General features: G+C 42.3%; 1 protein-coding gene across 3 annotated transcripts; it reads right to left on the bottom strand.

Annotated features, from left to right (window-relative positions):
• Positions 1-24,030: 24,030 nt before the first annotated feature.
• On the bottom strand, positions 24,031-69,363 carry LOC147886898 (Transducin/WD40 repeat-like superfamily protein). Of its 3 annotated transcripts, XR_015543218.1 has the most exons (18): positions 68,681-69,363; positions 68,401-68,555; positions 62,926-63,043; positions 52,603-52,704; positions 52,353-52,512; positions 52,163-52,271; positions 51,945-52,047; positions 51,630-51,780; positions 47,034-47,174; positions 37,814-37,946; positions 37,588-37,691; positions 37,447-37,511; positions 25,649-25,709; positions 25,314-25,541; positions 25,123-25,207; positions 24,826-25,004; positions 24,524-24,661; positions 24,031-24,360 (listed from the first exon to the last, which is right to left on the bottom strand). XR_015543218.1 is itself a non-coding variant. In XM_087394540.1 (17 exons), exons 1-17 carry the CDS (start codon positions 69,203-69,205, stop codon positions 24,576-24,578), a joined length of 2,505 nt encoding a protein of 834 aa, XP_087250666.1. In that variant the 5' UTR covers positions 69,206-69,363; the 3' UTR covers positions 24,031-24,575. The 3 variants fall into 3 exon arrangements, 2 of the variants coding, with proteins under 2 accessions (XP_087250666.1, XP_087250667.1); XM_087394540.1 differs by having other exon boundaries at positions 24,031-24,661; XM_087394541.1 differs by lacking the exon at positions 47,034-47,174 and having other exon boundaries at positions 24,031-24,661; positions 68,681-69,362.
• Positions 69,364-72,089: the final 2,726 nt, after the last annotated feature.

Genomic DNA, 72,089 nt, shown 5'->3' with positions numbered 1-72,089 from the left:
ATGCAAATCACTAGCACCAGTTTCTTCTACTTTTGGTTCTTATATTACTGCTGGCAACTTCTTTCCATTTGCATTTGCCATAGCTCGCTATCTCTCTTTCTTTCTACTTACAACTTTTGATTCATTCCTCCATAGCCTTAGCTTCTACAGATCCTCTTTTCCATCTCCTGCCCTCCACTACTTCCTTTTACTTAGCGTACCCTTTGTACTATGAAGAGCAATGTGGGAGTGTTGGTCAAGGTGCTGCGCATGCAAGCTTCGAGTATGGATCTGATAGGCAATAAGGGTTGTAAGAGGCAGTGTCTTCTGATGAGTCATGCTGAGTTTGAGGAAAAGCTCATGAGCGAGGATACTAAGGTGATATGTGGGTTTGATACACAGGAGGACATCGTGAGCTAGGGTGAATCAATGTCTAACAAACCTTCTCCCACTCCTAACAATCACAAGGGAGGTTCAAATGTAACAGCATCCTATGTTGAGGCCCTCACTCGTAAGCTATTAGGAGGGTTCCATGAGGTCAGAGCTATGCTTAAGCAAGAGTTGGTATGGAGAGTGCAAGAGGCTAAAAAGAAGGGTTTGCTGGACTCGAGTTAAAAACACTCTATTGTGTGTGAGATTCCTCTAGATGTTGTTCTTGAGAAACTGGCGGGAGCCGATGTGTACCTCTTCTTCATAGGGAGGGTTCCGTCCATGGATGAGCTCAACCAGTTCTTGTCTGAGTGTGACCTACCCTCGTTGGGATTCGTGGTTAGGTTTATTGATAGGGGTCTCCACACCTACAACCATCCACCCTCTCTTTGATTACATTAGTAGACGTTCAAAAAGCTAGCTACTCATGGACTACCAAGCACCTTACTTGAGGATCTAGATCACCTTGAGAAAGAACTGAAAAATGAATTAAATAGCTTGCTATGGTAGATAGGTTTTTTGTGATCACCTTGTCATACTCATTATGGACATCAAGAGCAAATAGGCATACCATTAAATAGACCAAGTAGGAGGTAAGATTTTGAACGGAAGTAAGTTTTCTATGTATGAATCCCTCCTATATAAATAGGTAAACACCCTGAAGATCCTACAAATTTTAACATATTCTCCATGCTCCTAAATCCATTACTAGAGCCACATAATCAGAATTTAGCTAATGAAAAGCACTACACATTTGCATATGTGGTTATTATAGTTGGTCATGAAAAGTGCTATGCACTAGCATAGGTGATTATTGTAGTTGTCATTTAAAACTTGAAGAGTATAATCCCATATCGAGGCTACAAGAAGCTCTAACAAATGGAGGAATATTAAAGGGATTATGTTACCCACATAGTGAGTACTTGTGCATTATAAGATTAACTATGGGCAAATCATAAGTTTTTGGTCACCTCATGGACTTAAGGTACACCTTATTTGCCAAAAGCTAGGACTAGATGATGCTATAGGATCTTTGCATGTATGTGTATGTGTATGTATATGCATGTGCATGTGCACATGTAGAAGTGTGTGTGCATGAGTGCATTGAAAAATTATTTGACATGTTTTAAAGCATGCTTCTCAAGATTCAAGACCAAGGTTTTTGAGATCTAGACTCAAGCATTCTAGGTCCAAATTTGAGGGTCACTAGGTCTAGGTTAAAGGGATTTGAGATTTGGGCTCAAGGGCTATAAGATTCAGGTCCATTCACTTCAAGATTCAAATGCATAAAATTTGGAACTAACAAGGTTTATTTAATTTAATTTTTTAAACAATTATACATTGCCATGTTCTAGAAATATGGTTGGAAATCCTTCCTCCATTCAAAAGGTGTAAACTTTGTGTTTAGCCACCATACCAAAAAATACATAACTAGTACTCATCATATGCTCTTCGCTACATCCACATAGTCTATTCTCCTCATAGTGTTTTCTATGTATTCCATATAGAGGCATTATTGCAATCATTGATGTGAGGTGTTTCTAGGGAATCATGTCAAATCATTAGTGCTCCCATTGCTGCAGCACACGACATGTGATTTCGTGGAACACGGAACCCATTCCTTTTGAGACCCTATCCAAACTTCAATGCTTGCAGTGTTAGATCCATCATGCACAATCAAAGCTTCATCTGGTGCAAACAGATCCCCTCCATTCTGGATATGGGGAAGTTCCTTTGATGAACAAACTCAAACGCCTCATTCGTGCCATCTGTGATGAGATACATGCTCTGAATAGAATCACACAGGAAAATCCTAGAGGGGTGAATGCGCACACATTTGAAAGGACTACCATACCTAGTGGTTTCGATGACATGGCTACCACGGAGACCATGCCAAAAGCATGAGGAGAATGCTTTTACACTAGAGGACCCGAGTTCGTAACAATCTAAAGGAGGAAGTGCAGAGAGCACACCCTCAAGGTCTAGAAGGTGAGTGAGCGTGCCCACCACTTTGAGATTAAAAGCATGGCCATAGAGTGCATCAAACTCATCGATGAGCCCTACAACATCGGTTCAGCATTTTTTTTTGACACCACCATCCACACCATTAGTGAGTTTTCTAGCAGAGTATGTGGCAAACCAGTACACGGCATTCGACAACATTAAGGTAGCATTCTTGAGGCAGTTTTGCCAAGGAAAATACATTTTCACAAACTTTGGAGGAAGTGTGGTGCCTTAATCGGGATGATCAAGATGTCGAGGATTATGCGATCGGTTCCGCCAACTATTGCAACGAGTGCCAATTATGCAGAGACCCGTGAATGAGGCCCTCGATGACTACTACATTTCTAGGTTGTCAGGTGACCTTCGAATGACATTAGCAACAGTGGATAGAGTAAACATAACCCTTACCAATGTGATTAATCAAGCAACTCGGGCTGGTAATTTATTGCATGGAAGAGTTGCAAAGACCCACAAGTCATCCAAGAGTAAAGGAAAGAAGAGACTGAGCAAATCAAAGAAGCATAGCGGCAACAATGACCTTGAGATGGATGAGGAAAGCTTGGAAGAAAGTGCTAAGGAGGACAGTAGTGATGATTTTGATGGTGAAGAGGAGAAAAAGAGCCGCAAATCCCCAAAACAAGGGAGATGGAGCTCATTGTCACGTGGGGACATTGCATCCACAAAAGCACTAAAAGAACTTTGGTGTGCGAATTGTCACAATACAGGTCACTTAGCTGCCATAGAGTGTGCCTTGAATGAGAAATTGTGCACAATTTGTAAGAGGCCAAAGAGCTTTGGGTCAACCCAAATGGCCTACCCCATTAGAGAAGGATCTAGGAGCATCATTTGCTCAATCGCAAGGATGTAATGAGATGAAGCAATCACCCTCGTTTAGAGGCAGCTTTAGAGGTGACTAAGATGGAGGCCATGGCCGTGGACGTGGAGGTGAAAATGATGGATGAACCAATTGAAAACTTGTCGATTTTGTCTCACAGAAGGGCATTGGGGACGTGAATGTCTCAAAGCCCAAGAGTACGACAGATAGAAAGCAAAACGCCAAAAGATGGCAAGAAAAATGCCCATCACATGAATGGTGCAAATCTAAGAAGATATCAACAACACTATTCCCAAGATAAACATAGTCACTAAAGCAGGCACAAAGGTGTGGAGTGCACTAGCAAAGTAGAAGGCCCTAATTCAATGGCCGGTGTAGCAGGAAGTGCATTGCCAAATGATGGAATGGATCCAGGAAGATGCCCCATTGATGCCCTCTGAGTGAAGAAGAAAAGCCCGCGATTAACCTCAAAGTTCAATTTGTTAGGGAATTCATAGCACTAGAACCAGATGTGGCCTTAGGAAACAAATTGGCCATGCCACTATGAAGTAGTATCAAGTCATCCATGGTAAGCAAGGCACTAGTGGAGGAGCAACCTCAAAAGGAGGAGAAAAAACCCATAATGGAGGTGGAATCAATCCTGGAAGCACCAATTCAAATTTCATTGGGTAAGCTACTAAACCCTATCCCGGATGATGTCATAGGAGACGAGGTCTATTCCTTCCTTGATGGATTTAATGGTTACCAACCAAATCCGCATGGCAACCCAAGATAGCTTTCATCACAACATGGGGTGTCTACATGTCCACAATAATGTGGTTTAGATTGTGAAATGCTCCATCGACATTCCATAGAGCAACGCAGGAAATTTTTGGTTCATACCTCACTGACTTCATAAGGATTTTCCTCAATGATTTGGGCATTTTTGGAGATCTGGTGAAACATTTGGAGCATTTGCATCTATGTTTTCAATGCTGCAGGGAGGTATCATTCACGACTTCTGGGTAGCATAATATCTGCAGATGGAATTGTCATAAACCAAAAAAAGGTCACACCTGCACCCACAAATCCAAAGGGATGCCTCTGGATTTCTCGGTTAAATCTGCTAGCATAGCAAACACTTAAGGTTTTTGGCTCATATGGCAATTCCACTCAATGCCATGGCGCATATGGAGACCAAAGACTTTGTCTGGATGGAGGAGTGCGACAAAGCTTATAGGGTGCTAAAGATTCAAGTATTCAGAGCTCCTCTATTGGTTCCACCAGATTGGGAGAAAATGATGCATGCATTTGTGGATGCCTCTGACAAAGAAGTGGGAAGTTTTAATGTAGGAATACCGTAAAGGATGGTAGAGGCCCATTTACTACACCAATCAAAGACTATCCAGAGTAGAGAAAAAATATTTAGTCACACTGAACGTGAAGGACTCGAAATGATTTTCTCATTCAACAAATTTTGACACTATTTACTTGGATGCCATTTCACTTTTGATGTCGATCATTCAGCATTGCTTTATCTAGTGAAGTAGCAAAATCTCATAGGAAGATTAGCACACTAGGTGATCTTGTTGTAGGAGTATGAATTCGATGCCATTCATCGTCCGGTTCTTAGCATGTCCTTGCGGATCACTTATCAAGACTCTAGTCCATAGAACCAGCAATCAAAATCCCTGATGATTTTTTGGATGATGAGTTGTTTGCAGTATCTGAAGCAGACCTAGAGGAAGAATAAGAAAATGAGGTAACACCTAATACTCCAGGGCCATGGTATGATGAAATGATGTGTTTTCTGACTATAAGGTTAATGCCAAAGTACCTAAATAAAGACTAAAGGAAAAGATTGGCACGTGGAGCAGAACATTTGAAGTTAGAGTGGGCCAGCTCTATTAAAGAAATCTTATAGATGTGTTGATGTGCTGTGTGCTTCTGCACAAACAAGAAGTAGTACTCATTGAAGCAAATCGTGGAGCCACAAAAGGTCATTTTGTGGGCACAATAACCGCAAGGAAGGTCCTCCAAGCACGACTCTGGTGGCCAACTCTTCAGAAGGATGCAAGATGATTTGCACAAAGATGCGATGTGTGCCAAAGATTGGGGCAACCCACAAAAAGGTACCGCATGGTTATGTTACTAGTCCTACCTCTAGAGCCATTCTAGAAGTGGGGATTGAATTTTATGGGCCCTTTCAAGCCAGTCGAAGCACGTACCCATAATTGTTGTGTTGGTCACAACTTGCTTCTGTATCGAAGCATGGCCGTTGTGAGACAACACATCAAATTTATCACCAAATGTCTATATAGGGATATTTTCATCAGATTTGGATATCCCATTGAGCTTATCAGTGTGACAAAGATACAAATTTTTTGAACAAAGTAAAGAAGAAAATGACTACATTTTACATGTTAATCCATAAAAAGTCATCCGCATACTAATCGCAAGCAAATGGTCTAGACGAATCCACCAACAAGACCTTCAAGAGAATCACAACTCTAGTCAATAGAATCATCCAGACTAGGATGAGAAACTGTATGTAGCACTCTAGGCATACTGCACATCTTTCAAGGTGGCAATCGAACTCACACCATTAAATTTGGCCTTTGGAATGGAAGTAGTAACTCCGATTGAGTTTGTGGTTCCAAGTCTATGGATTGCAGTCGAAGAGCGACTCATTTCTGAAGGAGTCAATGGAGTACCGCATGGCTATGTTGGAGCAATTGGACGAAAGCAGACTGGAAAGCTATTATTTGACAATAGTAATTCAAACGTATAGAAAATAGAGGGTGGATAATAATTCAAAAAAGAAATTCTTCAAACGTGGGCAATTAGTGATGGTATTCAATACTCCTATCAGAAAGATGCCCAAAAAGGTAAAGTTGAGGTGGACAGGTTCTTTTTTAACCTATGATGAATGTGGATCAACCTCATTCTATCTCGCAAATCTACAAGGACAAGTGTTGCCACACCCAATCAATGGATTCCAACTACATCGGTATCATCATGAGGGTTGGATGGTTTGTCCATTCCCCATTCATAAAGAGGCATTAATTGGCCTAATTCAAATTGAAGCAAACCCATCACCACTAGATCCTATTCAACATCAAGTTAATTCTTGATGTCTTGTCAAAGCCGTCATGCACCACTCTAACTTACATGGGCATGCCATGCAATAGCTCACTATTCATTTCTCAAGTTCACACTCTCTAGAATCCCTTACATCCTTCAAGTTATCGCCCTCAACTCAGCATTCCTCTTCTCATCCTTCTTCGCACTCCTTATCCTTTTTGTCTCCCTTTCAGCACAGACGGTTATTGCAATAGTTTAGTTTGTAGCAATGACACCCTTGCAATCAATCTACAAATATCATGGCTCTCACAACTTTGTATCACCAATTTCTGCTCTATGGATTGGGACCGGGTGCTGATCCACCATCTCTCAATGTCCCTTTGCCACCATTAGCTCACTGCAAGGAAGCAGGTAATGATCTTCAACAAAACAAGGTAATTGTCTTTGCAAATGATTCATCAGAGGCTATTCCTCCCAATCGATGGAGAGTTGCAAGCTTAAGCATAGGAGGAGGAGATGGATCTAATATTTGGCACAGGGCAAAGGAAGGAGTATAGAATCACAAGATGTGTTAAGCCAATAGTGAGGGAATGCTACAGGTGGGTACCAGAGAGCTTGTTTTTGTAGACAAAGACTAGGGGGCTGATGGCACTAGCAGAATAGGAACTGATAGCATGGAGAGCAGTGTTGATGGATCAATTATAGGCAGAAGCACAATGGGTGACGATTGCTCACCACAAAGGGAAGCCGATGACTTTGAAGGTTGGCCAGGTCCTATAATTATTGTTCCTGTCTTAGCCCAGGGATGTTATGCCAAAGTTGGCCAGTGCTAGAATCATCATGCTGACTCCGGAAGGAGAGCACTCCAATGCCAGATAGGAGCCATCAGGCCGACCATGGAAGAAGCTCAGATCAGATGTAGATACATCGAGTAGCTCTCTGCCCACAAATCAAGAACAATTGAAGGTATGGAACCCCTTGGGTCTTCACCCCAATAGCCTAATCTTGGGTATCCTCCCCACTATGATTGCATCCCCTTCGGAAACATCGACATCCCTCCCTTTGCCTATAGCTTCCTTTCATCATTTCTATCCACATCCATACTAATTCCCATCCCTTCTTCTACATCACCACTCTCCACTCCCCTTGCTGGATCGCCTCTTTTGTCACCAACCAAATGTGCTCAAATAAAAGCCCACATTCTTGAAGATATGCATGAGATCCAAGAGATGATTGCTTTGTAGTTGACCCCAACAAGGAATCTCATGAAAAATTGAATGCCTCTTCATACCTAGGGGAGGATGCTCTCCATTCACCATCCAAGCCTTGTGCCAATCACTTGCCTTCAAAAAAGGTGGTTTAGGGCCAATGATCCCTTTATATGCAAGATGATCACATGGAAGGCTTTGAGTATGAGATTCATAAATGATTTTCTTCTAGGTTTGGAGTGTCGTGCCTCCAATTTATCATTGCAAATAGGTAAATCATGATACCTGCTTGTTTAATGACCTACATGCATAAAATGTCATGGCATGCATAGATTACATCACAAAGCATGTGCACTTAATTCCATGTCAAACCTACAAGCATGTACTTTAGCACTCTCCATATCTTGTAAAATTATGCATGGTCCACATCAAAATTCCCCTAATCAAATTGTCATTGGTATGCCTTGGAGCTCTACAAATACCAAAGACATGTATGCCTCTCCATAGGGTCTGAAGCTCCTCTATAAACGGTGCCAATGTCTATATTTCTTGTACTTCATTAGCACAAGGAGGGCAAGCATGAGGTATCCCTTTTGCCCACATGTTATGTTATGCTTCTAAGTAACACAATCTACAGTAATCCTCATATTATCATAAATGGAATGATGCATAGCATGCCATGACATCAACTCTACTATGGACTAGCACCTAAACATATCGTGTATTATTGTGATGTCAAAAAGTGTCTCAAGACCTTTACTAGGATGGTCTGACCTTGCAAGTCCTTCCTATAACAATGTGCACCATTCTTTGGACAATTAGCCAAATCCTCATGCCCATGATGAAAGAGAATACAATCATTATGAGAAGCATGGATAGTGTTATAACCCATCCCAACACTTGTCAACATCTATTTTGCTTCATCCCTTGATGAGAGCATGTTACTTAGGTCAAGCAACATCTTTTGGAGCAACCTAGTATGTAAGGAATATTAAGAACATGATATTAATAATCATCAAAATAAGATGCAAAGGCCATCCCCCAAAAGCCTCGATTTCCTATCCTTGTACATGCATATTTGCTTCAATCTCTAGGCATCATTTCTATAAATTGCACTACCGTCTTTGCGGCAAGTATGTAAGGAGCACCACCTTGGGTAGCTAGGGTTGTATACCATGATAGAATGTGAAAAAATTGAGTTTGGCAGCTAGTCTAGAAACATACCACTAGGGTGTCCTCTGGTTTTGATACTATGCTTGGATATTATGGGATCCAGTAGTGAACTCTGTGGAGCATAGAATTTAAAAGATTGTAGAACATGAAGATGCAATACAAGCTAGAGAAGTATTTTCAATTGGAGACACAAATCTTCAGAGGGTTATAAGGCCATTGACATTAATGGATGCAAGATTTATGTTTCTTCTTGAGCAGGTTCATACTTTGAAGGCTCACCTACTCCGTGTCTTCTAGATGGTCAAACTAATCATGTATCATGAATTGGATCCAACAAGTTACCAACATGTTGAATTGTTTACCCGTGTCTGCTAGTTTTTTATGTACGAGGAGTTTGGTCACAAATGTTACTACCATAGTTAGATGCGGATCAAGAATCTGGTAGAAAGTATAAGGCAAATCTATATACAATCGCTTAGATATACAAAGCGATTCAATCATAGCTCAGATAACTCATTCAACATATACATCAATTTGGAAATCTGAATTCACTCTTTGACTAACTGACGGTTTATGTTGTGTCCAAAGAAATACCCTTCATCTTCGCTTTGGCTTAAAAAATATTGGTCAAGTTTGCCATTCGAGGTTCTGCAAGGAAAGCCTTTAGGATTTGAGTGTATTGTATCTGGTGAGTGCCCCATGTTGAGGAGATTGTATCATTGATAAGGCATGTAATAACTATCAAGATATAAAAGCCCTAGTAGAACTGGACATAAGGATAGATATAGGTTGCTAAGTTTCGTCATGTCCTACCTGTGTCCGAAAACACCATTGTGCAAAAAAGGAACACACGATGGTGCTTGAACCCATGACCTCCTCTTCACACATGTGCACTCTTACCACTAGATTGTGTGCACTATACTAATTCTTTTCACCCTAAATATGACTCTGGCTTATATGTGGAAGAGCTTGACTTTAGGATCAGAGGAGAAAAAAATGGAATATTATCTCATGAGATGACATTGGCTATGTTGAAAGATGCACATGAGTCAATTTATGACTTGCTACTTTATGTGCATCCCACCATCGAAAAAGCATACACCTCTCACATTGGACAAGACAAAATGCATATATCAATCAACATTAAAAGACAAGAAGGCAAAAAACAAGTCAATGCTATGATGATAAGCAACCACATGAGATTTTGAATTGAAATGTGTTGATGGTCTTACAGTATAATGTGTTTTTGTGATTTTTCAAGTAAGGTACTTTGTTAGTCCTGCATCATTCTTGTATTGAGTTTTGGAACAAGAATTTTATACGTGGATGATATGCTCATCACGGGCCCAGATACTCAGCATATTGCAGCTTTCAAGGTTGATTTGCAGCAGGCTTTTGAAATGTCAGACATGGGACAGCTCCACTATTATTTGGGCATTCAGTTTGCTCATGTTGAGGGGGGTATCATGATGTCACAGTCCAAGTATATTGGACAACTCCTTGATCGTTTTCAGTTCGTGGATTGCAAGCCAATCTCTACCAGTGGACCCTGGCTTCAAATTTTCAGCTCATGATGGGAGCGATATGCCCCTCGTAGTGGACCATCGGCATGTGCGTTGGGGGGGACACGAAACGTGACACACTATTAAAATATACCATGTAACACAAACGTAGCTAGGAACCCTAAATTTCATCAAGGGTTGGGGACCTTTGGAATTCATAAAACATGACATGATACCAATATTTGTTTAAGATAACATTTTTAGATATTGTTCCTTTCAAATTAGAGCCAAATAGATTGGACCCCTCTTATACATTTATCAATTTGACAATATAAACAACCTTGAAATTGTTCATAAAATACACTTTCTCTACTTTCTTATAAACCCACAGAGGGATTGGCACCAGTGCCATTCTCCACAAACTCACATGGATTAGAATTATGCGCTTGTCCTCAAGTATCTCCCTGATGAAATGGTACCTGACCTCAATGTGTTTGGTCTTTGCATGAAAGACCGGATTCCGTGCTAGTTGAATATAGCACTCATGGAATCACTATGCACTGTTGGTACACCTGTATGAATCCCCAAATCTCCCACTAGCCGATCAAGCCATATAGCCTCCTTGCAACCCTCTGTGGCTGCAACACATACTCAGCCTCTGTGGTAGACAAAGCAACACACTTCTGTGCACGAGACATCCACGACACTGCACCACCTGCAAAGGTGAACACATAACCAGAAGTGGATCTCCTACTATCCACATGCCCTGCATAGTCTGAATCTGTGTACCCAAGTACACGCATGTCTCCTCTACCAAAGCAGATGCACATCTCCTTGGTACCCTTCATGTACCTCATGATGCACTTAACTACCTCCCAATGCCTCTTTCCTGGATTAGCCATATACCGGCTAACAACTCCCACTGCAAATGCAATGTCTAGTCTAGTAGCTATCATAGCATACATAAGACTCCCAACCGCTGATGCATAAGTAACCTTGGCCATCATGGCCCTTTCCTCATCTGATTTGGGACTATCTGTATGACTCAGTTTCACATATGGAGGCAATGGAGTACTCACTGCTTTCCCCCCCTCCATATTGAAACGTTACAATACTTTTGTAACATACTCTTTTTGTGAAAGCCAAAGGAGTTTCCTACTCCGATCACGTGTGATGCGCATACCAAGAATATGACCTACAAATCCCAAATCCTTCATATCAAAGGCCTCATGCAACTTGGCCTTTAATGCATCTAGCTCATAAGTATTCTTGCTAGCCAATAGCATATCATCCACATATAGTGCCAAGATTATCAGGCTATTATCCTTAGCCCTTTTAGTGTAGAGGCAGTGATCAATTTCACTCCTTCTAAAACCCTGGGACTAAATGAAAGCATCAAACTTCTGATACCATTCTCTAGGCGCTTGCTTAAGACCATAGAGACTCTTCTTCAGCTTGCAAACTAAATGCTCTTTGCCCTTTTCTTCAAAGCCTTCCGGTTGCACCATGTAAATTTCCTCATGCAGATCCCCATGCAAGAAAGCTGTCTTGACATCCATTTGCATAAGCTCCATATCCTCTGATGCCACTAGGCCAAGCATGCATCTAAGTGTGGTCATCTTCACAACCGAAGAGAATATCTCATCAAAGTCCACACCCTTCTCTTGCTTGAACCCTTTAGCAACCAAATGGGCCTTGTACCTAGGCACATCATCACCTGTGACCTTCATTTTGTAGACCCATTTACATGGCAATGCTTTCTTTCCATGTGGCAAGGAAACCAAGTCCCAAGTCTTATTCTTCATAAGTGAACTCATCTCTGATTGCATAGCATACTCCCACTTGCGTTGATCCTCACGCATCATAGCCTCTCTGTAGCAAGAAGGCTCCCCGCAATCAGTAAGCATCACATAGTCTACCCCTGGAACAAACCTATCAGGTGGTTTAGACACTCTAGATGATCTTCTCAAGGGCATTTCAGCTTGCTGTCCCACCTGCATATCAGCCACATTTGGCTCATCATTTCCACCAATAGATGATTCATCATCTACCCTTGATTGTATACCTGTGGGAGTACTTGGTAATACCATTTCTTGCACATTTGGTGCATGGACAGCTTGCTATCTATCAACATATGCAGGTGGATTCACATCCTAGAAAGTGATTTTCTTCATTTCCACATCCCTCATGGGTGCTTTATGCATCTTCTTCTCATTGAAGACCACATCATGGCTGCGTATGATCTTCTTTGCTTCTGGATCCCAGAGACGATAGCCCATCTCTCCATTTTCACCATAACCCAGAAAGATGCATTTCTTAGACTTAGGATCTAGCTTCGTTCGAAGCTCTTTTGGCGCATGTGCATATGCCTCACACCTAAATATATGCAAATGAGAGTAAGAGGGCTTCTTGCCACTCCATGCCTCTTCAGGAATACCACCATCCAAACTCTTACTAGGTGATCTATTGATCACATGCATTGCAGTCTTCATTGCCTCAGCCCAAAAACCACCAGAAAGACTTACATTGGAAAGCATGCATTGCAACCTTTCTTGAATGGTACGGTTCATCTTTTCTATAACTGGATTTTGCTTTGGAGTACGAGGGGATGTGAGCTCCCTCTTAATCCCACGTGTATCACAGAAATGTTGAAAGTCATGAGAGAGATACTCTCCACCATTGTCAGTCTGTAGGCATTTAAGCATTCTACCTGACTGATTCTCAACCAAGGTCAGCCATTTCTGAAATACCTGGAACACATCACTCTTCCGAGCTATAGCATAAGCCCACACTTTCCTACTTGCATCATCAATGAATGTCACATAGTATTCAGCCCCGCCTAATGACCGTGTAGGCATGGGACCACATACGTTTGAATGCACCAAATCAAGCTTTTCAAACTCTTTCTTTCCCCTTCTTTTATGGGCTGATTTAGTCTGCTTCCCATAGAGACAATGCTCACAAAATTCAAAATCAGAGAAACTCAAATGTGGTACATAACCCAAACGGCATAAGAGTTTCATTCCATTCTGGCTCATGTGTCCCAACCTGCAATGCCACAAAGAAGTGCTTGGTTGCTTGGTTATTGCAACAACATGATCAAATACCCCTGATACATGTAAGGGATACAAAGTCCCACACTTGGCACCCCTGGCCAAAAGCATAGAGCCCTTCTGAATTTTCCAACTTTGAAAGCCAAAAGTGGTGTGAAAACCAGCATCATCTAGCTGACCCACTGAAAGAAGACTCTTGGTCAGCTTAGGCACATGTCTCACATGTTTCAAAACAAATGCAGACCCATTTGCAAAAGAAAACTTTATGTCACCTGCTCCCACTATGTCACATGCATAGTCATTTCCAAGATGCACACAACCTGTCTTTCCACTGTTATAAGTGGAGAACCATTCCTTATGGGGAGTAACATGGAATGAAGCACCAGAATCCAAAATCCAATCCTGGGAATATGCGTCATTTGAAGTGGTAAGCAACTCTGCAGATAAACTAGACATGAAGAGAACGTCATTGTGACTATCATGTGTGACTGCATTGATCTCCTCGATCTTCACTTTTCCTTTGTCCTCCCTTGGACTCTCTTCCTTTTGATTTGCACCCCAATTTGCATTCTTTTTCTTATCCTTTTGCTCTCTTTTCAGCTTGTAGCAATCCTTTTTCATATGGCCCTTCTTGCCACAATGGTAACACTCAATGTTCTGTGCCCTGGATTTGCTACGAGACTTCCCTCTTTCTTGGGACTTCCCCCTGAACTGTGATCTGCCCCTTTGCACATTTAAGGCTGCATCCTGCTTGTTGCCGTCCATAGACTTCCGTCTAATCTCCTCGGCCAACAAGCTACCCACAACATCATCAAATTTCAGTACTCCACCAGGTGCAGAGTTACTGACAGCTGTACGGAAGGTATCCCATGAGGATGGCAATGAACATAAGAGAAATATTGCCTTAGTCTCCGCGTCAAAATTCATTTTCTGAGCCTGAAGCTGGCTGAAAATAATATTGAATTCATTCAAGTGAGAAGCAATGGAGACCCCTTCCTTCATCTGCAGCTCAAACAACCTCTTCATAAGGTAAACTTTATTAGAGGCAGTTTCCTTCTCATAAGTGGCACATACTTTCTTCCACAAATCTTTCGTAGTCTGCTCATTTACTACTGTGAAATAAACTGACTCTGCAAGATGAAGTCTAATAGTAGACTTTGCTAATGCATCTAACTCATTCCAATCATCCTCAGACATATTTGCAGGCTTAGCTTCAATCCCTGCCAAGGGTCTAATCTGCTTCTTTTGAATAAACACATCCCTTATTTGTTCTTTCCACAACGAAAAGTTTGTCCCATCAAACTTTTTAATGTTGAAAAACTCCTTTTCAGACATGGAAGAGGATGCCATAATGCAAATAAAACAAAATCCCAAATGCTAGTGCATACAAGAGAGAATCACACCAAATACCAGGTGCACCCAAATGTGTATGCCACAATAGAGTGAAATATCATTGAAACTCATGTCTCAAAGCATCTGACTCATGTGCATATACTATGCATCCATATGAGCAAATTTGGCCCAAAAGAAAATCCCAACTGCAATAGCAATCCAAAATGCCAATAAGTGCCAAATGACTCAAGCATAAACACCGTCCACTGGCATATGCATTAATAATATCTCATCCAAGAGAGCATAGCACTATCAGTGCATCACCTACAATGTGTCAAAGCTGTCCCTCAACATAAAGTAGCATCCATGTGCAAAGCGTCCATAAAAATAGCATCCCACAAGGCAATTTGGGCCTATCAGCGCATCTAATAAGGACCGCAATGCATCCAAATGGCCTATAAATCATCCACTGCAACCAAATGCACACCACGAATGAGCGCACACTGCTCAAACTGCAACCAGAGTGATCTGCATAAGGTATGCTCAAGAAATCATGGTCCCACGGTAATGATCGCTACTGAAAATAGAACCTGAGATGCCTCAAAACATGGGCGCCATTGCATAATCGGACTCAGCAAGAAAATCTGCAAATATCTCTCTTCTGTGAAAACTCCAAAATCCCAACCGATGAGTGAGAAATGGGAGTCAACACTTATCCACTGCCATGTGGCATAAATCTAAGGTTTCAAAACCTTAGAATGAAAAATGCATAATAGAGAGACGAAATCGAATACACAGAGATCTATACTCTGAAAATCCTCCACCGAATCGCGCAAGAATTGATAGGTAGGGGTTTTTGGGCGTCCAGAATGTAATGGGACAGACGGTTTTGGAAACTGTGGTCTCAATCACTGGGTCCAACACATGGACTGAAAAACGTTTTTGAAAACAGAGCTGTTTGTAAACTCCACCGGAGTGCGAATGATGAGCAACATAGAAGTTTTAGGACCACCTGAGTCCACCGGAACTGACAGATCTGCAAATGGTTGCTCCAAACTTGAGTTCCAACACCCGGGCAAAAAACGCAGAAACTGACACAGTGAGTCAGAAATCCAATGAAATGATCCCAGATTCAAGAATGAAGGTGTTTCCAAGCTCCTGAAGTGAAGTGGATACTAAAAGCAAGCAATAGTTGCCTCTACAAGTCAATATGGAGTCTCTGTCATCGAATGGAATAGGGAAAAGCTCAAAAAACGACTTTTTCTTTGAAAACTCTTAACAAGCTCTCAAAACCACTTCGCAAAGCCAAAGTGACTTTTCCAAATGTTCCTCCAAGGTCTCTGCACACTCAGATGCAAGTAAAGTCACCCACAAAGCTTCCCACAGAGCTTTTCCTTCCTCCCACAGAGCTGCTGAGCTACAAGCATTCACGCACGCTCAGCTAGATCACCCGGGCTCTGATACCAGTTGAGAGTGCTCTTAACGGAAGCAAGAACGGAAGAAGGAGAGAGAGAGACAGAGAGCCACACAAGTTTTGGTGGGTGCAGAACCACCCTAATCTTCTTTTTCATTCATTTATATATGTGTTTGAGTATTGTACATAACTGGGGTAAAGGCACAGTGACCTTTAACCCCCACAAGATTAAAGCCCTAATGGTCGATTACATTGAAAGACTACTAGATGGGTTTATAATGTGATCCCATTTAATCCCTCATGAAGTCGGTGGGGTTTAGTTTTTTAGAAGATGCCTTCTCTTACTCTTTGAATATCTGATGGTAGGTCGACAGATCAAGATGAGTATGGACATGGTCAACATCGACACTCATGACGGAAGAAGAAAATCATTTGAGAGCCTAAAATGGGGCAAACATGAATTTGAAAGGTGCATTTCAAGATTTGGTAGAGGATGACGGGTTGGATGGTTTGAAAGTTTGAGTATAGTTCCTAACTCATCTTGCTTCTAGCCAAGAGTTCTAACCTTGGGGGAGCTCTTATGGAGGTGCCAATGGATCTAGTTGATGCCAATGGATCTAGGAAGAAGATGAGGATCACAATATGGGAGAAGAAGGTGGAGATCATGACATCGGGAAAAAAGATGGGGATCATGTATCACCTAATCTTATTGAAGAGGCTGAATTAGTGAGAGATCTCAACAACGAAAGTGGAATGGAAGAAGGTGAGAGAGGGAGAGACATAAGAGAGAGCCACACAAGTTTTAGTGGGCGCAAATGGACCTGCTTTGTTCTCCAAAGATGCATGGAGGTTTGAATGTTGTAAACATCAAATTTCATGTGTTGGCAAGAAAGGTCACTATGCTCAGGACTTTTTTTCAGCAAGAGCAGCTGTGGTCTATTATGTTGGCAATTTCGTGTGGCCACATGCGCACAAATGCTTATGGGCATTGGCTCACTGATCCATGGGAAGTAGTACTTGGCAAGTTTCAAGGCAAAATACCTGGCTGTCGCTTTTTTACTACCTTGATTCAGGATTGGAAGCAAGTGCTCTCTCACATCAAATGGTCTCCCCATCCTTTTGCTATAGCTTCAACTGTTCGACTGAAAAGCCTTCATTGGCGTGCTATTTTTTACTCTCCTCTTGCTGTACAACAACCAATCAAGGTTTACAATCTCATGAAGCTGGGCATTCGGTTCATTGATGATATAAATATTTAGGGGTATATTCTCTCTTTTTCGTCAGCTTGTCAACAATACAATCTTGGGATGCATCATAGACCCATATGGAAAGTTATTGCAGATCTCTTACCCCCTTTTGTTCTGATTCCACCATTGGCAGTAAGAGATAGGCTTCAAGATTGGCATCTTCAGTCTTCAAGCTTATCCATTGGCAGTAAGAGACAGGCTTCAAGATTGGCATCTTCAATCTTCAAGCTTATCCTCTCAACCTTTGCATTTACTTACTTCCATACAGGCTTATAGATTGATTTTATCTCCTCCAGGGATTGCTCACATCATGCCAATTCTCTTTGGCATCTGAATAAGTCTTTATCTTGGTGGAAAGCAAACTTGAAATTAATATGGAAGCTGAAAATGCCATTAAAGTAGAGAGTCTTTTTCTAGAGATGCATTGTTGGTATTTTTCTTTTGGGAGTGAAATTGGCTCAAAGAAGGATTGCCTCTCCTCTTTGTCTAAGATGTCATCATGCTCCTAAGAGTATTCAGCACTTATTGTGGTTTTGTTCATATTCCAGAGACCTTCTGGACAGGATCACCTATTTTTTATCTCTTAGATGTTCGACACAGGTTTTCGAGGTTTTTCTAGATGTTTGGCAGATTACCAACTCCTTTGTCCCAGTAATCTCTTTTCTTCCATTGGATCAGATATTGGGCATTGTGGACTCTCTGGCTTTAGCAAAATCATTCATTTTTTAATTCATCTCTTCAGCACCCTTATGAGTTCTTCCGGGCCTCATTGCGGCAGTCCTTATATGATGCCTTGAATGAGGAGGACTTGGATGTCTATTGCATTGAGCTTTTCTTTTACTATTTCTGATGGATAGGGCATTGGCTCTTTTTTGGAGCACTGCCCTATTGTAAAATGGATGTTTGATAATATAATCTTCTTAGTTTCACAAAAAAAAAGTGTGTGTGTGTGTGTGTGTATATGTATATGTATATGTACATGTATATGTATATGTATATGCATATGTATATATATCTTGGCTTTTGGCAATTTTCACCTTAAGGTATTTCTTGTTTCAAGTTGGTTCTTTTTTTCTAAATTTCTCAAGTAAAATTATTTATTTATTTAATTTTCTTTGTGTCCCATCTCTTTTCTCCTAGGCTTAGCTACCACTTCTTTAGCACATGATTTTTTCTTAAACATTTTTCTACTTCTTTTTGTATTGATTGTTAAATTCTTTAACATTTTTTTACTTCTTTCTTTATTGATTTTTAAATTCTTTCGCATTTATGATCCTAAACTATTAATCAGGATCCTTTAAAATCATTTTCTATTTAAGTGATAATTCTCTCTTTGAATCAATGACTAATTTAGTATAGAGAGTTTTCATTCATTTGCTTTTATCTTGTTTAAATAAAACAAATACTTTATGCATTATGTGCTTTTCCTTTATTAAACATTTTTTTTTCAATTTTATCCTTTACTTTCTAATCTTAAAAAACCTTTTAGTTTACTACTTAAAATCAGTGATAAAAGTTTTTTCCCTTGGAATCGAGATAGATGTCTTAGTATAAAGTAAAGCAATAACACGCCCAGGAGACTAGGCATTACTTGTCTACATATTTGAAACCACGATGTACTAACATCTAGTTTTATCTAGATGGCGGTAGGTAAGTTAACCTCAACCTTGGAGTTCGGACTTCCAGACGAATTTGACACTCGCACTTCTTGTTTATTCTATGCTAATGATCAATAATTTTCTTGCTGTACATGTTTGGATTTGTTCAAGATCCTTACCAATTTAAGGACCCTTACCTACCAGTCTAAAGCCTAGAATAACCTACCTCTACTCAAATTCTCAAAAAGTTATTATTTTTTAGACTTTATCCAAATGATTGGATTATAACTATAGGGTTTGATTATGATGGGATTATTAAATCTAAAAACACACTTTAATCTCTCAACTAGTGCTTGGTCGAGCGAGTATCATATCATTAATTCTTAATCATTGGATAACTATAGAATATTTGTAGGATTGACATGACCTTTCCTTTAATTATCTATCTGTACTTAAATGTCATTTTCCTTTATATTTTGGTACTAACTAGTGATACTGTTTGGCAGAACCAATGGATTCTGTCCCTGGTAAAACTTGGCTACACTGCAACCATATCCAATATCTCGATTCCTCCTTTTTATACCCAATGTATTCTATCTTGCTTTAAAGGTCCAAACTTCTATAAAAAGCTTTTGGATTTCGAGAATGAACCCTTACAAAATCACCTTTGGCTTTAATTCCTTATATCTCTTCCCTTAATTGATTCTCAGGATGCTTCCGATCTTAACTCTTATCTTTTCACCCTTCCTCCATTGTCAGTAAACTCTTTCTAAATGATATTCCTACTATCCCATTAAAGATAAAAAACCCTCTTGAAATTGTCAACCCTCTTTTGGATTTTGACCTCCTAGACTACAATGAAAAAGAGACTCTTTCTTATTTAAACTCCCTATCTTCTTCTTTCTTCCCTTCTCCTCAAAAAGTCGTTTCTCGTTTTCTCTAGTGCTATTCCCCTCCTCCCACACCAGCAACTAGAATTAGACTCTATAAGATTGGAACATAAATTTTAAAATTTCAAAGTTATCAACCATAGAGCACCTTTCTCAATTACCTCCTTAGCTCTTTTCTGCAGTTTCTCGACTAATGTGATAGATTATTCTAATACTATTGCCATACAATCCAAACATCTTTTATCTGATGACTTCCTTTGAGATATCTGAAAAGCTTTCTGATACGGACCCCTTAAAAGCCTCTAGTACTACTTTGATAGCCAAAATCAAAGACTTTATCAATCAAGACAAGCTTCATGAGCCCAAAAAGTTCTTAAAAATCTACAAAAGTACCTATAAATCATTTCTAAAATGCCAATGCATAAGATTTTATCCCAATTCAACTTGTTCTACCTCTATTATTTAGCTTGATCACCTCTTATGGTTTGTGTTTCAAAACCTCTTTGGCTTCCTTCTCAATCAAGCAAAGACTTTGTTCCCCTAAATTCTCACTGTCTCTAGTCACAGAAAAAGAGATGGCAAAAAATATAACACTATATTTGCTGGCCTATGACATTTTGCAACCATTTAATCTCATGGGTACGTATAAGTGCATAAAAAGGCATTTAGATGACTTACTAATGTGCATAATTATATGTTTACTAATATTGCCAATCTATTTACTAAATTACTCATAGTCCTTGACAAGGAAATCCAAGAATATAATAAAAGACTTCATAGAGATATCTGGGTTTTCACCCATGTCGACACTAATGCATATTGGATTATCCATGATCAATATGCTTTTTAAAATTAATCTACAAGAAAAATATTTTCAGTTTATATATTTAACATTATGTCATGCTATGAAGCCATATCTCACTAAGGTAGTAATAGCCTTATCGATTCTCTTTTTAAAAAAATCCAAATTCTAAACAATGTTGACTATCTTGGCTTTAAAAAAACGAGGAAACAATTTGATCTTACCAAGAAAAACAAAGAGTATATAATCAACTTTAAAGAATTTATCGATTTGAACCTTAGATAATTACTTTACTAAACTTGGTGATAAGATATATATGCAAACTAAAGGTATCTCCATAGAATACTCGTGCTCTCCACTTTGGTATAACTTGTACTGGCCTGGTTTGAAATACAATATATTCTTAAACTGTCAAAACCTAAAGAGGCTAAGAAACTTGGAGCTTTTTATCTCTCTGCACAAATTATGGATGATTTAATATCTATTAATAATAAGTTTATTTCGGACTCTCTCTCACAACAAATACATTGACCAATCAAGTTAAATCGAGATCAAACCTTTTACATTGGCTCTTTAAAAATGGTCTACAAGTGTTCCATCAAATTTTCAAGAAGCTTTTGGGTTCACGAAGCTTGGTGATAAGGTATATCTACAAACTAAAGGTATCTCCATAGAATACTCGTGCTCTCCACTTGTACTGGCCTGGTTTGAAATACAATATACTCTCAAATTGTCAAGATCTAAAGGGACTAAGAAACTTGGAGCTTTTTATCTCTCGGCACAATTTACAGATGATTTAATATCTATTAATAATAAGTTTATTTCGGACTCTCTCTCTCACAACAAACATTAACCAATCAAGTTAAACCTTTTACATTGGCTCTTTAAAAATAGTCTATAAGTGTTCCATCAAAATTTCAAGAACCTTGTGGATTCACGAAGCTTATCTTGATTGATAGGACCCTTAATTCTAACTGTCAACGCAATACTAGAGCATTTTGAGGAGTCCACATCAAAAAGCTTAATTTAAGATATTTCAAAGGAAAAATCATTAGATAAAAGATATATCAATTGTATGACAATAGTCTTATAATGATCTACTACATCAATAGAGAAACTGCAAAAAAGAACTAAAGAGGATATTGAAACATTAGGAAAAAAGGGAGCTCATTTTGAGGCCTTTTAGAAGAGAGAAAATAGGCTCTCAACCAATTAGGAGTGGGCCAACGTAACGTTGAAAATTCAACAAAAGAAGATGAAAATAAGAAAAAGAAATAATACTATATGTTCGTAGAAGCATGTCACATTAATGAGGTGATCTGATTTGAATCTTTAAAAAATTTATTTTCTGTGCAGAATTTGGTGATTCTGACACCGCAAACGCGTCTGAAATGGCCCAAAACCCCAAGAACAGCACTGGAAACGCTGGAATCGGACATCCGGAGCCCCGGAAACGGCCAAAAAAGGCCCAAAAGCGCGATTTGCAGCAAAATGCGATATGGCACTTTTGAAATTTCAAAAAGTGCCAGATCGCATTTTACTGCAAATCCCACTTTTCGACATTTTTTGACCGTTTTCGGACCTCCAGATGTCCGATTCCCGCGTTTCCAATGCCGTTTTTGGGATTTTGGGCCGTTTCGGACGCGTCTGCGGTGTCAGAATCACCAAATTCTGCACAGAAAAGTGTTGCTCTTATATAAACATTGAATGTAAAGCATGTGAAAGAATATATTTATTCCTTTTCACATTGACATTTCTCACGCAAGTATCCATATTTTCTTACTTTTGTAAAGAGAGAGAAGAGAAAATAGTGAATTTCTTACAGGGCCCCAAAATGAGCTCCCTTTTTTCCTAATGACGATACTCTATGATTGATAACTTTAAAATTCAAAAGTTTATGTTCTAATCTCATAGAGTCTAACTCTAGTTGTTGGTGTGAGGAGGAAATAGCACTATCAAAAGCCGAAAAAATAACTTTTCAAAAAAAGAAGAGGAGAAAGAAGACTTGGAGTTTAAAATAAAAAGAGCCTCTTTTTCGTTGTGGTTCAGGAGATTAGAATCCAAAAGAGGATTGACAATTTTAAGAGGGTTTTTTATCTCTAGTGGGATAATAGAGATACCATTCAAAAGAAAGTTTATTAACAATGGAAGAAACAAATTGATAATCCAAAGCGTCATGAGAATCAAAATCAAGGAAAGAGATACGAGGCTTCAAGAAAACATAATTGCTCTTTCTTAAAAAGAACAAGGAGCGAGATCCAATTATTAACAAAAGCTATAGTGAAAGCCGAAGGTTATTTTTTAAGAGATGCTTGCTTCTCAAAATCCAAGAGCTTTTTATGAAAGTTTGAACCTTTCCAGCAAGATATAATGCATTGTATGCAAAGGGAAGGATTGAGATATTGAATAAAGTCGCACCATAGCCAAGTTTTACTAGTGATGGAATCCATTGATTCTGCCAAACAATATTACTAGTTAGTATCAAGAGATAACATAAAATAACCTTTTAGTACAAATAGATCAAGAAAAAATAATAGCAATTCTATAAATAGTCTAATAATTTAAAATTATTGAATGATTAAGAATTAACTATATGATACTAGCCCGACTAAAGGGCTAGTTGAGAGATTAAAGTGTATGTTTAGATTTAATAATTCCATCATAATTACACCATTTAGTTAATCAAATCATTTGGATAATGTCTATAAACTAGTTCACAATACGAAATAGCTTGCTTGAGAGTAGAAGTAAATTTCTTTATTAATTTGCTAGGTAAGGGTCCTTAGACTAGTAAGGATCTTAAGCAAATCCACACATGCACAGTAAGAAAATTAGTTGCCATTATTAGCAAGTGTAAACAATAAGTCTAAGTGTTGAATCTGTCCAAAGTCCAAACTCCAAGGTTGAGGTTAACTTATTTGCCACCATCAAAGAGAAACGAAGTGTTAAAACATCATAGCTTTGATTATATAGACATGTAATGTCTACTTACCCCAGCTTGTTATCACTTTTACTAAAGAACCAAACTACCCTCTAGATTAAAAAGTTGAAGGTGAAATGTGTACAAAGTAATAGTTATATTTGAGTAGACGTCACTATATATGTGAAAGCCTATCCTTAGGAGGATAATTCCATTTGCTTGCTATCACGAATAATTGTGCCTATTGACATAGAACCCTAGGCTAGAAAAAGACTTAAAATTTACTTAATAATTTCATTAAGATTTCAAAATACATGAATGAAAGCATAAAGAAAATAATAAAAATATTGAAGGAGCAATTCTAATATTAACAAGAGCTAAACGCACATTGCAATAAGAAGGAACCCATTAATTAAGTTCACATAAAAGAAATGAATTAAAGGATTGCAAGAAATTTCGATGAAGAAATATAATTAATTAAATAGCAAACCAAATCCTAAGTGCGTAGAGATCATATCATAAGAAATTGGATTGTTAATTAGTCTTAACAAAGTCCATTAGAGAAGAAAAAATAAAAGAGTAGAATATGTGTAACTATTATAGTTCTTTTGATCCCGTGAGCCTATACCCATAACCTTCCCACTTGAGAGAGAAGGATGCACAAATATCGAAGATACTTTGTGCACTTGCTGCATCTATTCTCTTCAAAGATTATGAGACACTGTCAGTTTTTTACAAGGAGAGTATAAACTTCTCTCCTTTGTGGAAGGCAAATAGACGTACCTGGTCGATCTCGAGATTGTAAGTGGTGACATTAATTAATGGCTAACATCAACACCTCAACTTGAACTTAGATAATGCTAGGATTGGAGGCTTTTGAAAGGGCACTGCTTTTACATGGGCAAGCTAACCTGAGGACCATGTCAATTACACAGGTCAATCTGAATTAGCAACTTAACATAAGCTCCTCGAGCACAATTTAATATTTTTAACGTGACAAACCAAGATTTTTGTGTACAATCTTCACCCATTACACCCTTGCAAAAGGCAGGAAGTAAAATATAGTAATTTAACCTTTGAGTGCATCCTAAGACCATCGGCTTGTTCTATTCATGCTCCTCCTGTATCAGTTGCTGAATAATTTAATAACAGCATCTGCTCCAGCTGTGAATAGCCAAGGCTGTTTCGCGTGGAATTGGCAATCCAGAACACCTACATACAAGTTTTGTTGATGTGAAATCTAAATACTTCCAACAAGCAGGTTATTCACAATAGCAAAGCGATTCATGAAAGTTATCGTAAAAAATATCTTGCCCCAGGACGCAAAAAAAACCAACAGTGTCCAACGTTTCTACAATTGCTATTCAGGCTCTCACCTCGGCCATCAACCTTCTGGTGACCATGCAGAATCTTCAAAGGAACAATTAGAGGATTTTGCAATAAATCAGAATACACCATTCCATGAAACACGTGTATTGTTGAATCATGAGAACATGATGCAAATAGCGGGTATGTCATGTGGTATGCCACAGCTTGGATATCTTCCCGGTGGTTCCTGACAAAGCAATCAGCATTCATCACCTTTCACCTAATTGAACATTACAGAACATCACAGAAATCAAAATAAACTTTATATATTATTAATATATGAGATTTTAAAAGAAGATAATAACTTAAGTGTTTTGTACGGCTTTGTTGACAGATCCATGTCAAACCAGCACAGCTTCCCTTCTTGGCTTCCAATTATCAAATTATCCCCTGTGCATGAGAAAGCCCATAAAGTGAGCCACAGCACAAGATATAGCATGGATATGCTTAACTTGAGCTGATAGCTAATTGATGCATGCCCTTGTTTGTTGCTCACCTTTAGGATGAATGGCCATGGAAGTGATTTCATGAAGCCCTGTCAGAAGCTTTTTTGAAAGCTGTTGCTTTGCAAGGTTATACACACGGACATGCATTTTTGTTGCAACAAAAAGGAATGGTCGAAAAGGGTGAAATCGAACAGAAATCACACGGCCCTGAAGTTTACGAAATGGATTTTGGGTTTGCTGTTTAGATAGCTGATGTACGAGGACTGCCCTGGTATTCGGTATTCAAATGTCAAGGTCTTCCAATACCATCACTAGTTTCCCATCTGCCCAGCCCCAAAGGAGGGGGGGGGAAAAAAGAAGGTTCAAAAGTGCTTGAAAAGGATATCATCTGGTGCAACAGACGCAAAGTAATCTCCCTTGTGATGCCAAGAAACAGAAAGGACATCCTGAAAAACAAATCCAGGAATCAATGCAAAAAACTAAACAAACTTCTGCACAAAGAAATCATAAATGTGCCTGATAAAGCATTTAACCATTCACATTACTTTGAAATCCCACGTAGTACAACATAGACCACAGTTTGCAGATAAGACCAGGCAAACCTACTTACATTTACCATGCATATTGAAATTTCAGTTCACTTAGAAATAGCAGCCATGGCCTTTTAACATTCTTTCACACATGTATGTGTGAAGTAGTTGGTCTTGGCTGGGCTCAGCTTCCAAGAATACGATGGGTGACTGAGCTGCTCCAAGCTTGCTTCGATGGCGTAGTCACTCGCGTCAATCCTCACATGAAATGACAAGGTGCTATGGTGACTGCTTCCATTATAAATCAAAGGCCTTCAGGGGTACTGGAGTGAAGCACATAGCTTGCTTCTTCCTCTTCACTCCCTATAAAAGGCACAATGTCCTTAACCTTTTTTGGATCCAGGGCCCACATAAATACCAGTGGGGTTGACTATATACCCAAAGAGTGTACTTCCTCCAAAACAAGCTAAAGTTCTTGGCATGAATGTATAGTTTCTTGTCCCTGAGGGACTATAGGACCTGTTTGACATGTTGTGCATGGTATGCGGGATCTTTGAGAAAAGCCAGCATAACCTCGAGAATGGCATGCAGTAGTAGTAGTTAACCAGATACTATTGGCCACAGCCTAGTTTATTTGTTCTTGTTGGTGCACACTCTACAGAATGCATCACTCATCTCAAAAGGCGGATAAGGAATTGCTTGTGGAGTGGGCTTGGTGGTTCTACAGATACCAAAGCCAAATTGGCTAGGGGGACCTTGACTCTCCCCATACAAGAAGGGACCTCTATATTATTGTTCCCGTTTTGCAATGCAGGGCCTTGCTTTGCATGGTTGTGGTTAGAGGCTTGCTCCAGAACAAGAGCCTTGGAAAGATTCCTTCATTCGTTGCATGCAGCCCTGCTCTCTGTAAGAAATCCTAGATTTACTATATTTACAAATGTGCTAAGGAACATAAAGGAGACTGAAATAGCAGAGAACAAGGAATATTTGTATTGCTTGAGTGTCTGTAGTGTGTCATCCATACAATTGGGCCTCTCTTATATAGAGAGTGAAGAGTCACACATGAAAAGGTGTGTACTCCAAAGTGTATGTGCATGAAAAGATGTGTACCCCTTGTGAAGGGTGTGACCCTTGACGAGAGGGTACACTTCAATAGGAGTGTCTCTTCCATAGAATGTCTCTTGTGAAGGGTTGTGCCTCATAGGAAGTGTCCCGTCGAAAGGGCATAACCTTCCACAAGTGTCCATTCATCAAACCATCCATAAGTCTAAGATATAGAGAAAGGAATACGTCACAGATCGTGACATCCCCTCCCACTCAAAATAAGACCCTGGTGGAGATAATGAGCTGATGTAGAAAATATCACGGTAAATTCTGAAAATACTGCTGTAAAATGTCAGGGTACTGCTGTAAGTCTTCATCACATTGCCAAGTAGCGTCGGAGTCATCCAGATCTCGCCAAAGAACAAGGAATTCCGTGATAAGTCGATGTCGAGTCTCTCGCTGTCAATGGTCCGTAATACGCTCAGGAATAAGGAGAACATAATCGTCTTCAATTTCTGGGACATAATCACCTACAAGAGGAATTGCTTCATCGCCTGGAATGTACGTCTTTAGCCAAGAAATATAAAATGTCATATGGATTTTACCCCATGACGGTGGTAATTCCAATTTGTAACTTAAAGGTGAATTTTTCTTGACGATCCGGAAAGGTTCATAGTATCTTGGTCGCAACTTAGGAAACATAGACTTAACCGTCTTATAGCGATGTGGGGCTACAAATAATAGCACCATGTCACCAGTGTCAAATTCCAGGTGACGTCTATGTTTGTTGGCAGACCATTGATACCGCTCTTGCGCTTTTCGCATATGATCCCTGACTTGGAGTAAAATGTCTTGCATTTCTTGAACCAGTTGATCAGCTACGGCCACTCGATGTTGAAGTACAAAATTCGTTCGTACAATCGAAGTGTGTCCATGAGCTGCTTGAAATGGAGTCATGCTGATGGCACTATGGAAAGAGTTAGTATAAGCAAACTCAAGGAGTGGTAGATACTCTTCCCAAGCTGCTAGGCGTGACTGAATATAATGTCGAAGCATTTCTTCCAGAACTTGGTTGACTCTTTCAGTCTGGCCATCTGATTCTAGGTGGTAGGCTGAACTGAATAGTAGAGTTGTACCCAAAGATTCGAACAGTGAAATCCAAAAGTGACTGATAAACTTAGGATCTTTGTCGGATATGATATTCTTGGGCAATCCATGGTGTCGGAAGATGTGTTGTATGAAGAGTTTGGCGATGTCCGGTTCCTGTGCACTGCTTTTACAAGCAACAAAGTGTGCCATTTTGGACAATCGATTAACAATTACCATAATCTGAGTGTTACCTTTGGAGGATCGTGGTAGTGTTGTAATGAAATCCATGGAAATACTTTTCCACCTTTCAGTTGGAACTGGAAGAGGCTGAAGAAGTCCTGCTGCAAGTCGTCGGCTTGCTTTCATTTGTTGACAAGATAAGCAAGATGTAACCATTTTGATGACGTCGCTTTTCATCTGAGGCCAGTAGTATGTTGCACAGAGTAACCTATAAGTTTTGTTGATGCCTGGATGGGCAGCATAAGGAACTACATGACGCTCTTTTAACACAAAGACGTCGAACATCCTTGTCATGTGGTACACATACGCGATCTTGATAATACAGAAGGCCGTCCATATAAGAATAGGATGAGAAAATCTTATGTTCGGAAGTTGAAGATTGATCTTTTGAAAGAACTTGTATTGCTGTGCCGAAGTCTTTATCATTGAAAGACTTCCCTTTGGATGAATTCGGAACATCCACGGATAATGTAGAGATTATCATAGTTGATGCTAGAGTTAACCTGCTGAGAGCATCTGCAACTACATTGCGTAGTCCTGGAATGTAATCAATGGTCATGTGAAAGTTGGCCAGAAACTCAACCCAGCGTGCTTGTCGAGCGTTCATGACTGGCTGAGTAAAGATATACTTTAAAGAGTGATGGTCTGTCTTGACCACCGAGTCGGCTCCCATGAGATAATGTTTCCAAGAGCGATAAGCATTACAACAGCAAGAAACTCCTTATCATAAACCGGGTATCGGGTTTGGATATTGGAATGTTTATGGCTGTCAAAAGCAATAACTCTGCCTTCTTACATCAAGACTGCTCCTGTAGCGATGTCGGAAGCGTCGGTCATGACCTCAAATAGAAGGTTTGGGTCAGCAATAGCCATAACTGGTGTGGTTGTGAGTGCTTGCTTGAGTTGTTGGAAACTATACTCTATTTCGGGAAGCCACTGAAAACCTGCTGTGCTTTTCAATAATTCGGACATAGGAGCTGCGATTTCGGAAAACTGATAGACCTTTGTATGGTAGAAGTTTGCTAATCCGAGAAAAGAGCGGACATCATGAACATTCTCAGGAGTAGGCCAGTTTCGGATTACCTCGACCTTCTTGGGATCCACAAAGATGCCTTGAGCTGAAATAACATGTCCCAAATATTCGAGTTGGGTCTTGAAGAACTCACTCTTCTCATTGTTGATGTAGAGAGAATTTGCGCGGAGGACTGCAAAAACTTGGTGAAGATGTTGTTTATGCTCATGTAGAGATCTGCTGAAAACGAGGATGTCATCGAGGTAAACAATGACGAACTTATCGAGGAAAAGCCTGAAGATGTCGTTCATTAGTGTCATGAATGTGGCCGGGGCATTGTTTAACCCAAAAGGCACGACCAAACATTCATAGTGTCCATACTTTGTTCGAAAAGCTGTCTTGTACTCATCGCCTTCTCGTATGTGAATTTGATGATAACCTGAACGAAGATCAATATTTGAGAATTGTGTTGCGTGTAGAAGTTGATCGAAGAGGTCATCGATGCGAGGCAATGGATACTTATTTTTAATAGTGAGCTGTTGAGGGCTCGATAGTCGATGCAGAGGCGCATTGACTTATTCTTTTTTTCCACAAGTAGTACAGGAGATCCGAAAGGGCTGCGGCTTGACCGAATGTGACCTTTGTCGAGTAGTTCGGTCACCTCTCTTTGGATTTCTTCATTTGGAGTACAAGAAACCTGATAAGGATGGATTACTACCGAGTAGTTCGGTCACCTGTCTTTGGATTTCTTCATTTGGAGTATAAGAAACCTGATAAGGAGGTTTCGATGATGGATTACTGCCGAGAATAAGTTCGATTGGGTGATCCACTAGTCATCGAGGTGGTAACTGCTTTGGCAATTCCTATGGAAAAATATCCAGGTAGGGCTAGAAAAAAGGTTGGTTGAGGTATTCAGGAGGATCCTTTGTTGGTGTCTCCTCTACTGCCATAACCAATAGAAATGAAGGCTTTACTTGATGTTTACGAACCCACTTCTTTACTTGTAGGGCAAAGGCAACTGGGATTGAAGGAGAGTCCCTAGAACCAGTTAGCTCAATAAGTTTTCCCTGGTGGACAAACTGGATAGTATGGCTGCAAAAACTGATTGATGGATCATAGTCGTACAGCCACTGTTGTCCAAGTATGACATCGTACCGAGAAAGAGGCATGATGTCGAAGTTCAACTTGTTCGTATAATGTTGGATGCGAAAAGACAAGTTTTTGATCCTAGTGTTGCACAAGAAGGTAGTTCCATTTGCGAGTTCAATCTGATAGTCCATGAGACTAGGACTAGTGGTCAACCGAAGTTTGTCGACCATAGAACTAGCTAGGAAGTTATAAGAGCAGCCACTGTCGATGAGGATAGTGATCGTTGTTCCACGAATCGATCCTTGAACACAAAGTACTTGAGTGACCAGGGAAGGTTCGGGGTTGCTGGCAAGGCTCATGTGCATGGTATTTGCCATTCGAACAGCTTTGCCTTTCTTGTCTTGTGCTGGGGTAGCATCTTCTATTTGGGAAGTGCTAGATTCCATATTGGAATTTCGCTTTGGTCGCTTGGGACAATCGAACCATCTATGGTCGCCTGTACAGATGGGGTACAAAGTCCTTTTGTGCTAGAGTTGTTCTTCTTGTCAGTGGCCGCATCTTTTTGTTGGGGATGACGGTAATGACTTTGTGAAGAAGAAGAGGCGCGATCCTTGGAGGAGTGCTTCTGTTGAAATCCAGTATATGATTTCTGAGACTTGTGGGGATCTTGAGACTGTCGCTGACCTTGATTACTCAAGTTTTTCCTAAACTTGGGGTTATCTTAAGGGCGAGCACCTTTGGCTATAGTAGAGTTCTGTGTTCGATTAGCACTCTGCTTCCCTGTGTTTTAGAAATCTGTAATGCGCTCTGCGTAAGCAATAGCGCTAGCTGTGGTGGTGATGTTTGCTTTAAGGACATCAATGCGTAACGAGAGATTTAGGCCTGAAATGAAAGCATGAAGGCCATCATCCTCAGTTAAACCATCAATCTCCAGTACCAATGTGGTGAACTGAGAGATGTAGGAAGACAAGGATCCTGTTTGCTCCAACTATCGGAGTTTTAAACGTGCTTGGAAGTCCGCATTGGCGAGTATGAACTGCTTACGGAGCACGTGTTCAAAATGTTCCCAAGTCAACACACTTTTGCCGTCCTTTAAGCACCGTTCCCACCATAGGAAGGCTATATCCTTGAGGAGGGAGGCTGCCAAGGCAATCTTTTTGCCTTCAGTAAGGTCAACAGTATCAAAGTACATGCGCAGTTTTACGAGCCATTGGTCAACTGTTCAGCGATTTCGTTGACCAATGTAGGCTTCCGGAAGTTTAATGTCAAGTCTTTCAGTTTTGGAATCTTGGAGTAAACAGTAGAGGGCACGGAGTTCAGTGTTTTCTACCTCTGATGGAAATGAGTCCACATAGTTGTCAGGTTGCGTCACGTCATCCTCTGTATGTGTGGTACTGCGAGAATCTTGGAGTTGTTGGACTTTCTGGACCAAGTCGGAGATGCTGTCTTGAAGCTGGGAAATTTGAAGTTGAAGTAGTGCTTCGCCTTGTAAGTTGACTTCAGGAGTCTTTTTTGGACTTGAGACGCTTATCTCCGGAGAGGCTGCACACAAGCGTTGCGACATATCTGAGGTCCCTGTGAGAAGAGCATGAACCTGCGCTCTAGTTTGTACCATTCCTGGAAGAAGATTCGGGCTGCTCCTTGAGGTTGCTCATGTTGGAGGGGGCAGGAGAAGCAGGATGGAACCAGCCGTGGAAATCTAGTAAGGAGGTCCTGTTTGAGGTAACACTAGTGATGCCGAAATGGGTGTTACTGCTCGTGAGAGTACAGGGGTAGGTTGTAGAGTCCACGGATCTGAGAAGGGATAAGGAGCTGCTGTCGGGAGTGGAGGATATCCAGGAGGAGTGCCTTCAAAGTGTAAATACTGTCTTGGGGAAGGTACAACCTGTGCAGGAGGATATCTGGGAGCTAAAGGAGGTGGAGAGTACCCTGGAGATGCTAAAGCTGAGGGGTAAAAATCTCTCCAAAGATGGACAGCAAACTCGTGAGGAATATTGGGTTCTGGGTATCTATGTGTCTCGTGGAACACAACTTGGACTGTGCTGAGGAAGTAATGTAACTGAGGTGCCTCACGCAAAAGGTATAGGATGTGGTCCAAGTCATTGGAAAGGCACGTGACACAGAAGACCCACGATGCAAAAGCTCCAAAATGGGCTGGTTGTGCAATCTGAACACGATATTGTGTGGTAGATGATGCCTGAGGTGTCCTTGAAGGGACGGGGGAATTACCAGGGGTTTCCATGCTTTAAGGAGGAGGCTTTCATTTGCTGTAATTTGAGCGTCAAATAACAATATGAAAGAGAATCCTTAGAAATAAAATGGAGAGAATCCACCTGGCATGGATTAGATCTACCAATTAGTTGCATAGCAAGGCTTGAAAATCTCTTGTCCGGAGGTCTATTGATTAAGGGGCGCCTGGTGAAACTTTCAAGGCTGATTGAGGCGTGGCAGAGGCGAATTAACAGAAGAGGGCAGATTGCGTGGAACCAAGCGCTGTCTTCTGCTTGGAAACTGTGCTATTTGATGCGTACTATAGGAGTGCAAGGCTTGGCCTGCCGCTGTTCACAGGCTAAGGTGGCGAGATGAGCCAGCAGGATCCAAGCTGGTCTGAATCAAGATGAAAAGGGCATCGAGGCTGCTGATCACAAGCAGGGAAGGCTTAGAAGAAATTCGCTGGCAAAGGCTTGAAACAAATCGTTGCATTTGGCGCTGTTCTTGCTTCCTGGCTGATTTGCGGGCAGCAAAGGCTGTTGATCGCAGGTAATCATGGCGAATTTCTGGCACCTTGGCGCTGTTTGCAGGAAACACGGCAGCAAGTTGACACTAGAGGCTGCAAAGAGGGTCCGTTCAATCACTAGGTCTTGCAGGCAGGTATGCAATAGAGCTGGCTGGTGCAGGTCATTGAGAACGATGCAAGATTGAGGCCTGATGAAGGGCACGTGTTGGCTAGAAGAAGATGGCGCAATCACGTACGGCAGAAAATGGCTAAACAGAATTCTGAATTTCTCATTTTTTGATTTGGACGCCTAGTGCTGGGTGGTGGTTACCAGAAAATTAAAACGTGGGTTTAATTAACCCTTGGGTATTCTAGGGTTAGGCCTTGGGTATAGGGCTGGTTTCCCTTTTTAGGCCTTTTAGGTACCCTTTTGTAGGGTGCTTGGTGCCAAAAGGTGTGCCTATTCTAAGGGGTGTGACCCTTGGAATAGGTGTACCTTTTTATGAAGGGGTGTGACCCTGTTTTAAAAAGGGGTGTCCCCACATGAAAAGAGGTGTTCCTTTTTCCACGATGGGGTGTGTCCCTTGGGTGAGGAGTCAAAACTCTTCATCAAAAGGTGTGTCCGATGGTGGAAAAGGTGCGTCCCTTGGTTTTGGGACAGCCCAAGCACATGAAAAGACACAATTTTTGTCGTGTCCATTCACATCAACTCGTGATGTGGGGGAGATGGAGAGGCCATTTATGACTTTAGGTGGGGTTGGCGCTAAAAATTTTTACACTCATTCTCTCCATCTCTTCCATGCACTATGTGCACGGATATCCTTCTAGCGGAAAGAGATGTATCAGATAGGCGCTAGAAGGTGGGGGGGCATTTCCTACAGGCACGAGTGAAATTTGCTCTGATACCACTGTAAGAAATCCTAGATTTACTATATTTAGAAATGTGCTAAGGAACAGAAAGGAGACTGAAATAGTAGAGAACAAGGAATATTTGTATTGCTTGAGTGTCTGTAGTGTCTGTAGTGTGTCATCCATAAATTGGGCCTCTCTTATATAGAGAGTGAAGAGTCACACATGAAAAGGTGTGTACTCCAAAGTGTATGTGCATGAAGAGGTGTGTACCCCTTGTGAAGGGTGTGACCCTTGATGAGAGGGTACATTACAATAGGAGTCTCTCTTCCATAGAATGTCTCTTATGAAGGGTTGTGCCTCATAGGAAGTGTCCCGTCGAAAGGGCATACCCTTCCACAAGTGTCCATTCATCAAACCATCCATGAGTCTAAGATATAGAGAAAGGAATACGTCACAGATCATGACACTCTCCCTCCTCAGGTTGTGATTGGACTGACAATACCAAGTGGATCTTTACTGTGGAGCACCTTAGGATTCCTCCCTCTCCTCTTATGGCCACAATCCTAAAAGCTTGGGGTAGCTTCAGCAGTAATCTTCAGAGGCTACATGCAGAGGAGGACTTGCTTCCTCTGGAAGAAAGAAGATGATCGTAAGCTTTAGTTGCTTCCTTTGGAAGAAAGAAGATGATCGTAAAATTTAGTTGATAAGTCACCTCAAAGAAGAATCGATCAGATTGATGCAGCCCTACCCTTGGACTAGGTTCTCACATATGGCAGGCCTTTGGGGATTCTACAAGGCCAGGTATCCCACTTCAGGGCTTCGATGAGGTTCAAATTGGACGTGGATAACACCAAAAACCAAGGCATCCCCAGGGTGAATCATTGGCGTATGATGTTCCAAAGACAGCTAGAGGGATTCCTACGAATGGGGATTAACGTGGATCATCCACAAGTATCTCATTGTGCAGGGAATCAAGGACTAGGACATGGATGGTGCCGGTTTTATGTCGGGTTTAAACAAACCCAGGACGTTTTGTACCTTGCAAGGCTTGTTCTGCTCCTATCTTCTTTTTTTCTAGAGAAAAGGAACTTCTATTACTGCTTGAAAATATAAACCATACAAATCAGTAAAAAACCACGAAGGTGCTGATCATGGGAAAAAGAAAGAAAACTAATTGCCGATTGAAAAGGACCAACCTGTTTCCTGAGCTCCCAGCATATTGCCTAGAGAGTCTCTAGGACAAGGGCTAACAACCACAGTGGCGGGCTATACAACCAACAGGTACCTCCCTCCATGACAACATAGAAGGAGCCTACAGACCATGCCTTGCAAAAACCCTCATGCCTTTCGACGGTCGCTTAGGTCCCATGCTCCCAAGTAGCTCGTAGAGTGTAGATGATATCCTGCCAGATGGTGACTATTCTACTCCTCTCTTTTGAGGGGGACAACTGTATAAATCTGTTGGTGCCTTGGGATTCTGAAGACTCTTGAGCATTAGTGACTAGGACCATAGAGTCTACAAGTGTTCCACACTGGATCTGATTGCTCATGGAAGTTGTAGGTCAGCATCTGGAGATGGGGGTACATCAATGAGATGTTGCTGAAATCCTCGACATGTTCCAAAGAGCTTTCTTAAGGGAGCTGATGGAGCACGTGCATCGACATGTGGGTGTGGGCCCACTGTGGGTCGATGAGAGGGGTGCTGGAATATGATGGGGGGAGAGAGAGAGAGAGAGAGAGAGAGAGAGAGAGAGAGAGAGTTTTAGGGCTGCCATGTGCGAAGCAGACTGGCTGCCACATGGACAGCACATAGATCTGGTACCTCGGCTGGTACAGCAGTATGCACAGCAGGTACAAATGGTACTGCAAGTGGTACAGCAGCAAGTATACCATGAACAGCAGTATGGAAGGCCTGCAGCAGGACAGCAGAGGCAGAAGCAATCTGCAATTGGTTGGCAGTACTGCATGGCAAGGATTGCAGACCTAGTTGAATGCTGTAGCAGGTTCAGGTGGTTTGCGGCAGCACTCGCAGAAGGCAACAGGCCTGGTACAGGGACCAGAAGCAAGATGGTTGCAGCAGAGTCCTTCAATAGGTCAGCAGGCCGGCTGACGGGAACCCTGCAGACTGGGTTGGTTCAGATTGCGGGATCAACACCATGAGTTCTTGCAAGACACAAGTCCAGACATCCACAGCACACCTTTGTGCAGACCCACACACTGTAGAAGAGCATAAGGAGGTGCAATGGAGGGAGCTTCGCCTGCAGCAAACTTGTGAGAAGATTTTGCAGGAGTGCCAACCTAGAGCAGCTACTGAAGTCCACTGGGGACACACGGTGGTCTAGGAGAAGCCTACAGCAGAGGGATGAGAAAACAGATCCTGTTCTTGGCGTGGCTTGCCTCAATCTATGTTTGCTGATGGTGTTTCACAGTTTTGGCTATATTTTGTCTTTGGACATGACTTCTATTTATGAGATTTGATTGGCTGACTATCTGTGTGCATTCTCTCCATATTTGTAATAATTCCGCTCTATAAAACATGCATGTGAGTTGGCATTCAAAGTTTTTGTTGTGAGATCTGAAGACTTTCTTTATTGCACTGCATAAGGGTTGGCTATAGCAAGAAATCCCTATCTCTAACACCAATACTGTCCAACCTCTCTGCAAGTGCCTTCAAACATGTGAGGCGTGCTGCTGGAACTTAAGGGCAAGGGGAGATGCCTTGCCCCATCACTCCCAATAAATCAGCCACACTCTTTCTGTGGCTCCCCTTTTTCTTGCTTTACAAAAACGACATTTCCCATTTGTGTGCCCCTCCTTTCGCTTTGTCACACTTGGCAAGGCGATCCACCTCCAACCACTAAGGAGACTTATTGTTTGTCTCAAAGCCACATGGAGGAGCCATTGAAATAGAGGATGAGACTTGAAAGAGAGGGAGAGAGAGAGAGAGAGTGGTAGGGTTCCTGCGAAAAAATGCAACAAAAGAGCTGCAAATTTGCAGCAAAGGCAAGGGACTGAAGTGAGAACTTAGAAGAAAAGGGGCTGAAGCTTGAGAGTAGGGGCTGCAAGTTGAGCCAGAGAGGAATAGGCTGATAAGAGGAGGGGGCTGAGAGAAGTAAGAGTGGGCTGAGAGGTGGGGGCTGATAAGATAAGGGCTGGAAGGATGGGGCTGGCTAAGAGGCTGAGTGGGCTAGATAGCTAGGAGGGTTGGAGTGGCAGCTGCCGCGATGCGAAACTGTGTGAAAAGCGCACTGTTTCTGCACTTTACACAGTTCCATGCGGTGCCAATAAGGGAACGCAGGGGAACGGTTCCGGCAACGGGGGAATGGCATTCCCTGGAGTTCCAGGCCCAGTTGACATTCTGGAACTTTCCAGGCATCTGCTCCAATCATGAACGGCGTTCCACCCGTACCAGGGAAGGGTGGGATAGTGTTCCCTGGTAGCTATGCCAAATATCCAAAATGGGATTGCATGAAGCATTTGCACTGTTATTGTAAAGCATAGCTATTTTCTAATGCTAACAACAGGAATTAAACAAGTGAAGTATATTGTGATTTAGCAAAGCATTAATGTTCTCCATACAAGCCAGGAAGATGATTAAAAATGTGACTTACCTGGTTATGCTTCACTTGCAAAGCTTGCAAAGTTTCATGCTGAATCCAAGTTACCAGTCCATCTCCTGAAGAATAACTACTGACTATGAATCCATAACCGACCCAATGCTCACATAAAGATACAATCAAAGTAGGACGTACCAGGAGCATCTGCAGCTGCGAGCTGCGTATTTATGGTCAAAAGTCGTGTAATGTCCTCTGATGGGCCACCTACTTCTGTATCAAGCAGCACCACTTCTTTGTCCCTGACGGCCATAACATAAATTCAAGAACACTTGATCCAACTTTAGCAGTGTGCCTCTGGAATCAAAAGCATCTCAACATCACAATGTGCGCCTCTGGAATCAAAAGCATCTCAAATACTTACACTGCAACCGCTAGAATGCACAATTCCAATTGCGGATTCCAAGATATATGTCTTACAGGTCCACCCATATTCCATACCCTGGAACAACGTCCAGTCTGCACCTCCCAGAGCCTTACAGTTCCATCACTGGAACCTGTGTTATCCAAATCACACAATGTACTCATATATAAGACACACGAAAAATAAAGTTCAAATAACACAACAGATTTTTTACATGTTACTAACAAATTATAATCCCAAGAAATTGTTGTCAATGAAAAAACCATTCAGACCCTTGATTTAACCTCCTAAGAGAGTGGAAAATATGCATTCAAAATACCAGTGCAACACTGTCATACTTCAGTCTCATTTCTTGTGACTGAGATCAAAATTTCTAGTGTGATACATGAAAAGATGATCCATTGCAAAATTGGCATTAAGACTTTTTCCCACATGAAGTCAACATCAGCAATATAGACTATGCCTGGATCTGACATGGACATGCTACTGCAACGAGTCACAATAGACCTAAATTTGTCAGCAATAAACATGAAGGAACATAAAATAGTCTTTTAACATAGATTAGCTCAGAGAAAAGCAGTTCTTTTTCTAGTGAATATAGGAACATGCCTAACTCGTGGGAATAAAATCAAAGGGAAATGCATAGTCATTGACCTCTTGAAGGTCACCACGAGGTTACAAATTCTCAACTCCATCATGAACACCCGTGGAATCTCCACTTTTTAAGGCAACCATTTGTGTAAAGAATCCAACAACAATCAAATAAACGCGTATGCGCAACACATGCACAGAGGTAGAGGCAGGATATCCAATCTATCAAAGTGGGGGGGAGGCTTTTGTAATCTGCGGATCTTGAAACATTATCCAATAAGAATAGAAAATTCACCTTTCGGGCCATCTCCACCAGATGATATGGTTCCAAATTCAATTGCTTATTTTCCTACTACAAATTATTCTGTGAATTCGCTAATAAGCTTTCGATGGATGCGAGTACAGCCATCATGCTGTGATTTTAAAATAATAGAAATGCTCAATGCCTGTGAGCTTTCAAAGAAGAATGGCATCTCTTTTCTCCCTTTTAGAGGAAAGGCGCGAAGTGGGTCGACTGGTAAGGGGAGCGGGGCTTTTATGCTGCAATGGGATAGTCAATACTTCCCACAAGCAATGAAGTTTGCGAATCAATACCCCTCTTACCCTTGGACCAAGACTACAGTCCATACTACCAAGTGATAGGGCAGCTAGCAGCCCTCAAATAAGCCAATATAAGAGGATGCAAACTAATGATTCCACTGCTAGCTTCAAATTACACCTGAAAAGGGAGATGACGGTTTGTTCTTGAACATAATATGGCATCTCCATTGTCCCTTCACCAATTCAAGAGAGAATAAAACCTAAGGGAGCATCCTGAGATGTAATCTCACCATTTTAAAAGGTCTGAGATCCTTTTCAAACGTCTAGACAATATCCCGTCTTGATTGTCGCAATACTCAGCCTGCAATCAAGATTTTTTGCTGTCTTCGCAGTAGGACATGGGGAGTTGCTAGTCATTATTATCCTAGCATGACAAGGATCTACAGAACATCCCACTTTTTAAAAAGCCTGAATCTCGATCTCAGTGTCATTATAAGGGTTTATTCAAAAACCCATACAATTAAGCTTTGGAATTGGGTTTGAACCCCTCTGATTTTGGAGAGTGATTGTTCAATTGGAAAATGTGCCATTGTCAAGAACATCATTTATGCACTGAACACAGGCAATTAATAGTTGACTTAATCGATTTGGCAAGCGTGCAAGCATAGCCCTATTCCAAGAGCCTTTGCCTACAACCTGTTATAGTTGTGTGCTGAACTCAGGCGATTACTTTGTTGACTTAAGCACTTTCGCATGCTCATTGCTTGCAAACATAACCCTATTCAAAGAGCCCTCGTGTACCACCTGTTATAATATGCCGATGAGGATAGAGCCTTCACCTACAACCTGTAATAGTATGGTGATGAAGACAGAGGAGAACATTGTACCCTAGGTACTGTCTCAAATTCTTGATATATGATCTAAGGCTAGAAAACTAGACTTTGGAAACAAGGCTCCTTTATTTTGGGAAGAGTGATTACAGCCAGTAACATGATGCTGCCCCTCAACCTTTGATGCTCAGAATAAATAAATCAGCCCCCATATGAACCAATGTTTCCTTGAAGGAACTTATGGTTGATGAGTAATCTTAGAACCATATTTTTCAAGGCCTGCATTATAAACATCTCAGATATCAAAGGTGAAGCGAGCTTAGCATGGATTGCAACTAGCATTGGAAGTGAAAAACTGCAAGGTAATAGAGGTAATAGAGTATGTATTCCGAGTTTTGGAAATAAAACTAGAGAATCTAATATTATAAAAATCTGAATGGTTCTTGAACTGTCACAAATGTGATATGCTTTCTATAGCTGATCCTAGAGACCTGTGGACCTTGTAGGATCACACGTTAGATAAGATCATCTCTAGATGACTTATAAGATCATCTCTACATAACTTATATTTCCTTGACTTTCATCTCATTAGACTAAAAATGGGACTTGGAAAAATATGGACAACTTGGTTCCTGACTTTTGCTTGCTCATAGGATTTGACTATCTTGTATTTCAATTTAGTTGGATACAATTCTAATAAGTTCAAAGTCCTAGACAATACAATTCCTTTATAGCCAAAGGGAATTCAAACAAATATCGAATGAGATTTAAGTAACGCCTACTTTCCTAATCTCAAGCTCAATAGTGGAATGACCATGGCAATACATGTGAGTTATTGAATCCCTATAGCAGCAATTCCAAAAATTCATCTATGGCAACTTTTCCATTTAAGGGATTCAGAATACATCCCAAAAGGTCGTAGCTAGGGGCTACCTCAAGGTAGGCATATATTTGAGGTCAAGATTGAGCAAGGATTGCATGGTCTAGGCACAATGAGATAGCTATTTTGGTGAACACATTACAAGCGATTGGAATAGCTAGGAGAGCTGAGAATGACACAAGCTCTAGAATGTCTTAAGGGTGACCCTTAGGACAATGTTCTAGGCCTTGGGCTTATAAATACAAAACAAGGGCTTCATATTGGTCATTACACGGGGATGGACTCCCCTAAAGCAATGTCTTTTAGATACACCGCCTTATGGCAAATTGGCCCCATGAGCAAGACTCACCCTCATGAGTGAGACCTATGATATGGGCCACATGTACTTTTTACAGCTACTCAAGATGTCTAGACACCAAGTTTGGGGTGCTCAATATCTGAGCCTAATTTTAGAGGTGATTGGGTGAGCTCTCTCCTATGTGGTTCATGTTGATCTAATGCTTGTTTTGCAAGTTATCCATCTTTGAGTCATCCTTTCTTGAGGATGATCCAAGCGCCTGGTTGAAACTCTACCCTTAGAAATTCTATTAATAATCCTTCAAGATGGAGAGGAGAAGTACAAACCAGCTACCACAACAATTAAAATTATCAGTGGAAGACAGGTCCCCACTAGTGGATATCACATAGAATCAATCAACCACCTAATCTAGCTATCCACTTTTAGATTTGAAGGGTGGGAAGCTGAGACAGGTCTACCCTAGTGGATATAACCGAGTATCACAGGCTTGACAACTTTGAAGGTGGGTAGTCAAACAGTTCTCCACTCGGCTAAGGAAAAAGCACTAGTGAGCAAGTCATACAGGTGCTCAACTACATCAAAGGCAATTAGGAGTACGGCACCAAAGATCATGCACACATTTCCACATGTTTCCAAAAAATGGCATTCTAAAAACATAGAGATGTCCTTTCTTATTGTGATGGCCAATTTGTCCATGGCAATTTGTGGTCCATGAATAGACACTCATTTACTAAGGAGAAGAAGCATAGCTACCAGAGGATCACTTTCAATGACCGTGTATTGCAACCTCAAGTCAATCATAAGTGGTGTATTGCATATGGACAAGGTCACGTGTGTTAGCTCTTGCAAATAAGATGAGAACTCTAAATGTCCCGATTTAAAATGCATGTGTAATGCCTTAATGCTTTATTTCATTGCCCTTACTTGTCTCTCTCAATTGAAGTCTATTTGACCTACTCTTCTCTTCTCTCCTTAAACATACTTGTACCTACATTACTTAAAAGTCTACTCAGCCTACCCTTGCCATTTACTAGTGTTCCCCCCATTGCCATTTTCGAAACATCTAGGTAGGAAATGATTCACACAGCTTAGGTGCAGAGGCCACACTCGGTCACTCTTTTGACTCATATTGAGCAAGAAATTCAAAGACTATTATTTCATGATTGTAATAGGTTGGATCACTTGGCTCGGTAAAAAACAACCCATACTAGCTCCCGCATCGCGACATATGAGACTTGTGGTTGAGGTGGATCTTGGACAACATGGGTTCTTGATAGTATGAGTCAACCATCCAAAAGTATGACAAGCTCCAACAAAGCACATCAAGCTTCATCTTATCTAGCCCAACCGTGAAGAAATCTCACCATAGAATGCACAGTTATTTAGTCGGTGCTGTAGTGTGAGTGTGAGTGTGTGTTCAGTCTGATGGCGCTCATTTTACTTTTCAGTCCTCCACTGCTGCCTCTACGAGGAAAAAGCAAGCCCTTGATCCCTTCAACTCTCCTCAGCCTGACAAAACGCTTAAATCTGACTTCTCTTTTTATCCTTCGTCGTCGCTGCAAAGGGATCTTCCAAGCCAATTATGTGAGGATTCTGTCTTGGAGGCTCAAGATTCGCTTTCGCTACTGTGTCGGGCTCTCCCTCCAGACTCTTTTCTTGATAGTATCTGTCATGCACAACAACTCGGAGTTTGTCTCTATTTCATGGGTAGAGTGCTTCCTTACGTGCCTGGTCAACAGCAGCTATTGGCATGGAGAAAATTTCCTCTTTTGTTTTTCTTGGAAAAGGTTTTTATTATGCGAGATGTATTGATGTGGAAACAGTATACCAATTGGTCAGTAAGGCAAGGGTGCATGGCGCAGGTTACTCTGCATATGCTATGCCTTCGAATCCTCTTTTTGACCCAACCAAGAAACTCATGCGTTTTTGTCCTGTCTGGGTCACTCTCAAAGCCTTGCCCGTACCTTTGCTCCCGCATATCTCCTCTATTGCAGCTCTTTTGGGCAGAGTGTTGCATCTTCCCCAGTAGGATTTTTTGGTTTTGAGCAAAGACATCCGAGTCTGTGTCTTGTGGGATATGGATCAGGCATACCTTCATGTTTAGATCTTGATTTTGGTATCACCCATCCTTTTCGCATTTTCTTAAAATTTGCATCCTTCCCGAATGCGTGTTACAAATGCAAGCAGGTTGGTCATTTTTCAAGGTATTGCTCTACATCAGCAAGTCATTCGAACTATGTAAAAGCTGCTTTGCCCCTCCCTCACGTTCCTATTTCTCTCCATTACGAAAAGTTGGAACAACCCAAGCAAAAAAAAGAATGGAGACGGGTGAACACTCAAGGGAAAGCTTCTATTACAATGTCAAATCCTTTCCACACTCTTTCTTGCCAGGATACCCTCACGCCAAACTCTCAGTTGCAGAAGTCTCAACTGGCTCCTCTTGATGATCCTTCTTCCTCCAATGCTTCCACTTCTTCCATTGTTGTTATCTCTGATCTTCAGGAGCCTGATTGCAGCTACATGTGGATATATCTCCCTCGGAGATAGTTCCTAATGGTCATGAGGACTTGCAGGTGGATTTGAAAGAATAGGACACACAGTTGGATCTCTCTCCTTCCGATATAGTTGATAATGATACAGTAGAAAAGACGGTGGATTTGAGAGTGCAAGATACTTAGGATGCTTCTCCACCCCCAAAAAGTACTTTTACAATTGAGGATATGCATCCTATGTTGCAACAGGTTTTTGACCCAGTGATTCAACGGTTTCGTCTTCCTGCATATGTCAAACAGAATCACGAAGGTCAAAAGAAATTGCATTTTATTGATGGCACCACTACTTCACTCAATGCTTTTTTGTTACAACAAGGGATCACTTTGGAGGATATTGTCTTTATGTCGCCACCTGGATGCGTGTAAATTCATATTTTCCTCCTCATGTTTTTTGGAAAATTCCCTAGTGACTTTTCAACTTTTCTAGTTCTTGGTTAACCTCCTGGCTTTTCCCATGGGCCTTCTTGTAATCTTTTCAATTTTGTACTTCATGGTGGGTTTTCACCTCTTATGAGGTTTCCCACAGAGAAATATAAGATTTCACTAAAAAAATGTGTGTGTGTGTGTGTGTGTGTGTGTGTGTGTGTGTGTCTAAGAGAGAGAGAAAGAAAGAAAGAAAGTTTATTAAAGTCTTCGGGAGACCGTGAAGGTCTATGGGACTAAAGATAACTGATACAATGAGCATAACGGTGGCGGTCTCAAAACAGGCCAGCCAACCGTTTCTACAAAAAAGAGGTTATGAAGGACGGTGTGTCTAGTCCTGATACAAAAAATATGTGTCAACCTCCAGATGATACAAAAAAGAAGGGGGGGGCACCAAAAAATGGGGCACAGGGGGGAGATACAATATATATGAGACAGAGAGAGAGAGAGAGAGAGTTGGCAGGGCATAAGAGGGGGGGATTCAATGCTACACCAGTTGCTCAACCTATAAGGCAGGCGAAAGAACATGAGGTCACATCTTAGATTAATCTGACCTTATGGTCTAGAATGGTTTGAGAATAAAGCATGGATCATAGGATATATCATGAAAATGGTTGTGAAATGCTGGAATCTTGAAGACCTCTGTAACCAGGTCAGCCACGCCAATGATCATATGACATAGGCACAAACTATTTATCAGCAGGCCACAACTTAACTCGATACCCAAAACCAAATCCATCTTACCAAACAATAGATGCCAAATTTTAAAACAACTGAGCTCTTGCAAAGACCCTTCACCATGACTTTGCAAGGCACATTAAGAACCCACAAACACCAAAACATCTAACTGTTGGTAAAAATGATGAATTATGGAGTCAGTTCACTAAAGTACCCCTGGGGTAATTTTGGTCAGATGCAAGTATTGCACCTGTGGCATGAGTTGATGCATTTTGATTGGGCATACTATGTCAATGTAACACATAGGATGGGGCTGAAGCCCTGGACTCTATGAGAAGCCACCAAGAAGCCCTCACACCTCCTCAGCTACCATTTGTTATGAATGAGGTTCATTGTGCGGCGTTTGCAATTAGTTGCTGCATCCAATGTAGCCAGTGATTAGCTTTCCATTTGCAGCAATTCACTGTGTATGCATCCTACCGGGATTGGCATCATAGCCTAGTGAGCCTTTTCCCCAACAATGCACTGCATGCAATTGCAAAGATACAGAACATCAAATTTTATATCAAATGAGGCAGACCAATATTGGCCAATTAGATCTAGAAATAAAGCATGAGATATAGACCTTCGTAACAACATCATTGCACAAAGACGACAGAGAAATATCATGGGACCTTCTGGAACAAAAAAATCCTCAAAGCTCTGAGCAAACAAATACGACGACTATTTAGCCACAACCTTCAATGAACACGCTGAAATACCAAACCTGTCCAGCTACACTTAGCTTCAATAGCCCTTGCATCAGACTACTTTTAAAAAATCATGAATGATTTATCAGAGCAAAGTGTTCATCATCTGCAAGAGAATCTTATAACAGCCATTTTGCAAACACCAAGGGATACCAAATGCATCCATGCAATGCCTAGTTCTTTTGTTACAGACAACTGATAGAATATGCCAAGAACCATCAAACGACTTTTCATGGAAGGAACCGTAGAATTCCACCAGGAGTCATTTGGATCATACAACTCTTAAAGAATAATGAACTTGCTTACCAGAGCTAAGCGTTCATCACCTTCTAGAGTCCATTAGAAAAGCAAAACAGAGGAAAATTCCTCGTAAAAGTAAAAACAGCCACACTGTAACATTCTCAGAGCACAAGCCAGACAATTTGCACTCCAGGGGTCTAGAAACATCACAACATGATTCTGTTAAATTGTTCAAACATGTGTTCTCTTTTTCTGGAAACTCTTTTTTGAGAAAACCTAATACAAATTCTTCAAAACGTCACAAAGAGCTCTTTAATCTATTTCTCTCACCAAGCAGCTGCCCCTCAAACCTTCCACACTTGCTACAGGCCAGGTGCCACATATTCAAAACGTAAAACCAACTAAATGTTGTCATTCAATTACTCCAACATGCACAATCCTGTTTTGGAAAACCTGTTATTATAACCTTAAGACATTCCCAAAAGCACTCTTCAAACTGTATCTCTTTATCAAGCTGCTTCCAGTACCCACCTTCCGAAATTGTTTCCCTTTACCTACCTCTGACTGCCTCACGGAAGTGCTGCTGTGGCGCAATCAGCCATACAATTCTCAGGAGCACAAACTGACTTTTCACGGCTTACGTCATTTCTTGGCGATTGTTCCTATCCTACACCTATGTCCCCTAGATGTGTGTCCTTCAAATCCATTTGTATACCTCCACTTCTTTTCCTCTTCCACCCTTTGCAGTTCTTAAGTCATTTTTCTTTTCTTGCTAGAAAGCATCTTTTTTTCTTCTCTCTCATCAGAACAACAACAATGAGGACAACCACAAGGCTAAGGGCAAGGATGACCGGGACAGCATAGAGCTTGACCATCAAGCAAATCCTATTGTATAAATTTTCTCCTTCATCCTCACAAGTTGTCTGCTCAAAGTGGGTCAACATCAATGAATGCCAGCAGCCAGATGCTCACAGGTGCTAGCAAAAAGCAAATCATGTGACATGTATATGCTCCAAGACATAGAGGAGCCACACACGTCTGACAGCTATACACTATGATCCTTGACAGCCATAGGGAGATGTATCTAAGATAGATCCACTCTAGCCATCTATCTCCATTGTGTCACCTATGAACAAACAATCCTGCCTATAGGAGTTACATGCTACACACATCACCAAAGTTTCCTTTGTACTTTTTGTCTTTTGTTTTGGCTCAGAAAAAGCATCATATAGATACCTACCCTACTTTTATATATATATATATATATATATATTAAATTTAAAATAATAAATTGTGGGGGGAGGAGGGCACAAAAAGTGAACTACTATTAATCATGGTAAATTGTGAAAACCTCAAATAAATCAAGTAGAGAAGAAGTGAGTCTGCCGTAAAATCCAGAGAGTGGAAGTGCCCTCAAGGCCCTACGTTGAAAAATATACCATGGTACCACTCTCTCATGAAAGACGCTCTCCTAGCCACTGCTATGTGTGAACTTTGCTCCAAGTGGCCATCCCACATCCTTTGCACCTCTGCCCCCCAAATGCAATGTTGAACGAACTCCAAGGCTATGAAGCATATACCTTTGTAAGACTAGAATAAGTCCAATCATACAAATTTAGATTTTTGTTGTTCTAAGGATAAAAAATCTACACAGAAATAAAAGAGAAAATGAAAGAGAAGAAAAAAAGAGGTAAACAAAAACTTTTATGAAAAACAAAGGAAGACATACTTAGCAAGCAAAGCAACACTTACGTCATCATCAATGCCCAAGCATAAGTAGCTATACTAGGTTTCTAAAGACCCACGGAGTCTCTTGGGCAAACCCAGTGCTTACTAAAATACATCAAATAAACAAAAGAGAAAGAAAACAAGAAATAAAGAAGAAAGGAAGTAGGAGACTAAGCAAAAATAAACAAGCAAGTCAAGAAACAAAATCTTCCAAAAAATTGAAATAACGCTCGCTCTCTCTCTCTCTCTCTCTCTCTCTCTCTCACTCTCACTCTCACTCTCACTCTCACTCTTATTTAAAAGATAAAAAGCTAAATGGCCCTTTACACTTACCTATCGTTTACTACAAAGAGACAAAAATACATTTCTAACTTAGAAAGCACAAGCATACTCAAACAAACTCTCTTTGAAACTAAAAGAAAAACGGGCTATTCAGCTCCCTGCTTTTGTTTTCAGCTTATGTTCAATCATTCTGAACATACCTAAGGCCGATACACCATAGATAAAAGACTTCATATCTAAGATTGTGCGTACTTTTTTCATTATTTTCCTTGGATTATACCTCTTGTGTAATAGTAAAGTGATCAAATTACTACATTGAGTGATAAAAGACTCCTTAGTTGTACAAAGGCAGGAAAATCTATGGAATTGGGAAGAAATGACTCCATATTTTGCCAAATCAGAAATGTTTGAGTCAATGTGAGGCATTTTTATAATGTGTAAACCACTATATTCAGGTTGTTCACGTTTATCGTACATATCAACCTCTAATCCTATGGTAGATTGAGAAAATCTAAGATCTAAGAAAACACAAGAATCCCCTCTTGAAGTGCAATTCAGTTCACAAGAATCACGAGGATAGATTTTTTCTCCAAAAGCACTAGTGTCTTTGTACATAAAGTCTTGAAAGTTAGGAACATCTGGTACAAATAAGTCATCTATAGAACGCCTAACTTGGCTAAGCTTATGTAAAATAAAGCATCCCGGCATGTAGAATCTACTCCAAAGCCTGCATCCAAGCTTTCAATTGGAGCACACCATTTGGAAGAGCCATAAGAACCCCTACATCTAGTCTACTCCACTCCCTGCAGCTAGTCAAGGGATGTCAATCTATTATGTGTCTATGAGTGCATTGTAGGTCTTATGAGATGGTGTGATGATCGGTCGAGGGAAGCTCTTTAAAGACTCTTCAGGCACCCACAGTGAAGGATGGTCCCCTCTCCCATCTTGACCATGCATACATCCCAAGTAGCCCAATGGATGTCCTAAGTAATCAATAAAGAGCTTGTTTTGCATACTAGGTTGTCTATCCCTCTCACCTTAAGTTTGAGGAGGAAAATGTGCGAGGGCTGCTCTCATATGTTGTCCTGCTCTAATGATCGTTGCTAGGAGTGAGGATGATGTAAGTCTAATTGCATCCATGAAGATCCATCTCATATTCGACATCCAATCACCACCCTTGTAGGGAGTGCACCTCTGAATTTGCTGCATGAAAAATCCTTGTAACACTCAATACGTTGAAGAAGCCTTCCATCTAGCAACCAGCTTGGCTAATAAGGCTCTACCCTACATGTCAAGAATGATGATATTGAGACCACTCTTATCCAAGAGCAAGATAATACTGCTCTCGGCGACTCTAGCCCTTGTGGGCTCTGTGCCATCACATCTAAACCAAAGGACAATGCAAGAAAGTGAAAAGCACCCGCATGAGCAGAGGTAATATTACATGATTCACCACACGGGCTAAGCCCAAGGTAATGGAGCTCAAGTAAGTAGCTTCCTCCTAGATTGGAGTAAACTATTGCGTGGAAATGATATCCATGCCTACTTGACAATCCCACGTATTTGGTAGTAGTGCCCCTCTCTATCCACATCTTAAGCCAAGCTGAACTTTCCATCTCTGTATCTGCATCACAAAACCCAAAATCCAATGAATTTGTGCCAATTGATGAGTGTCCCTATTGCAAGACAAAACTCCAAGGCTTCTCTAGAACAATGAAGGTTCCTAAGAGTGGCCTCTAACACATTGTGCTGTCCGCAAGCTTGTTGTCAAGCAATTCATCCTCTATCATACGCCTTCTCCTTCTCAAGGTCTAGCAAAAGAATCACCAAGGGCTGGTGGCTTTCCTTGGCCCATTCAACTGCTTGCCAAAAAGAGAAACCTTATAGAAGATGCTCTTGCCTTGTCTGGAGCCAGTCTGAGTGTCATGTATAAGTATAGTTAGGCGTGCTAGAGTTTAAAGCTTACTATCTTAGCCAGGATTTTGAAGGCAATTCAAAGGATGATGATGTGCCTCCAGTGAGAAACGACAGCCCTATCCCCCCTTTGGAGAGGAGATTAATGAGTCCCTGTGAGAGATAGGGAGAGACATAGTAAGTAATACTGTCCCAAATCTCTTGAAAGAGAAGTGATGGTGTCCCCAATAGTCTTCTAGAGGGGGATGAAGAAGGAAGGCGTGCTGCCATCATCACCTAGATACTTGCCCCATGGCAATGCATTAAGTGTCATCTGAAGCTCTTGTGTTGTGCAACAAGCCTCCAATTAGGCCCTCATATATATTGTGTCCAAACTAGGCATGTACTCCCAAACTCTATGCTGGGCTCTACATCTAGTTGGGGTGGAGGCCTCAACCGAATAGAGAGGAGAAGAAATATGTAGCAATCTGCCTAACTACTAGGTTTTGCTGAGTAGAGAGAGGAATATATATTGCCCTGACTACTAGGGGATCTAGCTGAAGGATCCATATATTTCCTGAAGCGCCCTCTCTACCATGTCTCTAGCCCATGATGGAAAAGAAGTGCTTGTTGATCTTTTGCCAATCTAAGTCCAAATGGCCTCCCACGCATGGTACTGATACTCTGCTCTCTGGTCAAGGCGATGTTCATGCTCCTAGTGTGTGACCGTAAGCCTCTCACCTATCTAGAGGTCTACAGAGTGCTTCTCCTCCTCTCTCTAAAGAGCAGACAGTCTGTGTGTCACTGCCCTCTGGGCTGCATGTCTCCTCTTTGACACTACCCGATGGTAGAGGTCACTAGTGAGATGAAGAGCTTTAGTGAAGCCTAGAGAGCCATTTTTAGCAAAGAAGTCCTGTCTGCTCCAAACATCCACAATCTACTCTGAAAGCTCCTTATCCAAGTACATAGAATCCGGTATCCTGACTCTAACAGAAGATGTTGTCCAGGTGGTTGGATGTAGTGATGCCTGCTGAGATGAAATTGCAGCCTCCTTTGTCTAGTGCTCAGTCATCGATGTAAAAGTAGTAAATCCTGGCATGAATCGTCCCCTTGACTTCAATCAAGAGTACCGAAGCCTGGCCTTGCTAATCTAGAACTCATCCTCAAATCAATCATCTCTGCCTCTATTCCTGAGAATGAACTCCTTCCATGTTGCTCTCTCAACGTGGAGATCTCCGTCCAAAAGCGAGCCCAATCCCTTCTGATATTGGCTGGATAGAGGTTGAGCACACTGATCTCAGAGCTCCCGATAAGAAGTATGATCCACTTGTCCCTGGCTAGTGTCAAAAACACTGTGTTGCGATAACGGCAAGGAGTAAGGGGGCTGAAACTGAGATGCGAACTCCACGTCGTGATCCAAGAGCACCAGACCAAAAAGTATACCTAAATTAGAACTTATATGCCCTGGCACAATGCCTATCAATGAACATGTGCTCTTGGAGAAGGAGGATGTTGATCAGCCCGTGAGTGACCGAAGAGTGAAGCTAGTCCCTGACAACTTGCACCTTGGGGCGGGTGGAGATCCCACCCAAACCCATTACCCTGAACGTTTCAGCTCACAACCTTCATCGAAAGAGGAGGATCGGCGGTGGAATGTCCGACCCAATCTAGTAGCAGAGGAAATGATCCCACTAAGGTTGCGAAAGGTAAAACTGTGCCTGGTATAAACCAAAGATAGGAGATGTGAACTCCATTGGAGAAAGAAAAAACTAAGGTGAAAAAGCCTACTGCTCCCACATTGAAGGTCCAATAACCCAAAAGTTTGATCCCTAGAATCTGCATAGCTGTAATGGGATGCTAGTGTGATTCGGCAGTCTAAAATAAGTTAAGAGATTGAGCTTTTGAAAGGGAAGCTCACGGATTCCTCAATAGCATTTCAAGATTAGGGATAGTTGTATGATTTGCTCAATAACAGTTTTTCAGTCAGATTTCATGCACAACTCCAGCTGCAGATATTTTATTTCACAGCTTCATATATACATAGGGTTCACAAAATCGATATGCATCATGAAGAAATGTATCGAAGGAACAGGCAGAGAGCATTACATGTCAGGATGACCAATAAAGGTTACCTGAAGCCAACCACATGCCAGCAGGTTCAATAGAAATGGTAAGGACAGGACCAGTATGACCATGATACTCAAGATAACAATGAGCTGGGAAGGGTTGTAGATCCTTAGCCTTGGGAAGCTTTGGAATCAGTGATTCAGGATCGATATTGATCTGCACGATATGCATAAATTCAATCACAACATTATGCTTGACCATTAATAGAAAAAAAAATCTAAACCAAATTGAGAGAGAGAGAGAGAGAGAGTGTGAAGGTGTTGTTGGAGGAGGGGATATATGAAAACTTAAACTAGCATCTCTCACAGTAGAATACTCACCCTCTTCTTTCGAGTACGCGGACATAAGTAAAGATCTAAACAGCGTTCAAAACATTCCTTTACAAATTCAGAATATGAGGGCACCTGTCGCAAAGATTCAAATCTGCACAAAAAGAAATGGGAATAACAAACAATATATTTTGTTTGATGGTCAAGTGGGGTAAATCTCTTCACAAAGCATAGTTTGGATGCAAAAACGTTCAGCAAAGGCATCATACCCTTTTGGAATGAACTTCGGCCGATCTTCTTCATACATGAGTGCATAAGAATTTATTTCTTCTTCAGTAGGGATATATTCTGTTGGAGGATTGTACGATTCCTCATGCCCTGACATGAATATATTCGTCACATTCTAATCTCTGTACAGCAATTTGCAGGTGAATAACATATCCAGGAAAAAACATCAACCTGGCAGCTTTGGTTTTGGTGCAGGAATGTATGCAAGGCCATTAGCAGTTTTTTCTACTGTTCTCAAATCATCTCCCCACATAAGATAGTACTTTGGCTTTTCCTTAGGTTTGTCAAGCTTAATCCAACCTTTCCTTATTGCCCGTACTAATTTTACTACCTGCATACATATAATCATCCAATTAGCCCAAAGTAATACAAATCATCTACTAATGTCTGTCAGAAAACACCAAAAATCTTAACAAACTACCTTCTTCGCTTCCCACTTTGAAGGAATGAAACGCCTTTTAGGCTCTGGAGCACTTGATAAAGGGTGCCCCTTATCCTCCCAGTTGAACCAGTCAACATAAGGCTGCACAGTAAAGCCACATTATTTAAAGGAGATATAGCAAGAACAATTATCTTCAAAGACAGAAAGACCAATTTATTAATGTCTGTTGAAGGCCAAAAAAGTCTATGAGACCAAAGAGAACTGAGTCCAATCATAGAGATACAGCCCCCATTGATGGTGAATGAAATGAACTAGAAACAGATGAACAAGAATTGGAGGGAGCTCTGAAGGCCCTCCTCGTGTCCTATAATGTCATGTGTCAACCATCCACAGTCTAAGCTCTGCATGGGCCTCACTACGGTTCCTGATGAGTCTCAGTGTCTCTGGCACTATCTGAGATCTATCACTGACATCCTCGGCTCCTCTCCGTGGGATTACACATAAGTAGTGTGGCATCAAGATGCCGCAAAGATGGGGTGGGTGATTGCAGAGCCCAAATAGCATGCAGTGGCTTGTTGATCAGCAGCTGAGAACATGTAGTGTTCGATTTATAATCTGAAGCAACGATAGGAGTTGTTGGCAGAAAAGCTCCTGCGAGCCCTCCTCCCCTCGCCATCGCATCTACCTCCCTTTCTCCCTACTACGCCCGTCGCCTCGCCTAGCCTTTGCCATCGCCTTCGCCATCGCTATCGCCATCGCCATCGCCATCACCTTCGCCATCGCCTAGCCTTCGCCATCGCCATCGCCTCCGCCTCCGCCATCGCCATCGCCATCGCTATCGCCTTCGACATCGTTATCGCCTTCGCCTCTGCCTCGCCTCGCCCGTCGCCTTGCCTCGCCGTTGCCATTGCCTCCGCCCGTTGCCTTGCCTCGCCATCGCCTCTACTCCACCCCTCGCCTCGCCTCGCCCTCTTCCGCCCCGCCTCGCCATAGCCTCTTCCGCCCCGCCTCGCCTCGCCACTGCCCCAGGCTCCACCCCTCGTCTAGCTCTCCTTTTTGGTGGCAAACTCTTCCTCATTGGAGTTCTCGCAGTTTGTCTTGGCGGTATGGCGGCTCCCTGCCCGGAACCGGAGGCCCAGCCGGACCCCCCCTCTCCAGAAGCCTACCGCGTGATTCTGACAGAGCAACAGTCTTCCCTGGTAAAACAGGCTGCCAATGACTTTGCCCACACTTCAGTTTATGGCAGAGTCATTGGACACTCTCCTTCCAGGCCAGCCATCAGGGATTGGCTACAATCTACCCTCATGCTAGAGGATAGCCACATCGAGGAGGTGGCCCTTATGGGAAGGGGCATCTTCTGGCTTAAACTCTCCACTGCGAAAGCTGCGAGCAACCTGATTGCTGGTTCCCCCACATCTGTGGATGGAAAGATCATCATGATAGCCCCTTGGTACCGAGGATTCAGCGCAGCGGACTTTGATGCTCGTTTCCGCATACCTTGCCACCTAGTGACGCTAGTATTTCCTGGCCTTGCTGCTGAGTTGCGGCCAATAGTCAGGGACCTGGGTTCCCACTTTGGCTGGGTGATGCACGACACTTTTGTCGATGCGGTTGCTGCGGCAAGAGCTCCCAGAGTCCGTGTGGCTGTGGCAAATCTTGTGTCCCTCCCTGCAGAGATCGAGGTTGTGACAGATGCTGGCAGCATTACTAAGAGCATGGTGGTCACTGGACAGCTAGGCCAGTGCCTGCGTAGTCATGGCTTTGGGCACCTGGCTGCTACTTGCCCGCGCTTCTCCAGCTCCTCTCAGCCCCCCCCGTCCCCCCCCGCAGCCCCCTCCCCCTCCCTCCAGGCAGCCACGCCAGGCAGAGCAGTGGTAGCCGGAGTCCAATCCAGAGGTGGTTGGTGGCTGGACCGAGGTCAGAAGGAAAAGAGGAAAGAATAAGAAGACTTCTGACAAAGGCAAGGAGGCAGAGGTTACCCAGCCTGCAGCAGTGCCTCAGAAACCTGACAGGCAGCCGCCCCAAGGTCTTGGGAGAGCTTCTTCTTCGTCTGTTACCCGCCCCCCATAGCTTCACGTCCCCCTCTCTTCCGGTGTCCAGCTCCCCCCCACCCAGCCCCAGCCCCAGCCCCTACCCCAGCCGCAATCCCCTTCTTCCGTCCCTCAGCCTCAACCCCCGCCTCCTCCTCTTCAGCCCCAGCCCCAGCCCCAGCCCCCCCCCGCCCCTCTCAGCTCTCCCGCAGTGTCTGTTTCACTAGTGGTATCTCAGCCGCATGCAGCCCCTACTCTCCCACCTTCAGCCCCCCTGCTAGTCGCTTCAGTGGAGTCAGTGTCTCCTACCCCGCAGCCTCCTCCCCCTTCCTCACCCCAGGCAGGGCACCCCGAGACTGCACCACCCCAGGAGCAATCTTCCTTGTCTACTAGCCCGGCCCCCTCAGTTGTAGATTCTGGCGGGCCTCAGCTCCAGGAGAAAGAGCTCCCTCGCGACTTCTACAAGTCCGGTCCCTGGGATTACTTGGATGTGGCCGACCTCGGGACCTTCCCAGCTTACCTCGACATCAGTATCTTCCTGCTCCGCAAAGGGGCGGATGGGAAGATCACAGCCTTGGCCCCGAGGGATGGACCCAGCTTTGCCTTCACTTTTCTCAGCAACGGCACCGAGAATTGGACAGACGACTCGGTCTGGGAGGCTCTCAGAGAGCAGACACACGCTCAGATTTGCTCCTAGATAGGCCCGACGGGTGGACAGCTCCTCGAGACCCAGTGGTCCGAGGGTGACGTGCACATGCGGTGGCGATGCGCCGCCAAGCGTTTCAGATTGATTGTGATCCTTAGGCCCCCTTTGCCTTGGCCCCTCCCCCAGTCTGGACAGCACAGAAACTTCGCGCCTTCTACGGGATGACAACCTCAGAGATCTCGAGCTGGCTCGAGAAAGCGTTTGTCCATGGCACCAAAGGCCTCACGCCTTTGCTAAAAGTTTTGAAGAACGGGCAGGATGACCCCGCCTCCCCCTCAAAACCCTCACAGAAGCGTCTGCGCCTTCACTCCGAACTACCAGCCTCTTCATCGACCTCGGCCGCGAGCAGACAGTTGTTCACAGCCTACCAGTCCTCACCATGAGCTTACACTTTGTTTCCTGGAATGTGAACGGGTTTCATTCTTCTGGCACCCGTGGTCCTAGGAAGCTTATCTTGAGACAGGAACTTCAACCAGCAGTGATTGGTCGCTTGGATATGCTCCTGCTTCAGGAGCATAAGCTTTCAGTGGCTCATACCCGTAGTTGCGGGAAGATCCTCCCTGGGCGCTCACACTTATTGGGAGCCCTCGATCGGTGAACAGGGGAGGAGTGGCGGTGTCTACACGTCCGTCTGCGAGTCGATTGCCCAGGGAGTTTTTGACCATGGTACGTTGATCCCAGGCCGTGCGCTGTGGGTTGGCCTAGAGTTGGAGGGCTCCAAAATAGGAGTCCTCAACATTTATGCACCCACAGACCTCCGACGCAGAGCCACCTTCTGGAGGACACTTACAGAGCTTCTCCCAGACATGGATTCGTGGATTGTTGGAGGTGACTTCAACAATCTTGAGACCTTGGAGGACCAGCAGGGCAGAGGACCAGAGTTTAGAGGTATAGCTCATGCAGAGCAGTCCGCTTGGGACTCATTTCTCTTTGCGGCAGGAGGGAGGGACAGCTGGAGAGACCCGTCCTTCTGCCGATGGCAAGGGAGCTTGGACTTCTCGTGGGGTTTCCGCAAGGAAGGGGACAGACTCCTGGAGAGATTAGACAAATTTTATGTCAGTGATTGGGCCATCAGCAGAGGTGGTCAGGTGGGTGTAGTGCCAGGGACGACGCTCTCCGACCACGCGCCAGTGCTCTTGACACTAGACTCGGCAGCTCATTCCCTTCCCCCCCGTTCGTGCAGGATTCTTGATTCCATCTTCTCTAGGGAGGAGGTGCGCAGTAGTATTGGTAGCCTTTGGGACAGAGATTGGGGCGAGTGCGTGGATTTGGCAGAGTCGGTGGCGCAGGCTCTGCAGGAGTCCAGCCAGATTTGCCAGTTAGCAGCCCGTCAGGTTCGTCAGGAGTGGTGGAGCAGAGAGAGAGCTCTTCGTAGGGACCTCGCCTCCATTCAACGGCTCCAGCACGCAGCTCCGGATTCGGAGGAGCTTCAAATCCGGGCCCTTCAAGCTAGAGCCCTTCTTGAGGAGACTCTCTAGCGTCGCTCGGAGTTTTCTTATCACGCCTCCCTCTCCTACTGGGCTAGGAAGGGTGACCGGATGAGCAGAGAGTTCTTCAGGACGCATGGCCAGAGAGCGGCAGGTGATCAGATCCGGAGTCTTAGGACAGCGGAGGGCCACATCATTACCGACCAGGAGGAGGTCATGGGGTTGGCTACCGACTTCTACAGGACTCTTTTCCAGCAGGAGCAGCTTGCCCCCTGTACCAGACGTTCTCGCGAGGAGGTGTGGAGGCACATTCCGGCCCTTGTTCAGCCCAGCATGCAGACGACGCTGATGGCACCGTTTACCACCGTCGAGATGCAGGAGGCCTTGATGGCCATTGATGGGTAGAAATGCCCTGGTGAGGATGGGCTATCTAGAGCTTTCTTCACTTCATTCTGAGATCAGATCCATCAGCCCCTCCTTGCAGCCCTCCAGAAGATTTTCAGCAGCGGACATATGCCAGAGAGCCTCTCTTCGAGACTGATTTGCCTCATCCCAAAGGGGGGAGATCGGCAGGAGATCCGTCAGTGGCTTTGTCCAGGATCAGCGCCAGAGTTCGGCCACTACTTCCTGATCTCATTCATGACACTCAAACAGGCTTTGTCCAGGATCGCAGTATCCTGGATAATGTCTTCACCTTCTCAGAGGCGACGGAGTGGGCTTAGCACAGCAGGTTTCACTTAGCCATCCTACTCCTCGACTTTGAGAAGGCTTACGATCGAGTGGACTGGTCCTTCCTGGAGGGTACTTTGGAGAGATTTGGATTCCCAGTGGGCTGGATTTAGGGTATCTCAGCGTTATACAGGACAGCTTCCAACAGGGTCATCATCGGCGGTAGGATGGGAGAGCGATTTCGTTTGGAGAGATCAGTGCGTCAGGGCTGCCCACTTGCTCCTTACCTGTTTCTCTTCTTCGCCGCAGCGATGACGCACTATCTTCGTGCGAGGTCGACAGGGATTCGGGGTGTTCGCCTTCCCATCAGGGAGGACACTCAGCTCCTGGACTCAAAGTATGCAGATGACACGGCGCTGTATGTTCAGGATGATGAGATGACGCTGGAGAGGGTGAGGCTGGCCTTAGAGGTCTTCTGTTCGGTAGCCGGTGCGAAAATCAACTAGAACAAATCAGTTGGTTTTCTGGAGCTGGTTGCGGCAGATTGGTCAGGAAGGACTCTGTCAGATTTGTCATGAGGACGAGGAGTCACCAAAGCACTGCCTATGGCATAGTTAGGGGAAACGGAAACGGGAAAACGGAGAACGGAAACGTTTCGGGATTTTTGGGAGGGCTGAAACGGGGAAACGCCACGTCAGCAAGGGAGGGGAGTAGATGATGATGGAGGGCTGAAGCAGGCTGTAGGAGAGAAAGGAGAGGAAAGGAGTGAATGGGGCTGAAGGAGGGCTGGAAAACCTTGAGGATGGAGAGAGTATGAGGCTGAAGAAGTGGAAGGAGCCTGGAGACCAAAATCAAAAGCAAAAAGACCAAAAATGTGATTTTGGAAACCTAGCAGCCTGTGTTGTCTGAAACGGCACGTTTCAGAGCTCTGAAACGCGTTTCGGACTGGCTGAAACGTTTCAGCCAGCCGTTTCAGGGTCCTGAAACGTTTCAGACCCTGAAACGGGTTTCATAAAACGGCGCTTCTCTAAAACGGCGTTTCAGACCTGGCTGGGCTCTGAAACGCGTTTCAGCGTAACTGTGGCCTATGGAGCTGCACTCGCGCCCAGGACGTGTGGAGGTGGGCCTTCGGGATCCTTACTCGTGCAGCACCGGAGTTAGGCTTGATCACTTGGGGTGCGTTCTGCTGGTGCAGCACCACACCTGGCTATCACCAGTTGTTTGAGGCAGGCCCGCAGGACCCTATGTTCCTCATCACACAGGGGACTTGGGGGCCGCTTGAGGGCATCCCGCAGCACTTGGCAGAGGTGGACACAGGATCTCGGGTGAGGCAGCCAGTCTGGGAGATTATTAGCAGCATCGTCAGATGGCACATTTGGACCTCGCGCTGCGCGCAGATCCTCGGAGGTACCTCTCTTTCGATTGCCCAGGTCATGGCCGACATCTGGAGCGAGATTATCCACACGCTCAGAGGCCAGTGGGACCAGATACAGGGGGATTCCCGGGCTGGCCGGGAGAAGCGGAGACATTTCCTCCGAGATTGGGATACGCAGGGCCTCTTCTTCGAGCATACACCTCAGGGCCTTCAGTGGTGCTACTCACCGCCTCTCTGGCTGTTTATTCACACCCGCCTGATCCCTCCGTGAGAGAGAGCCTTTTGTTTCCTCTTAGGGCTGCGTCTGATTTGTGAACGCTGCCCCGTCAGCTGCAAAACTGACCCCATGTATTCTTGTTTTTCGAAGTAATATAATCAGCACTGTTTTTTCAGCAAAAAAAATAGGAGTTGTCCGCAGCATCAATTTTTTTGATTCATTGAATGACTCAATATATAGCAAATCCTTCTTAAGCATATGTGCCAAGGAAGTGTTCGAGAAGGACAATCTTTGATTATCTTGCACCAAACTCCCAAATAAACTTTGTAACCGAGGCACATTTGTAGAGGCAAGAAGATCGATATGTTCATGCCGCGACCTATTCAACAGTATGAACAGGCTCTCTCCTTCCATCTGGATATGGACCGGATCAATGTGCTGTTTGGCAAGGAGTGGTTATACCGCAAAAACCCTATTGTGGATTATGTATGTCATACTGTTACTTTTTGTTTTTTGGAGGGCGGATCGCTTCGACTGATGGCACCGTGGCCAAATTTTGTAATCCTCTGTTATATAATAAAGACAAGCAAGTTTCATTTCAAGATGTCTCTTATGACTCTTCTTTGTCTTTATTCTGCAATGCGATGAAATTAAATGACTTGTTAAATTAGCCATATTGTGTGGTTCATTAGACCTGATTTTCAATAATTTCGTGTTCTTTTGAGAATATGCTTAAACACAAAATGTATTTTCTTTCATGCATGAATGGAGCAATGCAATCTGAAAATTCAGTTATTAATACTAACAATACTCTGAATTATTTGGACCTCCATCACTATTCTTCTCATTTGGCTCATTCTCCATGGATTTGGAATGCAGTCCCATGGATTCTAGACTAAGTAGCGAGGTTATGGACTCAAACCATGGTAGAATACATGTTCCTAGAGCTGCAAATAGATCGTTATGTCATGCTGTGATTTCAGATTCTCAAGTTCTTTGAATCTGTCAGTGAGCCCTCAGTGGATTCTGAGTTTCAACTTCTTCTGAAATGTTAATTGAATGGGCTTTTCATCTAAATTGCCTTATAGTTTAAACTCCACAGCTCAACGTCTCAGCTTGTTAAACGAATCAGATAGGCAAACAGAGTGAGTAAATCAAATCATGTCTCTTACAAGCAAAAAGAGTATCTTCCTATGGCTGAGTTTGCACATAACATTGCAAAGCAAGAAGAGGATATGCTGCGAGCTCATGTCACTTACAAGCAACAAGAGTATCTTCCTATGGCAGAGTTTGCACATAACATTGCAAAGCATTCTACAACTACGCCGACTCTGGTATCACTATGTAACAATGGAATTTTCCAAATAATAAATAACAATGATGAAGAATAGACAATATATGTTGTAATTTGCAACAGAGGACTTTCGCCAGCTCAAGATAGAGCTCAGTTCTATGCAAATAAAAAGTGTTTACCTTTAGAATTCAAAAAGATTATGAGGCATTACAAACTGGCAAAGTTTATAAGCTGTCAGCATGTTATTGCGGACCATATTGGGTAATCCACAGATTAGTAACGTAGCCTATGAGCTGGAATTACCTCCTGGTGCGAGGATACATCCAATCTCCTAACAGAGATGTTAGACACAGCTCATAGCTTAGTTTCTATAGAGGAGCTTGTTTGCTTGGAGAATCTATCACTGTATCCCTCATGAACCAGAAGCAGTTCTACATTTCTTTGCTCTTCTGCTCGAATGGAGGTCTTTCCCTTCTCCTTAAGCTGATCCATCATTGAAACAGCTAATTTAGGATAGTGCGGCATGAATCAACGGTAGAATCCTGATAATCCTAGAAATATTTCCTCTAAGTTATCACAGTCTGTCCGTTCTAATAAGGCCCTGACTTTATCACAATCTAACTTTGGGATAAAATATGTCTCAAGTACTTTAAATCTATTACAAGAAATTCACAATTGGATTCCTTCGCAAAAAGAGAGTGTTTTCTTAGCAACTAGAACAATTATCTCAAGTGTTAAAGATGTTGCCTTTTAGTTTCACTATAAATTAGCATATCATCCAAAAATACTACTGTAATTTCCTCGAATATGATCATAAGACGCTGTTTGGACGTGTCGTGAGCACAGCTAGAGCATTAGTAAACCAAATCACATTGAGTTGAGCTCGTAATGCCCATACCAAGTTATGAAATTTGTTTTAGTTAAATCCTCTACCCTAATGCATACTTGATAACACCCCGACCTTAAGTCAATTTCAGTAATACTTTGCTCTTTGCAACTCATCAAAGAGCTCATCCATGCAAGGCACTAGATATTTATTCTTTATTGTGATTTTATTTCATACATGGTAATCTATGCATAGGTACATAGTATCATCCTTTATAAGAAACAAAAACACAAAGAAATACTTTGCATTCTTCTTGATGCAAAAGTCGTTCCAATTTCATTGAACAAACAAGACAAAAGTTTGGTATATCAAGACATTGCCCTCCTTTCAAAGAGTTATCACGTTGGCTCCTTTGTAGAGCATGCAATAAGCTATAGCACCATTCCCTCCCCAAGACAACACCTATCCTATCCAAATTTGAAAATCTAGGGCACCTTTGTACCATTGGACCTCCATCGCGACACCATATATCATAGTGTACCAAACCTTTTTATCCTTGCCCTTGGCTAAAGACACCACATACCTAGGTGCACTTAGGCTTTCGGGCAGCTTTAATTTCTTAACTAATGAACAGCTTAAGAAAATATAGGTTGCATTGTCATCAACCATCACACTACTTCGTGCCTTCTTATATATCCATGCATCCTCACTAAATCATGATGTCCAAATGTGGGCTTCCACATTATTGACTACCCTCATGATAAACCTCCACCTCTCAATGCCAATAACATAAGACCTATAGTGTGTATGCACTTGCTTTTGTTGAGATTTATCAAGAGTAGTAGTTCCAGCTTTTGGCTTTTTAGAAACTTACCGAGCAGAATGGTCCTTACCAAGGCACCCAGAACATAAGTTTTGTTGTTTTGCTTTCTCAAAAATCTTCCCATTTTAGATTTTGATCTTCCTAAGGTCATTTATACCTTTCTATATGAGCACAACCTCCCAACAATGGGCAATAAATTGGTTTTGAGGGTTTCTATCCATTGTGCAAAGATCAAATACCTCCCATTGTCATTTAAGCTCGTTCTCGAGTAGAAATTCCTCTAGAAAATCTTGTTTAAACTTCCCTAAGGCTCATCTACCATTTATAGGCTTTACATCCAATCCTATTCTAGTCGTGAAGTTTTTTCAACTGATATAGGTCTTGCCATTTTTTAATAGCATCTTTATTCCTCTCTCACTCTTCCCCATTGAAAACTGGTGGTTTAGCCTTATGTCTTCAGAGGTGTCTCTTGAAAGAGACACAAGTGCTAGAGAAGGTGTCATAACAACATTTGGAGTGTTTAACTGAGAATCAATTAAATCTCTCATAAAGGATTGCACTCTTCCCCAAAGGACACACCAATTCATGCACATAGCCTTCATGACACACAAATCAAATCATGCTCTTCAATTTCAATATGAGAGAGGCCTCATTCTATGGATCACACAACAATACACTTTTTCATTCATAGAATTCAAAATTCTATATTATCATTACAGCCTTCTTTCTCCGTAGCTCACTAATGATACAAGATGGCCAGAATGTCTTACATGGCATACACCAAATTTAAAAATAAGATTGAGATGGAAAAATAATCATTTGAGTCGTGAAGTAGGCCACATGCCAACATCCGAGATCAAGTATATGCTACGTGATCAATAATTTTCGCCCTCAATCTGGATATTTTTCCTAGACATACTTCCTAAAGTTTCTAGGAGGCAAAATGATTCTCTCCCTTTTTAAGAATACAAGAGTCAAGCACCACACAAAAATACCTCATATGGATTGACTTTAGCATGAGGAAGCTTTCCCTCGCGTAATCTCTTGATTAGATCAATCTCGTCTTTAGTCAACTCTACCTCCTCATCATTATATTCATCATAAATTTTTCGCCTGGATGACACCAAATAATAAAGATGTAAACACATGTACCATTATAAGACTAGAACATATTCCAAATATGAAAGAAAAGAACGAAAAAAAGAGAAAAACAAACCAAGACAATGCACACACAAAGGAAAAGAGAGGGATATCAAAGGACACGAGCTAAATATTAACAAATAGAAAAGAAAACTATTTAGTAACCAAGGCAACCCTTATGTTCCCCTAGAATAACCTATCATGAGTTGCCAAAAAGAGTGTCATCGGACATTTAAGCCTCTCCAAGTTGTAGATAGAAAGCTAAGGCAAAAGCTTTGCAAGGTTAGTGACTCCACCAGGGCAATGGAAAACCTGAAACGATGCGTGCGAGCACAATATATGCTTTGGGATCGAATGCTTGCTAAAGCCTCTCTGAAAGTGCTAAATCCTGTAAACTTGGCCATCTCATGGTGAGCCATAATAGTTCAAAAAGTTGGACTCCATTTGGTTTCTCTGTAGAGGATGATCAGGACTATGGGACAATCATGTTGATCAGAAATGTAATACAAACTACAAGCATGAAAAGTCAATGTATCTAGGTATGAGGGGTGAGAGGAACTCATTATTGTTGGAAATAGGAGGATAGAATCACTCGTGCCTCTAGACCCTTCAGCTCTAACTTATACAACTAACAGATAATCACAATGATCCAAATAACACTCAAAATAGACAGCATAGAGAACTCAGATATATTCGTCCACAAAAATGGTGGGAAAACACGATCAGAGTGAGCTCACCAAAACATCCAGCAAGGTGCTGGGATAAACCCTGGATCTCCCTACCAAAGATGGCCTCTCACAAGTGTGTGCTGCGCTGCTTGTGGTGGAGGCTTCTGCTGCACACAGGATGATCAAAAGAGTGTGGAGGGTGGGGTTTATATAGGGGGCTAGGAGCCCCCCAAAGTGGCCGATATCCAGTCAGTCCACATGCCCACACACTGTGAGGCGCCCACCCGACCTGACTGGTCGGCTATTATGGCTGACTCAGGGCCAACCAGGCCCGATTTTCCTGGCCTGTAAATAGGCCTTCTGCAGGGCACTTGGGCTGCTGCTGCCAGGCCACCTTGCTGACCTGCATGCCCACTTGATAGGCCCTGCTGCTGCTCCAGAAGATGGAGCAGACCTGAGGCAGATCCACACCTCCAGATGCCGTGTATGTGTGCTGAATATCTCCCCCCAGCCCTCTGATATCCACTGCCCCTTGTCCCCTCAAATCGGGGACTCACAGGTAGGGTTGGTGAATTCTAACACTGTTATGACAAGAGAAATCAATAATACGTGATTAATAGACATTAAAACATTATTATATATTATACACTAATGGTGTAACATGTATTTGTATTTATGAAGGACACCAACCGATTTGTTATGGCGGTGCATCATCTCAGTAGATAGAACTAGTCGAGTTGGAGCCACTGCTTCAGACGGCATCAAATTTGGACATGTGACACTTATTTTATTAATAAAGATATGCACACACGTGTCTAGGTCCTAGTGGCAATAGGAAGGGAAGGGTGCATTAAGGTTCATTGAATGGTAGATGCATGGGTCATAGGATAACGGTAGGTGTAAATGGGAAGATGGAACTTGAGTGATCTCAAGGGACATTAATGAAAGGGTATCACCCTTCATTGTGAAGCTAACCTATACTACGGTGTTCCAAGATTTCTTTAGCGAAGAGATCTATATCTTGTATTTCTCAATAGACACAAAATATGAGAAGTGTATGGTGCTCATCCTCGATGTCCCCTGGTGAACGTACTTTTCAGACCCCGTCCTCTCTTGGTACATTCACCCATCTGCATGTTTCTATCTCACCTTCATGAGAGCTGCTGGTTCCTAGTTTGAATATCAACCAACTTATCCATATTCAAGAAGGTAGCCATGAGAGGGTCTAACCCAAAATGGGCAGTGTCTACTCTCTTACAATGCTAGAAAGAGTTGAAGAGCTTCAAAGTACAAGCATTTAGTGTAGCAAAGACTTGTAACCAAATTCCATACTAAAAAGCATAATGGAAATGATACTTCGACTTGCATGCTTCATAGAGGTGGCTAAATGAAAGTATTCCAAGCAAATCCAGGTATAGCAACCTAAAGGAAAGTTGTAGCCACAATTGTACTCATGCTATTCAACACTTTAAAACATCAGAAATGCTAAAGTAGCATCTAATGTAGCATCAAACTCACAACTGTCCAAAACAGAGGCCTGATCTTGGAGGGCTTAGATCTCCTTCTTTAGAGCAAAGAAAACAGGGCTTTCTGGCTCAAATGAAAGCTCACATATGGGCGAATTTCTGGTGCAGAGGTCAGACGTAATGTCGCGCAGTGTTGTTGGCTGGAACGTCATGCTCTGTTCTCCTCAAATATACGCCATTGCTGCTCAAATTTGAACACAAGAGAGTCCAAAGTATGGAAAAGCTTTCCCTAAAAGGAATTAGAAAGAGGTGGAGCAGAGAAGGAGAATACGCGAAAGAGAGCTTCAACGGAATTCGGGGAATGGCGACTAGCAGTGACAATCATTTTCTAATTCCTTGCAGGTGGAAGGTCGCCCATACGAAGGGTCTCTCCAGCCAAAAGGACTTGGAGAATGGTGAAACGACGAGGGAGAACAAGCTCTCACAAGTTTGGGGAAGAAAAGGTGAAGATGAAGAAGAAGAAGATGATGAAGAAGAAGATGATGACATGGCATAAATGGGCTCAAGGGGGATCATAATGCTCTGATACCATGTTGAAGAAGTGAAAGGAAAGCATGAACCTGAACACGAAACGAGAGAATGCTTGCTTGCTTGCTTGCTTATGGAATGAAGAAAGGTGAAGTCCATATGTAGGCACATCTACATGAGCCACCAAGCTCCACAATCATCTCAAGCATCTCCTCAATCAGCTCCTAGAATCTCTCAATCATCCTATGTGGCATCTACCACCACCTAACAGTGCTTATGGGCACCTAACTGTGCCTCTAGCACACACACATAGAACCCAAGGTGTGCCTGGGGCATACACCTTGAGATATCCCATCAGGGGGGGGGAGAGAGAGAGAGAGCGCTATGGAACTGTAATAAACTGCGCCCATTCTGCATGAGAATTGTAAAAAGCTCTGGAGTGTTGTATACTTAACCAAAGCTCTAATATGGTGTAGATAGAAAGGTTCTAAATTTAGGAACTACTAAATTAGAACCATTGGAATACAAGAGAGGATAAAGAGACTTCTAAATTATTGTATAAAGCCACTGCTGGGGTCCTAGGCCTCCTTCCTAATCTGCTAGGGTCCTAGGCCTCCTTCCTAATCTGCTAGTGACGCACACAATGAATGCCCAGACCCCCCAATGGGGGCTCCCCACAAATCTGGCCGACCAGACCTACAACTGACGACCAGTCTCTATAGCTCCCCACCAGCCAGCCCTACAGCTGACTGGTATGCCCCTGCCACATGGCAGACCCCTCCTAACCCAACATCTGCTGTACTGCTGGCCAACCCAGGAAGGCCCAACCTGCTCCTGCAATCTGCCGACCAGCAGACTGCTTTGATGACCTATATACTTGCTCCAGCGACCCTAACAACTGACTCTTGTACCAAAACTGACTTGACCCTAAAGACACCCATGTGGCACCACAATTTTCCAAGCTTAAACACAGGTAACGGAGCTTGTCGCAGCCTATCCAAATTTAATTGTGTGAAGGCACAAAGAATTCCTACAACTAGAAGCAACTAGGGTTTCAAGGAAGTAGAGAGCAAGTCAACATAAGTGGCAGATACAACCATATCAAAGCAGGTCACAGTAGGTCAGAACACTACATGTAAATACTGCAGCATACATAAGTCTTTGGAGCATGACCGCCCAAAAAAATAACAGTTACAGCAAATAAGACTAAAGTATTTCAAAATGTGTGCAGAAAACTTTAGGTTTTGTACCTTATTATTAAGAGAATTTTGAAAAATAATATTTTCAAATCATTATATCCTAGCATTAGAGGATATATGCTCCATGTGACAGAATTTCAAAACATTGTCTCATGCTTCACCATAGTTTGTCAACATTTACTTTTGGTAACATTCAGAACTAAACATGTGCTTTGACAAGCAGTATGTAGGTATGCAGAGGCCTTAACAATCCTCAGACTATTTAAGCTAGCATGAAGGGAATCGCCTAGAAGTGAAAGTACTCATGACAATTTTACAAGGTATGGGGAACTTTAAGGAGATATGTCAAGCACCCCCATCCTTGTAGCGCTTGGCTGCACATATGCTATTCTTCTTTCCTCCTCTGTTGGTGCAAGTCCCTATCCCTTCCAGCCCATTGAAGCCAATATATTACTTTTTTAAATCCATTTTTCAAGAGCTCTTGACCTTAAGCTATTGGCTGGATTATGTAGGTGCCAATTGAGAGACCTCTACAGCGTTAACATTTTCAGCTATGGGTGCCCAGTAACGAGCTCTCTTAAGAGCTTGAGAATCCATGATTTTACATTATGTATGCTTGTAGCTGTTGATTTGCTCTTGAGAAGAAAAGGGAGAGACTTAGGTTGCAACATGCTCTATGAAGATAATGCAAGGTAATAATAGTTGGATGCAAGGTTTTGATTTGAAAGACTAAGGTTGCAACATGTTCATGAAAATAATGATAAATAGGATATACCTTTGTAAGACTAGAATATATCCAATCGTCTGAATTCATAATTTTTTTAATAAATGTGATTACGTTATGATCAAAAGCAAGGTTTTGATTTGAAAGACTAAGGTTGCAACATGCTCTATGAAGATAATGATAAATATAATTATGTTGTTACAAGTTAATGATGTGAACGGCCAATAAAAAAGATTTCTTGGCTTTTGTTTTTGCATGAACAGGAAATGCAATGCCTAAACAGGGATTTGACACTTAGATGGGTGATTAAAGAGAACAAGGAGCCGTTAGAGAAATCCTGTAATACTCGGGAAGGTGTCCCTTTCAGCACTCTTGCACCTCTCTTGGAGGGCGAAACCCCAGCCTATCGAGTGCTTTGCAATTCTAGTCCTATCCTGCTGTCAGTTTGTGACAAATAATGTGGATCAGTGCATAATGGTTTACATGCGACTGCCGCTGGACTATGGAGAAAATACATTCCGGTCATAGTTCGGATAAATTGAAATTTAGCACCAATGACATTGTCCTAACAATGCAAGTGCTAACGATAATAATTAGTAAACGTAGCGATGAGCAATTCACTGAGGCAGGCATTGAATAATGTTAGGATCCTTACTACCTACAAGTGATAAACGCGAACCCATAATTTTATAGTATAAACTTTATCGAAACAATAGTCAATTCTGGCTATTGCTTAACCGCTTACCAGTCCTTCGCATCGTCTGACCGGGCGAGAAAAGAGTCGAGCTGGTCTCTTCTTTCTTTCTTCTTGATTTTTCTTCCAGTCAGATCATAACCAATGTGCTCCTCATTCTTGTACCACTCGAGAGGGACATCTCCGATCGTGTTACGTGAAGGCAGCTGTTTAAAACAAAAACAGAAGCTTTCAAATTTTGAGTTAGGTTCGTGCTCACTTGCCTGGTCTTTACAGGAATCAGCTAAATAAGAACGTACGATTTAGGTCTATAGAATCGGTGCTCTCTTACGTCGTCTTCAGAAGAATCGCTCTCAGCCGTAGGCCTAAGTGACCCACTTTCTTCATTTACATGGTCGCCGCCTCCAATGTAATCTCCTGGGATAGACCCGTTCTCATTCGTCCTGCTCTCGTCCACGGCACCCACGTTCTCATTCGCCCTGTTCTCCTCCACAGCACCCACGTAATCTAAAATTGCCTCGCTAATCTCCCTAGCAGTGTCGTCTTCACTCTCATCACCTTCGCTTTCGTCATCATCGCCCTGCTGGCTATCTCCACTGGTTGTCTCTGGGCCTGTGTCCTGCCAATCTCCATCGTCGGCGTCACTACTCTCTTCACTATCATCATCACTGTCTGGTGCTTCACGCTGCTTGTTTCCGAAGTCATGGGCATTCGGACTTTTGGAGGTTGTGTGAGCATCATTCTCACGATCCTTGAGACCAATGGGTTTCGCAGGAATCTCTATGCTATTGTCAGCCTGGGAGGTCTGCTGTCCACCAGAGGAGGTACTCATTTTATTCTTGCCTCTGAAAACCATCTCCCCTTCGCTAAAGAACCCAACGACAAAGAGAGAACATGGGTATAAAACCCACCCACGAAACAGAAAACAGGGGTTTAAGGGTTTTAGAGGACCTCTCACTATCCTAAGGGCTTAGCACATGGGAACAAATAGGATGGGAATGGGAAAAGGTTGTCTATCCTATTCCCATCCCACCATGTGCTAACAAAAAAAGAACTAGGGATGGGTTTAGGAGGAAGAGGACACATGGCATCATTTCATGTGTATAGAAGGTGGGGACCACGTCGGGACAAGGATACATGTCATCCTTGCATGTTTTTGAATCCCCAAGAAAAGGGGAACCCATTCTAGCTTCCAGGGTCTACAAGCCATGGTCCAGGATGGGAGAAAAAGTGGCTACTCCCATTCTAAATCCATCATAGACCACTTGGTGTAGGATGGGAGTAATGATGATAAAAAGATTCCCATCCTAAACCCATGCTAGCCCATCCATGTGCTAAGGCCCTAAGTTTGGTTCTGATGATGATTCTCTTGCTTCCTTTTACCAATTGATAATATGTGTGATGATGGTGAAGCTCTTGATGAGTATGTCAAAGATGCATGTGTGAGCATTTTTCCTATCTTGGATGAACAAACAGATCAACAATTAAAGCCAAAATGAATCAAAGGTCTGATGTCAATGATGAAGATAAGATAGCTCATGATGTTTCTAATGATGATGTTCAAGTTGATAAGCATGTGTGCGAAGAAGATGCAGTTATTCAGTAATTTATTTTGTCCCTTGAGGATGAGTATGCCTTGTTGGAAGGATTTGTTCAACCACACAGCCAACTAAAAGGAGTTGAGAAGGTAGTGATGCAAGGAGGACAAGAACAAGAGCAGCCCAAGAGCCAAAGAAGCGAAGAGGAGCCCTCTCTATCCCTCAATCTCACACCAAGAACATGCAATGGTTTGCAAGATGCTGATGTACTTGAATACATAAGAGGTATGGCACAATGCATGATGTTAATGACTTTATTTGCAAATTGTCAAGTACCTAATAAGCTTGAGCTGAAACAAAAGAATCCGAAGATACAACTACATGATGTCATGGATGAGATATTATGCTTCAATGATAAGCATATGAACAAAGAGGATGAAGTGGTGGCTCAGTTCCTACTTTCTCTTGAAGATGAAGATGATGGATCTAATCAAGTTCATGCTTTAATGGATACACACACTATGCAAGAAAGACAGGAATCATGCAGTCCTTGTCTATGTCAGGAGGCTGATGTAGATATTGTGTTGGATCACTTTATGATGGAGTTTCTTCAAGTGGGCTTCAGTATTCCAAGACAAATGTATGGAACACAATTTCATCAACTTGGATCTCATTTTGAATATGATTCAGGTGTGTTTTAGTCTATGCCAAAATGCAAGCCCGGTTGGGAGCAACACTGCAAACTATTGGTCAGCAATTTTGAGGAGCTTCAAAAGCATGTCAAATGGACTGATATGGACGAGACAAAATGGCAGAAAGCTAGTCCTATATGTGGTTATTACTCACCAAAAATAGTTTTGGGTTTGAATAAGTCTAACCCATTCATATGAGTGTGTTTTTCCAACTAAAAAGTTGATTGATCGAGGGATCAAAGGGTCCATTTGAATCAAAAGAAATACAACCAACAATGATGACAGACATTTAGATTTCAGATTGCAAGTTACAAATGAATTTAGTACAATCAGTGGGTGAACAAAAAGAGGAGGACGATGTTTCAAAGGAGTCACTCATTGAGGTGGTTTCACAAGCAAAAAATCAGATTTGAAGGATGATATATCTGAAATGTTTTATGATGCTTTTACTATTTGAGAATGAATTCTATGATGCAAATGAGGATGAAATGCAATCAAATTTTTGTTTACAATCAGATCAATGTTTTGCTGTAGTTATAGACCTTTGGCAAGATGCAAGTGCAAAAGCACAATTTAAAAAATCAAATACAAATACAAACAATGAGAATGTTGATTTTAATGTTAATAATGAAGAATGCAAAAGGTGAAAGATGAGGGTAAGTGGAAGAGCCCAAAAGAAGCCAAAAGAGACTAGAGGAATTCTGAAATAATCTCTACTTCACACCACAAATATGTAGACACTTGGCAAGTGATCAAGGTCATAATCTATAGCAAGTTAAAGTTTGGAAGAATGAAAAGCAGAAATCAGAAGTATTCATGATGCAGTCCAAAAGTCTGAAAGTTGTTTTTTTAGTTTGATCTCAGCAAGAGGAAGTTCTAAAAGTCTAAATGATAGAAAAACAATAAATTTTGTGTTCTTTAATTCAGCATATGTTGTTCAAATAGTCCGAATAATTCAGTTAGAAAAGCAGAAAGTTCGAATGTGGTGGATGCTAGTTTGAAGTCAAAATTCAGTCATGGCAATCAATCAAATCCACTTCCTATTGTTTAATCAAAGGCAAATTCATATTTTTCAAATAAAAATGAAGGATTGTTTTTAGGACTCTACACCAACATATGTTGTGGATGCCGGAGCTTCATCGACATATTCCTATTTGCTTGATCGGAGCGATATGTCCATTCCGTGCAAGTGGAATGTGGACTTACTCGTTTATGCATGGTTCTATCTATTTATTTGGTATGAACTAGCATGGATGACCATTATATTTTATGGGTTCCTAGCCCTGGCATGTTGCCACAAAATTGTAGCACTATATTTACACTCACATAATCATGATATGCACTATGGCTTAGGTATGACATAATAGTCTCTTTCTTTTGGAGATTAGTGGACGTCTATGTATGGGAGTGGTTTGAACCTTAGTACTGCACTAGGCTCTTCACTCTACTAATTGCATGGTCTTGGATTAATGTGATATTTACATCATGAAGGGGGTCTACTAACTTCCAT

This window comes from Dipteris shenzhenensis, chromosome 23, assembly GCF_047967505.1.
Source record: "Dipteris shenzhenensis isolate YYH24624 ecotype China chromosome 23, Dip_SZ_1.0, whole genome shotgun sequence".
NCBI classification, from domain to species: Eukaryota; Viridiplantae; Streptophyta; class Polypodiopsida; order Gleicheniales; family Dipteridaceae; genus Dipteris; species Dipteris shenzhenensis.
This window is presented reverse-complemented; position numbering and strand designations above follow the sequence as displayed.

Bases quoted from the DNA above. Each gene is read 5' to 3' on its own strand.
- LOC147886898 (XM_087394540.1), bottom strand. From the start codon at position 69,205: ATGGTTTTCAGAGGCAAGAATAAAATGAGTACCTCCTCTGGTGGACAG. The intron at 52,272-52,352 runs GTTGATGTTTTT...TATTCATGTCAG, and splicing joins ACCAAAACCAAAGCTGCCAG to GGCATGAGGAATCGTACAAT. The intron at 37,947-47,033 runs GTATATTTTTCA...TGGATAACACAG, and splicing joins CATGAGAGAGTGGTACCATG to GTTCCAGTGATGGAACTGTA.